Source organism: Porites lutea, chromosome 11, assembly GCF_958299795.1.
Source record: "Porites lutea chromosome 11, jaPorLute2.1, whole genome shotgun sequence".
Classification (NCBI taxonomy): Eukaryota; Metazoa; Cnidaria; class Anthozoa; order Scleractinia; family Poritidae; genus Porites; species Porites lutea.
In genome coordinates, this window is record NC_133211.1 from 20,588,373 (window position 1) to 20,660,461 (window position 72,089).

General features: G+C 38.4%; 3 protein-coding genes and 1 long non-coding RNA gene across 6 annotated transcripts; 2 read left to right on the forward strand and 2 right to left on the reverse strand.

The window, feature by feature from the left end:
- Positions 1–7,808: 7,808 nt before the first annotated feature.
- On the reverse strand, positions 7,809–10,047 carry LOC140952229 (uncharacterized). Of its 3 annotated transcripts, none has more exons than XM_073401657.1 (2): positions 9,941–10,038; positions 7,809–9,551 (listed from the first exon to the last, which is right to left on the reverse strand). In XM_073401657.1, exons 1-2 carry the CDS (start codon positions 9,952–9,954, stop codon positions 8,519–8,521), a joined length of 1,047 nt encoding a protein of 348 aa, XP_073257758.1. In that variant the 5' UTR covers positions 9,955–10,038; the 3' UTR covers positions 7,809–8,518. The 3 variants fall into 3 exon arrangements, with proteins under 3 accessions (XP_073257758.1, XP_073257759.1, XP_073257756.1); XM_073401658.1 differs by having other exon boundaries at positions 7,809–9,548; positions 9,941–10,016; XM_073401655.1 differs by having other exon boundaries at positions 7,809–10,047.
- A 1,255-nt stretch (positions 10,048–11,302) lies between these two features.
- On the forward strand, positions 11,303–23,378 carry LOC140952122 (glutamate receptor 3-like). The gene is made up of 14 exons (XM_073401548.1): positions 11,303–11,438; positions 11,654–11,905; positions 12,756–12,952; positions 14,465–14,518; positions 15,600–15,743; positions 16,787–16,939; positions 17,087–17,221; positions 17,534–17,713; positions 18,569–18,754; positions 19,759–19,944; positions 20,707–20,971; positions 21,521–21,888; positions 22,185–22,406; positions 22,879–23,378. Exons 1-14 carry the CDS (start codon positions 11,333–11,335, stop codon positions 23,101–23,103), a joined length of 2,673 nt encoding a protein of 890 aa, XP_073257649.1. The 5' UTR covers positions 11,303–11,332; the 3' UTR covers positions 23,104–23,378.
- Positions 23,379–24,178: 800 nt separating this feature from the next.
- LOC140951937 (uncharacterized) lies at positions 24,179–27,578 on the reverse strand. The gene is made up of 2 exons (XR_012167323.1): positions 27,384–27,578; positions 24,179–25,062 (listed from the first exon to the last, which is right to left on the reverse strand). It is a non-coding gene; the product is annotated as an uncharacterized lncRNA (long non-coding RNA).
- A 4,812-nt stretch (positions 27,579–32,390) lies between these two features.
- LOC140951785 (uncharacterized) lies at positions 32,391–53,680 on the forward strand. The gene is made up of 19 exons (XM_073401134.1): positions 32,391–32,502; positions 35,558–35,733; positions 37,740–37,791; positions 38,337–38,537; positions 39,230–39,421; positions 39,668–39,859; positions 40,557–40,754; positions 41,735–41,926; positions 43,074–43,265; positions 43,655–43,846; positions 44,605–44,793; positions 45,462–45,650; positions 46,319–46,411; positions 47,272–47,437; positions 49,146–49,297; positions 50,034–50,165; positions 50,705–50,811; positions 51,922–52,069; positions 53,531–53,680. The coding sequence occupies exons 1-18, from the start codon at positions 32,448–32,450 to the stop codon at positions 52,066–52,068; spliced, it is 2,817 nt and encodes a 938-aa protein (XP_073257235.1). The 5' UTR covers positions 32,391–32,447; the 3' UTR covers position 52,069; positions 53,531–53,680.
- Positions 53,681–72,089: the final 18,409 nt, after the last annotated feature.

A 72,089-nucleotide genomic window follows, 5' to 3' on the forward strand; every position in this document is an offset into this window, starting at 1 on the left:
GATATGCATCTACAGACTACCAAGCTACGAAGTCCACCTTGCGGCTATGAGTGTTTTCCCGGAGGAGTTTCAAAATTCCTTGAGTTTACAGTCTTCAATGCTAGCAATCTCTTGATTACCTAAGACTTCATATTGATTGATGTGGCAGATGATTCTGATACGCTCAGACTAAGGGAGCTACTCGAGAGCACTGGGCCCGTGAAATATAATGCTGTTCCAAGTCACATTGGCGAACACACCTTGGACCTTATTATATCAAGAAAATCTGATCAGCTTGGAATCTCTTGCAGACATCAGAGAAAGGGTGCTGCCGGACAAGCTTAAACTAAACGACGATAAAACAGCATTTACCATCATTGGGACGAGAAAACAACTAGCTAAAATAAATGTTGACTCTGCGAGTAGGAGACAGTACAACTGCACCAGCTAGCAAAGTAAAGAACCTTGGTACCTGGTTTTAATCGACACTTAAAGATGGATGCACATAGTAATAACATCTGAAAGCCCCCTTTTATAATATAAGAAGAATTGTTGGAAGTTTTTCAGCTTTAATCGTTCAGTACTCAGATTTTGGTTGATGCGTTTGTAACAAGTCGTTTGCACTACTGTAAAGGCTGGTTTTCAATTATCGGAGTCGGAGTCGTAAGCGGAGTCGTAAGAGAGCTTATGACTTGGTGCAAATAAAAAATCGGAGTCTTAAGGCGACTCATAAACACGACGGAATCGGAATCATAAGAATCAGAATGTTTCCTTTTCTTCCGACTCCGCATTATACTCCGTCGTTTAAGTTCCGCTTATTGGAGTAGTGAAAACCAGATTGTCGGAGTCGGAAGCAGAAGCGGAAAGATGAACCAATCAAAACGCACGTTCCCACGCTTTGTGATTGGTTTAGTTCTTCTGCTTCTGCTTCCGACTCCGGCAATCTGGTTTTCACTAGATCAAAAGCGCAACGTAAGCGGAATCGGAAGGCTGTTTTCACTAGATCATAAGCTCTACGCTTCTGATTACGTCTCCAACTACGACTCCTTTGCTACTGAAAACCAGCCTAAATAGACGGCCCATTGTATGGCCTGCCTAACAACCTGCTGTAAAGGCTCCTCTGTAATTTTGGACACTGCTCACATCACTCCCTCCTTACTTAGCCTCCACTGGCTACCAATTAGGGGTCTCTCTATGGGTACCTGAGGACGTCGTTTTCGACGCGCGTTTTCAATCAAATAGCCGCTTTTTCAATGAAAATTCCGGCGTCGCAGATCAAGAATTGCACATCCAACGAGTTCGAGCAACCACGACGACGACGAAAAATTGAGACGAAAAATTGAGGAAAGGAGAAGGTTCAATAAGCAAAAAAAAAAACTCTGAATTGTTTTGCATCACATTTTGGGTATATATATTTTTTACTCGAAATGACAATGCGATCGTCGCTTCAGGCCCCGTCAACACGTATCCGGATATTTTTGAAAACGTAGAATTTTGTCCATGGTTTTTGAAAATTTACGCGTCCAAAATTTACGTATTCGAAACAGCTTCCCCCCCCCCCTTCCCCCCTTCACACGAAAACGCTAGCATCCCTCACAGGGCATGCGTAATGTAATTAGTATATAATTTATGACATCATTGTATTCGAAAATCTCCGTTTTCATCCGTCCACACGTAGACGAGTTGCAGCGTTTTCAAAAATCTCCTCTCTAGAGAGCGTTTTTGAAAAGATGCGTTTTCGGTGACCGTTTTCACCGAATGCGTGTGGACGGTAGGCCAAACCGGAGCCGAAAAATCTCCATTTTCAAACAAAAACAGATACGTGACGTGTGGAAGAGGCGTAAACGGTTTCCATCGTTTTAGCGTGTTCGTGTGGACGGGCGAAAACGATTCGAATACGCTACATGTGGAAGCTTATTTTCTATCAATACGGAGAAGAAAATATCTGTTTTCAAAAATATGCGGATCTCTAATATAGTCTTTTCATCAACAGTGATCGTCGCGACTTCGATTTCGTTGGAAATACTCAGTACAAAGTCTCATAACAATTAGATCTACTATACAGTTTCAAATCTAAATTTTTAGCCTTTAAGCCTAAAATTAACAAGCACTTGTACATGTAACAGAACTCATCAAACTCAAAGCTGTTTTTCCCTTGAAAGCTAGTTTTACTGTCTCCTTAAGTTTGAAATAATTAGAAAATGGCTTTTCTTAATCTAAACAATTTTGTGGAATCGTCCCACTTTATAAAATATTCAATTCAATAAATAATACAATAATAACATAATTTTCTGATTTTTAAAGAAAAGAGGTTTTGTCTGTTACTAGTCTTCTATTTCAAAACCTGAGGTCCCATTTGTTTAAAACTAATATTATGTTAAAGTGTTATACATTAACAGGTCATGGTGTTAAGTTGATACGCATTTAGTAGAAGAACTAAAAAATATGTATATTTTTGAAGACTCAATTAATAGTTAATTGGACATGTTGTTCAGTTTAATGTCATCATCCTGGTTTAAATGAATAATTAATCACTTTCCTATCTACTAAGATAAATAAGAAAAACAGAAGAAAATAGAAATATGTAGAAATATATAGTTCGGAAAAGCAGTGAACTCTTTCTCAAAACTCGGATATGTAAAAAAAGGCACATAAAGAGATACACACCTAAGGGGTAATGTAGTTATAATAAAGAACTGCTTGTTTATTACCAAATATTTTTATATATTTGAAGTAAGATAAATGGATAATGAATATTTCAATAATTTCAAATTACTTCGGAGATTATAATTTGTCCAAAGAGAAAAGTCATAAGCTTATTATTCTAAAATTTCAGCAGTTCCCTGTAATGTAAATGCTCTTAAGATGATGCGTTAATTTTTCACTTTCTAAAAAATTTATAAAGCGCTGTCATTTTTGCTTAGTAAATTATTCACTTTAAGAATGTTGCGAATTGAGGAGACATCCGATAAAATTTTCCTCATTTTTTCAAAATCTAAGAGCTTTGAAAAGCCCAGGTAACTTATTTTAGTTCCTTTACTCATCATCGTCCCAGGTTGAAGAAAACAACAAAATGCGTGGCATTGTACTGAGTCTTTCAGTGACCCTTATGTTGGCTAACATAGTTCATAAACTAGAAGCTGCTAGCATCCAGTCAATAGGTAAGTAATGAAATATTTGAATTATTTCATTAGGGAAGGAGTCTTTGCCAAATTATATTTACTCAAGTAAATTTCAAAATATTACTGTTAAAAATGGTGCACATTTAATATCTGAAGACGAAAAGTAATCCGAGCTGCATGCTCTCAAAATTGACCATACGTAAATTCCCTTCATAACACGTAAAGAAAAGTGCACAGACGAAACGATTAGGTCCAGGAAACAATAATTTTCAAGCGCGTCTTTGAATTTACCATCTACAAAAGCGTTTATTTGATTTGTTAGTACAGGTAATCACATGATTTTTCTCGTGCAATTTGGAATAAATAAGCACGAGTAAATTTTTTCAAAGGCTAACAAAATTGCACGAGCCCGTAGGGCGAGTGCAATTTGTGGTCTTTGAAAAAATTTACGAGTGCTTATTTATTCCAAATTGCACGAGAAAAATCATGTGATTACTTATTAATAATATTCATGAAAAAATTGCGAGATAGCTTTAAAATCTCTTTAATAGGGAGTCAACCCGTGTAAACTACGTGCAAAAATAAATTATTCAAATGCTGCAAATATCATCACACGTGCAGTCAAAACAACATTTTGCTCGATGTTTTTAAAGTTTGCAAGCTGCAGAAACGGGATGAACAGTTCAGTGGAATTGTTCAATGTGTTTGAAATAAAGATTCTGGGTTATTACCTCGAGTTTTCCGCTCTTGCAGAGAATTTCTTCTTCCTCCTCTGATACTTGCCGAGCTTTGTTTGGGCGCTTACCACGGCCAGCCAAGCGAAGCTGTTTCGCTTTTTCCTCCAACACCTCTTTGGAAGAACTAAATTCTCGGTCACGTACAATGGACAGGGTGCAGCCTTTGTTCTTTAAGTGTCTATCAAGCGATGCCTTCATTACTTTAAGGCTTTCTGGTTCATAATCTTCACCTTTTTTGTATTGTTTACTTCGGCGTAGAAATGCTCGAGCAAAGTGTTAAGCTCAGCCGGCTCATAATTTTCTATTTCATCAGTAATTACCTTACCTACGCACCAATTCTTCCAAAAAGAGAGCCAAAAAACAGTGCTTTTCGCAGTGTTTTCCTTTTTAGAGCGGTTTTTCAGCTCCTCTACAGTTGTTTCGGTCGCAAAAGCAAATGTGCTGCAAACGCCAACCATTGCGGTTTTTGCTCGAAACTGGTCCGGAGCGGATTATGCCAAGCCAAATGTAGCAATATTCAATATTTATAAATACATTCAATTTAATACCTTTTTTTGCTATTTGCTTACTTCTATTTAATTTAATCCTCAATTTTCATTCAATTCAATCCCCAATCATTCAATTTAATAACTGATATTTATTCAATTTAATCTACTAAAAGTCATTCAATCTGAACACTGATACTTATTCAATCCAATCCTTCCGTATTCGTTCAATTTAAAATATATATATATATTTTTGATTTGATCACTGATGTCTATTCAATTTATTCAACCGCATTTTATTCAGTTCCAACGATATACATTCATTCAATTCAATCAGCCCATATTCGTTCAATGTTCGCACTCATTCATTTAATCTCGGGGACTGGGACGAGTGAAAACAAACGCGCGGTACTGGGTAATTCTTCCCGCTCTTTGAAGTCGACCATCTTGGTTACACTATGGACGAAGAGAAATTAAAGAAGGCGGCTGGCCTTCTTAAAGAGGCATCTGATATGTTGCTGACTGTGGAAACATCAACATCTACTAATTCTGGAACGGATTCAAGTGATTCGAGTACAATGAGACCGGCAATAACAACGCCGATCGCCGAAACCCTTGCAAGGGCAAGATCAATGATGAACACAAGCTCCAGTCGCGGTCTGTACAGAAGACTCAACAGAAATGAGAGGCTGAGAGCGACAGCAGAGTCAGCGACGAAAAACAAGACGGCGAAAAAGGCCAAGAACATCGAGAAAAGGCCATTTGAATTTGCTCTTCTAAGGGCAATTTCCGAAGAAAGCGATGAAGAGGATGAAGTTGAAACATTGAAAAAAGAGAAGATTGTGGAAAGAGGTATGGTGGTACTTAATGAGGATGATAGCGAATTGTGTGTGCGTGGAAAAATAGTTTCATCCCTCAAATCGGAATACGGTTTACTAGGACCAAATGACTTCGACTTTGTTAAAGTAACCCAGAAGAAAATATCAGTGTTAAGACTAGCTGAGGGAACTGAGTACAATTACAGTGTCGTAAAGAAACTAGCCGGACAAGGGCTTCTCTACATTCGCATGAAGAAAGCATACAACTTTGTTTTAAACGAATCAGACTCAGGGCAAGATCAGTCTGATTGGCTTGATGAAGATTTACTTGAGTCTCACAGGCCAGCTCAAAGACCCACCAGTACCACTACATGTCATGATCAGACAGGGGAGTTCACTGGTACAAGTACAAGTACAAATACCAGTACCCAACACACGCAAGAGTCGACAATTACCACTGATCCTGAAAGAGATAAGTCCCTGACATGCCAAATAGAGAAGAAGAACAGTGAGTTCTTTTACAAGATTATCAGTGAATTTCCATCACCAAGCATAACAGAGCCAACTGAAATGTTAAGATACTTGCAGAGCAAAATTGTACAAGGCCGACCCTTGGATGTTATAGATGATGCCACAGGGCACGTAGGAGACACTAACTTTATGGCAGTTGACCGTGACAATGTCTTGGAAACAACCTTTGATGAACTACGATCAGTGGAAGATCCAAGAATTACCTTCCAAGTAGAGTCTTATGGTGAGCAGGCTCAAGATATTGGAGGTCCAAGAAAAGAGTGGATCAGGCTTTTCAACCAACAGATCAAGGCAAAATATTTTGACCATGGACTTAAGGAACACTTAGCAGAGGATTACTATTTTGTAGGGCAGATGGCTGCAATTGCCCTTTTACAGAATGGGCAGGCACCAAGGTATTTTTCTGAAGAACTGTTGAATGACATTTTTGTTAGTGATGAATTAGCAAGTTCAAAGTGTGTTTTGAAGCTTCGGCAAGGACTAGATACTCTTGGAATTCACATGTTTGCCCGAAAGTTCCCAATGTTCCTTTACCTGCTTAGACCACCCCAAAACAATGCCAAATTGACAGTTCCACTTATCCTTCATCTCCTTAAACCCACGTTCTCTGAGGAAGGCTCTAACAGTCTAAAGTATGAGAAAGCTGTTTATAGTAAGTTTGTCAAGTACCTGCGAGATGTGGCAAGTGGGCGTAGAGTGACCACATTGGAAAACATCTTGGAATTTGTCACGGGAGCAAGTGAAGAGCCACTGTTGGGGTTTACCCAACAACCAAGCATTCATTTTATGGTTCCCTATGTGCCCGCAAAAGAGACCACAGAAGACAACATCAGTGAAGAACAGGTAAACAATAGTATGTAAGTGATGACTATTGTGTTAGCCACTCCAAGCTTATGGGTGGTGTCACCAGACCTGCAAATGTCATCACCAAGCCTTTTTTTGAATTGTAAATTATAATTATGAAGTTTCAAAGCAGATTAGCAGTAAAAGTATTTTGAAAAATTAGTGCAACAAATTTTGAGCACAAAGGAGTCTTATTTTCCATGGTCTGTGCTCGTATCAACCACAGAAATGACATTGAAACGTTCAAAACTTTGTGGAATCCTATGGTGTGATTATACTGTAGCCAGTATAGAGGCAGCCTAAAAATGGCTACAATGGCTTCACATTAAAAAAACACTTTCTCTGGTACAAAATTAATATTTATCTGCCACACCCCTGGTTATGGCTCAAAAAGGTCCTGTTTAGTAGTCCGGGACAACTAGATTTTCGTACTGGCCCTATTGGCAAGGCACTGGCAAGTCACCTTCTAACTAAATCGTAACCTCAAGCACTCATTCAATGACCTCAAGCTAGCAAAATGTGAGAACGGCTTCTTCAAACAACAAGCTGGAATTCAAGTTTTTTGAAGTGCTGCTACATGTATTACTGTTTGTTTTCCAGTACATGTATATGAGATTTTTGATTGCTCAACAGTCATTTTCACTCTGTTATTTTTTTCCAGGGTACACAAAAGAAAAGGATCACTACGGATTTCTTGCCTAAGGCCCATACTTGTTCTAATACTTTACATTTACCAAGAGGAACCCCAAACCTCCCTCTGCCAGCAGATGGAGAATTGTTCAAACTTTATGACTATGCTTTCAAGAATGCATATTTTGGGGTTGTCTAACAAGGTCCCTGACAATAAGTTTTTTTTGATAGTATTCCTGTTCAGGCAGGATTACACTTCAATATGTTAAACCCAAGCAGCTCACAAATTTGCTTATTATTATTGAACAATTAGATGCACCTAAAGTACATCGGTTTATTAGTTTTTGCAAATTTAAAGTGACTAGCATCAAAACTCAACTCTGTCGTTTTTGAACTTCTCTACTTTTCCCCACTGGTTTTTTATTCAACGTTTCCAAGTTCTCTTCAAGGTTATGAAGAACATGCTTAAAAAGGGTTCTCGTTGATCTTAGAATTAATTATAATGAATAAAACTTCTTTAAGAGAAGTAGATATTATTGTGATTTGAAAAACCTTACTGGAAATAGTTTTACTTCCAATTAAGCAAGGTTACTTTTAATTGGCAGCAAGTGATTGGAAAATATGTATTCAAACATTTTAAGCTTACATGTTTTAACAGTTGGTACCATCATTTCACATTTAAAGTTATTCATGAAAATTGATGGAAATATGAAATAAGAAAAGAAACCACTGAAAAGTTGATATTTTAATGATGAACCATTTCACCCCCAGAGTGAATGATGGAGTCTTTTGATATGGCTCTACCTTTTGAGCCTGTGTACAAAATCCTGACCATTCAAATGAAACCTCTTTTGCAGTACTTTCACAAAGTACAGTTTGTTTTCAGATTTTTACAAAATATATTGTAGAATTTTGTGCAATTTGGATCTAGTTGGCCACTTCTGGGAGTGAAAGGGTTGAATTTAATATTAATGTTAATGTTACTGTTGTCGCAAAACTTTGAACATGCACTAGTAATATGATACTGTTATGAACTTAAGTAGCCAAAAATTAAATAAGCTGGCTGACTGTTAATTTCTGACCTTGAAAATATTGATCAACGTTGGACTGAGGATCACTTTCTTCAATAAAAAGTGTTGAATAATTTAAATACCAGAGTTTTTTTGTGTACATACATTCACTGTTTACAGGAAGTCATTACGACTCCTGAAGGAGGATCATGAGTTGTACACTGATATTTAGAAATTTCCATAATCCAATTCGTGCCCCTCCCTGCTTCCCAGGTTAACATTTGGGCATTGGCATTTTGTACATCACTCATGATGACAGTGAGAACAAGTCAATAACATTGTTCAGTGGCAATACTGTCTTCTTCAGTGTTCTTGCTCTAACTTATGAACTATAATTTCAAGAGCTTTAGCATAAATGTCCACACCAAAACTAGAAGACTCCTGTAAAGGATCAACAGCAGTAGTTAAATAGGCCACCAGTTCATCAGTGTTGTTGCTTGGTAGCTGGGCAGGAAACACTTCAACATTGTTGTTGGATTCTTCAGTTGGTATCGGTGCTTCAGGATCTTCTCCATAAAATGTCATATCTTCAGGCTCAACGTCATTACTGCCATTAGCAAGAGGATTGCATGGATGCATCATCCCATTCAACCACATTTGATTTGGTGACCAACTGTGCTCTGTTTGGACAGGATGGTCATTGAAAGAGACCATCCATTCAGATAAAGCATTGTTTATTCTTGCCAAATAGACATACTGTAAAGTAAACATGTGAATAGGGTTTTCAACATCCAAAACTCCAGTTTGCTCCATTGCATAGAATATGTAGTAAAATACATGGCAAATACATCTGAAAACATCTCTCCATAATCTCTCAATTCTCTGATTTCTTGTGGATGAACCAGCAATGAAACTACCCCGACCTTCTCCCCGAACAGCTACCATTGCATCACATACAGCAGTGTTCTCCACACCATAATCTACCCTGATGCGAGAGGGCCATAACCCACCATCTCGTTCCACAGCACTTTCAAAGAGACCAAGAACCGTTGAAGCAAGATTATTTGTGCTGCAATGAAGGAAAATAATTCTTCTTGAATAACCATCGATGCATCCGTGTATTATAAAGCCCCAGCGAATCAAAGAGTGATGACCATCTAAATGCCATAACGAGTTTGGCCACGGGACAAAATACACTCTCCTTGACACTAATGCACCCCACCTCAATGCGGTGTTCCTTGGATCTACCCTGTTTAAACTCTCTCTGATCCTCCTTCTCTGTATGGTATATCCCAATGCTCTAAAGTATCCACGGAGGTAGGATTCTCCTGTGGTTGACCCATGGCGTGCAATGTAGTCACGAATGATATCGTCGATTTCTTCATCAGTGATGCTACTGAAGAGAGAGAGATTTTCAAGTTCAAATAAACGAACTCGACGCATAATTGTCCAGCGTGACACTTTAAATATACTAGCAATCTTTTGCCATGTAAATCCCAGCCCTCTCAACTCTTCGAGTACCTCAGGCGGAATGTGAACCCGTGGTCTACCTGGGCCTTCAGTCTTGACCAATAGACTAGGGAATGTTATTACTTGCGAGGTATAAGATGCCGTGCTTCCAAAATGATGAAGGAACTTTTCAAGTAGTTCAGAAAACACCACTCTTAAATCGCCTAACAGTTTCAGATCAGTTTCGTCTGTGACTATCCTCGCCAATTGAGCTAGTAATCTTACCGTTCTCTCTAGGAGATCGAAATGGGTTGAAATACGATGTTCACCGCTTACATTTGAGTTCTCATCAAGAAGTTCCTCCGTCCTGTTTAAGACATGCTCAAAGAAACTCTCGATTGCTAAATCATCACAAACATCGATCATGTCTTCCGATTCCGCCATCTTTTGAATCTTTTGTGCGGGAAGAGTGTTACCCAGTACCACGCGTTTATTTTTACTTGTCCCAGTCCCCGAGATTAAATGAATGAGTGCGAACATTGAACGAATATGGGCTGATTGAATTGAATGAATGTATATCGTTCGAACTGAATAAAATGCGGTTGAATAAATTGAATAGACATCAGTGATCAAATTAAACATATATGTATATTTTAAATTGAACGAATACGGAAGGATTGGATTGAATAAGTATCAGTGTTCAGATTGAATGACTTTTAGTAGATTAAATTGAATAAATATCAGTTATTAAATTGAATGATTGGGGATTGAATTGAATGAAAATTAAGGATTAAATTGAATAGAAGTAAGCAAATAGCAAAAAAAGGTATTAAATTGAATGCATTTATAAATATTGAATATTGCTACATTTGGCTTGGCATAGCGGATCAAAATTTTGCGCCATTTAGATGGCGCATTTGATTGGCTCTCAGTGAGTTCCTTTGTTTTTTAGCCAATCAGAATGTCACGTTTGTTACTCTTTTCTGCACTAAATTACCTTTTTTCTGCACTCAATTACCTTTTTTCTGCACTGTGTTACCTAAAAACTGCATTCCTCTTAGCCAATCACAATCGAGAAATTTTTTCATGTATATTATTATTTATATAACAATTGCTTTATAAAACAGGGAGTAATCGGGATAGCATTTTGAAGTTAACGAAGGCAAAAAATTCACCTTAGGCGGCCAATTGTGATGACTTCGCTTTAACCAATATTTTGAGTCTTCATTAACATTGTGTATTCACTCATGACCAGTCTTAATTTTTGATCAACACTACCAAGACCTTTAACAGCCAGATAGCTGTAAATACTAAAATATTTGCAAGTCAAATCCGGTTTTGCAAACAGCGACAAAAGTATATAGATATTTAGTTGCAATTGGGAGATCAAGATTGTTTCTAGTTTGTTCTATTGCTGTTAATTCCAAATTTCTTGATTCTTGATTTGAAATTGTAACTAACGAGCTCAGAAACTGTATCTCCTTTCATGTATGGCATACAACTGGTGAAACGATAGCCTCTTACCCAAGCGATTTTAGGGGAATCCCATTTTCTCCCTCTCTCCCTGTCGTGGGGAAGGAAGAAATACGACTCCCCTACGAACGTCTGCGTGGAAGGTCGGTGAGCCGACAGCTATACAATGAATTTTTAGATTATAACTTAATATTTTTTTAATAAAATATCTTTATAGGTGTAATTCATCATCCAAACCATGACTTCCTTGCCAATATGCTGAGAAAAAGTGTTACTGACGTCAACAGGACACTTACCGGGGATAAATACATTAACTTAACATCCATCAGAACGACATCATCGAAGGAGTTGTTATCATACAGTAAGTACTTTTAAAGCCGGTAAAGAAGAGAATGTTGCCGATACAAGATCAGCCACGTGTTCGGGTGTGAAAATTTGGTGTTGATCCGTTTGTTCTGATCACAGCACTGTTATATTTAACTTTAATGTTTAACCAGTCTCTTCTACTTACTAGGCCTGAATAAAGTTAAACCATTTTCAATCATTTATTTCCCTCTTTTTTATCTTTTGTACCAGATAACTTGAAAGACATGTCGTGCGCAATAGCAATATTTGATTTGTCCTTTGGTGACCACCACTCGTTTTCGTTTGCTGAGGTGCTGGGTATACCGTTATTCAGCTTTAAGCCCATCTTGCGAGACTTGTCGAATCGATTTGTTTACTCTGCATTGCCGTCTTATGATATGTACGCACGTGCCATAATTGACGTCATAGTGTTTACCGTTGGTGAAGACAGTCCCAGGGAACCAGTGGCAATTGTGTTTGAAGGTAGGCGATAATTCAAAACGGGGATGTTACTAAAACGGGAAACGGGTAGCGGGGAACGAGCACGCGGACAGGGAAATTGAAAATTGAGAACAAAGCAGAGAATTTGAAATGAAGTTACTACTGTATAATAACAACTGTTAACCAGAATAACCGAGAAGTACGGTAGATAATCTAATCGACGCCGCCTATCAAACGAACGCCTTTTGTCAAAAAACGCCTCTTCTACGATGTTAAGTTTGTATTGGACGCCTATCTCTAATATACGCCCCCTGCCTAATAGACTCTGCCCATGACAATTACTCTTAAATACTAAGAATTAGCAAAAGGGAGAAAAATCATAAAGTTTCTTCAGTTTCTTGCTTGATTAACAAGGGTTTGCGTATTGCGTTTTTCGATGTCAAGTTGAAAGTAAGGACAGACTAACGATGACAACACAATTACCTTGAAGAGGATTCTAAACGGCCTAGACGTACACTTCGTGTCAATGAATGAACTGGGTATTCTGCTGTTTATAAATTCTCTTTCATTTTCTCCGAAAGCATTATATGTTTTTTTGAGCTTGTTGCAGCTATGAAAATAACTGCATCTCTCTTTTAAACGCCTCTATTAAACGCCCTTCTTGGTCTCCTAAAGTTAAATTAACGCCCCTGGCGTCTATTATGTCAGTTACGCTATACCTGATTTGTTTTCTATGTGTAAAGTCAAGATATGGATGTCTAGATATTGGTTCCTTTATTTCTTTGAACACGCTACAAGTGCTGATTTTCTGAAAAGTCTCTTGCCGTGTTTTAATGTAGCACTGAGAATTTCTTTTGTTGGAAACTCTAATAAACTTCACCATTTCTTTTAGACGAGTACTCCAGAGTTGCAACGAAAGTGTACTCAATAGCTCGTGAACTCGAAAGATTTGAAGTTGACGCAATCCCTGAAGTAAACATAAACAACGAAGAGGAATTTCAACGTGCACTTGAAGTTCTTCCAAAGACTTGTGCAAATATCGTGCTGGTCATTTGCAGACCAGAAAACCTGGATGATATCCTGGAGAAGGTACAGGTCTAGCTCTTAAATTTTAGTTTTTTACTGAGTACTTAGACAGAATCAATTAATAAGTGTGTGATGTAGCTAGTCTTATTTACTCTTTCTTTAAACTGTGTGCCAGGCTATGTGCAAACCGCGTACGCAACATTCTTGGCCAACAACTCCCAACATTGTTGGATGGTACATGTTGAGTTCGTTTGCACACCCTGTTGCACATTGTTACGCAAAATTTGAAAGCGGGCAAACTTTTAGCCCCGTGCAAACGGACGCAAGATTGTTGGCCCAACAACTCCCAACATTGTTGGGAGTTCTTGCGTCCGTTTGCACGTAGCTTTAAATGGCATTCTTTAGAGTAGAAATTCCTTCGAGTGGAAGGCTGGGCTAAAATTGCCCGCCTTTTTAATAATGCCGATCTCGGAGGGTGCTGTCGAACCTTCTTCGATCTGCCTAATTCTCCTAAATTTTAGTTTTTTACTGAATACTTAGACAGAATCAATAAGTGTGTGATGTAGCTAGTCTTATTTACTCTTTCTTTAAACTGTGTGCCAGCAGGCTATGTGCAAACCGCGTACGCAACATTCTCGGCCAACAACTCCCAACATTGTTGGATGGTACATGTTGAGTTCGTTTGCACACCCTGTTGCACATTGTTGTGCAAAATTTGAAAGCGGGCAAACTTTTAGCCCCGTGCAAACGGACGCAAGATTGTTGGCCCAACAACTCCCAACATTGTTGGGAGTTCTTGCGTCCGTTTGCACGTAGCTTTAAATGGCATTCTTTAGAGTAGAAATTCCTTCGAGTGGAAGGCTGGGCTAAAATTGCCCGCCTTTTTAATAATGCCGATCTCGGAGGGTGCTGTCGAACCTTCTTCGATCTGCCTAATTCTTTAGATGATACGAAAGACGAATCTACTGAATTACTAAATGTCCTTGGTTATTTACCGTTTTGGGACGGGAATTAATATGGCGTCCAGTTTTGGGGACGATCCTACTATGTGAGAGCCTGTCACAGGCTAGAGCTGTAAAAACAAATACAAAGAAAGCGACGAAATTTGGCTTGCCGGTGGTTACTGATGCGTAGAAAAATTCATTCACAGTGAATTTTTAACAAATTCTTGAAAATGCACTCGACACATCCCCTAAAACATTGTCAATTAAAACATAAACAAAGCTCTTTAAAGAGACCTCCTTTATTTTAAAAAAATTTATGATTTGGTAAATACTAAAATAACTATCCCTTCAGAGTTAGTGCATAATATTTCATACATTGTTCGACGCCTCGCATTTTCTTTTATATAAACGACTATTCACCTCCCTTTAAAACTAATGATATATATGTGTAGTCAACAAGGCAACCACAAATTGAATTCGTCAAGGTAGCTCACAAGCGGGAATGCAGCCTATTCTGACAAACTTGAAATTAAAACCGACGCTGAATTTTTTCGTATTCAAGTTGACTATCCAATTTAGTTGTCAGAATAATAAATTTGACTAATTAACTATATATTTTTTTCTTTTAAAGGCTTTACAACTTGGTGCTATGAATGAAAAATCCAGATGGTTTGCTTTGAATATGGTGCGCATTTTTTTTCTTTGGGGGGGAGGAGGGGGTGGATAAATTCCGTCGAGTTTTACTTCATTGTCGCTTGCTGTGAGAATGTCTAAGGTCGTTGTTGCATCCGAGAAAGTCTCAATGATCACTTTTCGCCTTTATTTGCCATTCATTTTTTTCACAAAGTCTATATGCACCTTGTTTATCCCCCAAACGTTTGCATAAGCATTGTCTTCGATTTCCCTTGGGATGACTGTAATACCCAGGAGAAATTGAAAACAATAGTCAGGATTTGTTTTTTTTTTGGTAGGGGGGGGGGGGGGGGGCGGAGGAGCGGGGGTGGGAGGAAGGTAAACAAAGTGCATTATAGTCTTTGTGAAAATGATGAATTACCGTCTTGAAAGCTTAAAGTACTTTATAGACATTTTCACATGACGTTACAATGGCCATATTGGTGTACAAAACAATGAAACGGCGGTCATTTTGGTTTACCAAGATAATCCTGTGGAACTATTTTCTCTGCATATAAAAGACTGTCTTTTATTGCCAGAAATCAACATAGCCACTGATCACGTAAGTGAAGACGATCTATTTCGTTGTTCGCCCCCCCTGGGAAACCACGTGACACAATGCCTAAATCCTCTTGCCGCGTGCAGACAGGGAGAGTACTGTGAATAAGGTTTAGTACAAGTATTAGAAAACATGCTGTAGCTTATTTCATTTAGTCTTAGAAGCTCAGCCGAGAACATTTTAAAAATCTATTTCTTTTTAAAACATTTCCTGAGGATGTTTATACATACTGTTTGAAGAAATGTCTTGATTTAGAAAACACACTTGCAATTTTTCCTGTAACCGTTAAAGGTGTATCGAAGCAGGTGAAAAAGGGATTTGCGAGTGCTTATCAGTTATTTGTAAACTTAAAATTTATATTTGGCGTCGAAGCTTGGGGGAAAAGAGAAATCACCTCAAATTTTAGTGGTCAATAAATTTGTTTTATTCCTTGAGGCATCGGAGTGAAGTATAAATTTTAAAATATATCAAAATCATTAGATCTATTGTCACAGTGATTCTCATTATTCGTTTTCGTTATTTTTTCCTTCCATAGGACTTTAATGGAAATATATCTAAAAAATGTTTTAAGGGACTTGTAGGTCTCCGGGTGAACTTAACAGATCCTGAGAAGGCACAAAAATTAAAGGAGGATGCTGAGAGAAAAACAAAAAATGGCGACCTCAAGAAAACACCCGAGGTACTTCGATAACTACTTGCTTTTATAGGACACTGAAATTATAATAGTCCTCCTCTTTGCTTCCTGACAACCAGAGTCATAGAGTAGCTTAGCTCAAAATAAAGCTAAAATCTGTCGACTAACCCCACGATGTTTAGGAACCAAGCCAAAAAAGTAGGAATATCTACATCATCATCATCATTATCATCATCATCATCATCATCATCATCATTATCATCGTCATCATTATTATCATCAACTCCAAAAGCTCATCAACAATTCAAATAGAAAATTAAAAGTAAATTAATGTTTAATTGAGAATCTCCGCTTAAACAAATGCCCCTTGTTCTTTTATTGATTAAACTATATACGTTAGTTGATTTTCTTGATCAATATGCACCTTCCCAAATTGAAGTGAATTGAAAGAGGTTTTACTATCTTGGTCTTTTGATGGACCAACATTCACTACTGATCATTTCCGATTTCCAAAAACCCTTACTTTCAAAACGAGGCCACATCCAAAAGGATCAAATGAATGAATGAATCAATGAATCAATGAATGAAACTATTTTCATGACAAAGTCTTCACGTTAAAGACTTCACAATGATTATTGATTTCAGAAAGCCGAGGCTAGAGGCAATTTGGAGATGGCTTATTAACAATGGTAACTGACCCCATTCCAAAGCTTATGCTGCTGATATTTCGAAAACCGAAAATGCATTTAGTTTGCCAGAACGCAGAAGTACAGTGCGGTCGTCGCTTCTCTCCACCCGAAAAGTAATGTCTGGGAACCCGAGCCGTCAAACGAATTGTGTGACGTAAACTGCCTTTTGCGTTGTTGGTGACCAATCGGAATAGAGGATAAAAAGAAAGCTCGAATGAGTCGTCGCGACCTCGCGAGCTGACGTATTTAGGAATTTGACTAGTTTACTTTTCGGGTGGAGAGAAGCGAAGACCAGAAATAAGTCTGCGTTTGCAGGCTAAAGTGCAGTTATTATCCGGAAGAAGAAAATGTACTTATCCTAATTCTAATACTCCACTCGCTTCTATTTCATTTGTTTAGGTTATCTATGCTTTGGTCAACGATACTTTATTCGCGGTAGTGGACGCCTTTAAAAAGGACGCAGCTGGAAAAATTCCCAAGTTAGGAAATTGCTTTACATCAGGAAAACGAAGTACAAGTGGAATAGAAATGCTCAAGAACCTTAATAATAAAGTAAGTAAAAATGATGTCTCACTAAGTAGTTTTTTGTCCTAGAAAATTGTGACTTTACGCACGATCAAATAAAATGTTTACCCAACTCCTGTTGCAGCAATTTCTCATATGTCTTGTCATTTACCTTTTTCTTAATTTGCATTCAAGGTAAAGTTTGCTGGAATAACAGGAGAGGTGAGATTTGATAATAATACTAGAAGCAGGGTGGTAGAGAGGCTGGACATAGTTAACGTCCAAGTTCAAGAAAACGACAATGAGGAGACGGAGTCTGTTCTTGTAAACGTAAGTAAAACCATTGCAATGAGTTGTTGCAGAGAGCTCCAATTAAGAGTCAGCCAAACGTCAACCTCGTTCCCAGGGTTCTCTCCTACCCGCCCGAACGAGGTTGGCTAAACGTTTGATAACGCCATTTTTCACATATGTAACTGGAACCTTGATTGAGCTTTTCAGCTGCAAATAACAAGAGCCTCGAGCAAGCACAGCAAAACAACTGTGTTAACCTACTCCCATGCAAAGACAGCTCACAGCCAATCAGAGTACGCTTGCTATATATCCTTGTCATTTTATAAATAAATTTTTTGGTTATTAAAATAGGTTGGTCTTTGGAATAAGAACGGAGGAAAAACAACAAATAAACCCGTCCAGTTGAACAACATGGACGCTATTGATTGGACAGGGGATTTCTGGCAGGAGTTGCAATGCTTAAGGAAGCAAAGAACGAAGAAAAAAGGAAAAGCCTTAGAAGGAAGGACGTTAAAAGTTGTTACCATAGTGGTAATTTTGCATAATCACATTTACCGAAGAATGATAGTTCATGACTTAAACTAGCTATTTTGATCCGTAACGGTCATAAGTAAGGCCCATGTTTGAGATCCAAACCACTCACTCGAGGATGAGCTGTTACCCTGCGAAGAGACTGAACTCTTCAGTTTTCGCATTAGGCTAATTTAGCAACAGAACGGGAACGTCAGTTGACGACGGTGCGGGCAGATCAAACAACTGGCTTGACCAATGACAGAGCGGCAAATTGGGCACCGGAAGTCGTGTTTAGTCATTTCCGCGCGCTTTCCCGTCGTCAACTGACGTTCCCGTCCTGTTACTAAATCAGCCTAATGTATGCTGTGTCAGTCGTGCGAAAATTAACTTCTGCCGAGAACCACCGCTCTATTCCAGAAATGTGGGCTAACGAATGAATTAAAAATTACTGGTTTATAGCCTGCTCTGAACCGGTTTTGAATATCGCTGTGTTATTGTTTGTTTGCTTCACTAAGTCATAATAAGCCCGTAAAATTCTCTATGGTTAATATCCCGGCTGCAGAAATTTGTGTTTCAAACAGTTGAAAACCCCGTCTGGCTATCAAGCATTGACGCGAGTTGAGGCCTCGTGCATGAACCATAAAAAATGGTGCGATTATCAGAGCAGAGGTTGTTTCTCTTACGCCCGTGTATATATCGTATTTCCTCAGCTTCAAGACGAGTACTCTGGTCAAATTGGAACAGAAGCAGACTTTTTCGGAGGATTTTAGTTATCTTTAGCTTTGAATGTTTAATTGAAATACAGGACTACACAAGAGTCTGTTTGAAGAATCGATTACTAATCCAACAACTCGGCTTTCTTTCTGTATTTAGGATTCACCATTTTGTGAGAATAAAAGCAGCCATTCTGGTGATGGGAAAACCAATGGTGGACATGGATATGAAGGTTTCAGTATCGACCTACTCGAGAAAATAAAGGATAGAATGGGCTTCAACTACGAACTTGATATTTCCAAGGAAGGAACGATGAATAGTCTTATTAAGCATCTTCAAGACAAGGTGATAACAAAGCTCTTGTTCATGATCTTTTAAAATTTAAGAACAAATGGTCCCTCCAGCACAGAGTAATAATCATGTAGAGATCTTGGTTAACCTAAAGCATGCTCTCGCGTAGGGGTTTTAGCGCTGCTCTTAGCATTTGAATGGGTTTATTTTTCGCCCAAGCAAGCTGCTAGGAGTAGAAATAAGTTTCGTTGAACGTTGAAGTGCCCCACCCTAGCCTTGAGAACGTTGAGAAGATGTTAGACCCCTATAGGAATAGCTCTTATACATGTTTGCGTCAGACGAGTGGATTGCACCATCAAGCCTCGTTTTCAAAATGAGGATTTTGTTAAAAACCGACGGGGTTTGGTGGTGAAATTTACTCATCTGACCTATTCACGCATAACTGCTATTGAACGCATCACCTCCTTTAACCAATGATAAATTAACCGACTAATTGCCAAGCCACCCTAGGCCTTGGCTAGGTATTAAACCATGACTAGATAAACGCTTTTGAGTTAAACTTTGCTAATTCCCAGCCCTGTTACTTTTTTCTCCTCATGACTGTATCACGACGGTAAGCATTCAGGATTTTCTTTTAATTCTGCTTTTTTAGCTTTCTTTCTTACAATCAACGAACCTCAAGACCATCATATCGTGATAACCATTATGGCTGTAAAAACAATGCCCTGGATTACGCTCCCGTTTTGATACTTTTGGCCGCAATTTTAGCCAGCTTTTAGAACTTCGTAACTAGCAGCAAAAACTAAAACAGTACATATTAAACAAAGAGAGAATGACCAGACTTTTCGATCGGAAATCCAGGGGCAGGTGTTCCCAGTATTATCAGCTTTAATGCAATATCTTTAAAACAGCTACGCAGCTCACTGTATCAAAGCGCTTTTTGCGAGCATTTTCTAAGTCACAAATTTTTCTTTGGATTGCCATATAAGAATAAGCCCCCCCTTAAAAAATTTTAAATCATTTGTTTCTAATATACTGATGTTTTTCTCTTTCTTTAGAAAGCTCATGTAGCCATCGGAGCCATCACTATCACTTCTGCGAGAGAGCTGAAAGTAGATTTTAGCAAACCTTTCATGGACTTCAAAATTAGTCTCTTAATGCCAAAACCGACAAAAGAAGATCTGAATCTCTTCGGATTTCTTCTACCATTTGAAATGGATGTCTGGCTTTCAACAATCGCTGTTGTAAGCTGTTTTTCTCTTTTTATCAGGTTACTAGATGGGTTGCTCAAAATACTAAACCTTCTACACTAGACACATGCCAAAACCGACAAAAGAAGATCTGAATCTCTTCGGATTTCTTCTACCATTTGAAATGGATGTCTGGCTTTCAACAATCGCTGTTGTAAGCTGTTTTTCTCTTTTTATCAGGTTACTAGATGGGTTACTCAAAATATTAAACCTTCTATACTAGACACATGCTTTAAAGATTATGCTGGAGTTCGGGGGCGAGGGAAGGCGGGGGAGGGCGCACTTCCTTAATTGGCCTAAACAAGGTATGGATTTTAGGAACAGGGTAAGAAATTTCCTATATAGCGTCTTGAGTAGAGTATCTTTTTCATCCGGAAACATTTCAGAGAGTGTAAAGGCTGGTGATTAGCGGTCTCTCGTGCATTTTGTGGTACCAACAGTTTTCTCCAAAAAAACCCACTTCAATGATATTAGTTTTAATATATATGCAAATCGAACGACTCAGCTCAGGATAATAATAAGGTCTCGTCTTTTAAACACGAGCTAAGTTAGCTCATTATCTCATCATTCTCTTTTAATTTGCGTTAATCACAATCTAATCCTTAGAATCGGTGTTAAAATTCGGCCCTTTTTAATAATATCCATCAGCTTAAACCCTTATCACTTTATTTTTTTTTTATTTTACATGTTTGCCTGCTTTTGGAGTGAGTTACAAAACTGAGCATGTTAACTCCTTCATGTTCTTCTTGTCTCCAGGTTATAGGTATCACTCTGCTAATCTACTGCTTGGATTACTTCAGTCCTAGTGGTTACCGGGCTAGGGCGGTCAGCACTGGTGAGGGCGATGGTGACGAGCTGAACTTGTTCAACAGTTTATGGTTTTCCCTGGGGTCTATTTTGCAGCAAGGTGCTGACAACACGCCTAGATGTGCCTCTGGTAGAATGTTAGCTGGAGCTTTTTGGTTCTTTACCCTAATTTTGATTTCCACTTACACTGCAAACTTGGCTGCGTATTTCACAGGTAATGAATGAGTGGATTATTATTCATATATGGGAGGAGCAGTACGGCTTAGCTGTCAAATCAGGTTTGCTTTTGAAGGTTCCAGGTTGCCCTAGTGACCTCTTGTGCGGCTTCAACTCCTCGTCCATGTTTTTTAACTGAGGGTAATACAGTTACGTAGAATATTTTCGCCTTTCAAACCTTGGTAAATTAGTTCAGTCTGTTCACCCCTTACCATCCCCAATTCTTTTCGTAACTTGCGTTGTGTGAACGATGATTACTAAACAGCAGCCTGCGTATACAGCCGTCTCTTCTTGCTCCTCGTCGCTTTATAAGGGAACGTCCCTGGGGGCGAGGAGCGAGCAGAGACGGCTGCTTTTTCAGGATTAATTGACGGCAAAACATTTTTTGATCATGTCCAAAGACAACATTGATGTCACCCAAACATCCATGTTACACTGTACCTACACACTCGTTTAATGCCCTCATATATTACCCTGAAGGCTAACAGTGAACTGTTACAGGTGATTCTTTTTCAAAGCAATTAATCAACGAAGATTTCTTTCACAGCCAAGAACATAAAAAGCACCATACAATCCTTAGAAGACCTGGCCAATCAGAACAAAATAAAATATGGTGTCTTAAACGACGGGTCACTTTCCGATTTCTTCAAAAAATCAGAAGTAGAAACATACCAGAAAATGTATAACACAATGAAAAAGGGTAACACCTTTGTCAACTCGACAAAAGACGGAGTGGCCAAGGTGCAAGAGGGAGGGTTTGCTTACTTGACCGACGAACCATATCTAGACTACTACAACATGAAGGAACCTTGTAACACGACGATGCTGAAAAATCTGCTGGAAGCTAAAAGTTACGGCATTGCACTGCAAAGAAATTCTGACCTGACGGATCAAATTTCAGTTGCAATACTCAAGGTAACTAGAAAAATTAATAAATGAGTAAATAAACAAACAAATAAATAAGTTAAGTATGCAAAGGAGTTTCTTATACATTTCCTGCGTTACAGCCTATTTATGAATGCAGTAAGAATAGCTAAAAACGCCAATACCGCGGCCTGACACAGTTTCTTCTCTGGTGATTCCCACTTTACACTTACAAACTATATGCTAGGTATTCCGCTTAGCCTTACTCTCTCAACCCACCCTTCCACCCAGCCAGGCTCAATCCTCAAGAAGTCTAAGGTGTAGTTGATTCTGTGTTCATTTTGCAGCTAAGGGAAGAGGGTTTCTTGGATAAGCTCCGTCAAAAATGGTGGGATCATCGCAGTGACTGCGAAAAAGAAAAGCCAGCGTCAGCTTCAACGATGAGGATTTCTTTGGATCACATGGCTGGGGTCTTCATTGTTCTGGCAGGGGGAATAGTTGTATCTATAGTATTTCTGCTGATCGAAAGACGATGTAGCAATCTAAAGCAACAACTTAATAAACCAGAAGTAAGCAAAGATCGAAAATTCGAAACATCTTAGAGTGTGAGCGAGTGAAGAAAAGAGTGGAAAATGTTAAGCTAGAGTGAAGAGAATGCATATGTTCAAATAACCGTGGGGAAACTTTTGAAAAAAAAAAACGGAAATCCACTTCAGATTAGCCCGACAGACAGAAGAGAACGGAGAGACAACCCATCAGTTCAGTATGTCAAGATCACCAAACACTTATAAATTTTCAACAAGCAGATGTTTTTAGGCTTCTTCTCGTGTTCCTTCAAAACGAACGTCGTTCGCGAGGTACGAACACGTGATGAAGCCCTAAGAACGTCCTCGAAGAAGACTACCGACCGCAGAGTATTGTCCTTGAATAGAATGTATCATTCAATTTCAGAGGAACATTTCATTGCTAAAATACAGTTTCACAGTTAGGAAAATTATGATTATTTCAAGGTTGAAAAATGTATAATAATTCTCTTTACAGTCGATGATGAGCGTCAGAGATCAGATGGATCAACTAACGATGACACCAAGAGTCTTCTCCAGGCCTCTCTCCTTTGAGACCAAAACCTTCGACAACGCGGACAATATCAATTGTAGAAGCATGGACGCGAAGGATGGGGTCCAACCACGTGACAGCCTAGGCGTCCCGAGGAGGCAAGCCAGACTTCCCAATATTTATGCGGGTGCCCCGGAAAGTAATCTGTAAATGGCTTTTGGCACAATGAAGTTATATACCAAATGCGGTTGACGACTGAAAGCCTCATAGTCGAGTTATATTTAAGGGTGTTTTAACATGTTTTGACACTAGAGACGGATTATTCGTTGGATAATTCTCGTCAGACATATAATATGTCTTAATTTGAAAATGGAACGGTCTTAATTTTGGATGGACAATTTGCCTGACTTTATGCAACTGTTTTTCCGTCAATTTTAACGGATTTTGAAGATGGATTATCCGTCTCAGACGGATAAGCTTCAAAAGTAACGCTAAGCTTCAAAATAAAATTGCATTCAATAAAAATGTCTTTTTCGTCTCTGCTCATCGCTGATACAAGTTGTTAAAAAAGTAGAAATGAACACCCTATAATCAGGTCAACCTCTTTTCTTTTGGAGAGCAGAGAAAAGGAATTCAAGTAACTAAACGCTTTTCCCCTCTGTCTAGTTCTTATCCAGTACTCAATGCTATAGCTTATTTAGAAATACTTTTTCTATTGCGGTTATAAGCCACCCTGGATATAAGCCGCTCCGTTTATAAGCCCTCCTCCTAAGACCCCTTACGAAGGTGTATTTACACATAGCCCAAGGCGTACAAGTATAAGCAGCAGTTTACGGTATTCAAAATAAAGGAAAGGGAAAAATTCTGACAAAAAAAAAGAAGATTGAACCTTAAAATCCCAACTTTGGTATACCATGGACATTTAGGCAGGGCCGCTGTTGTTGATGGCTAGGCTTTGAGGGAAAAGAAAGAAAAGTTGTAGAACTTCTTAGCTCTTTAATTCCCTGCCTATTATTTGCATATACAAGGCAACTTGAAATATCAGCGACAGCTCACTGTGGGTCCATTAATTTTAAAAAAGATTAAATTAGACTGTGGTTAAAGACAATCACTTAACCTCCACTTGTAACATACATGTAATAGCAGGGGTAGCCAATCTTATAACTAACCTAAAGCTGTATTGAGGTGGTGAGATGATGCATGGGGTGGCGGTGGGGGAGGGGGTGAGGCATACAATAGTATACAATGATTAACAATGCAGCAAGCACTACTTCAGCAAAAAAACTTACTAAAACTGATATGAGTTTATTAATTTTCACAAAAAAAGAAAATTTAAGGCATTTTTCTTACAGGTCTTCCAAACATTACATGATAAATGTTGTAGATAAAATCCCTTCTCAGCTTAAATCAGAATTTCCTTTGTCTCCTGTCAATAAAATCCAACTAGTGGTCTATTATCAATGCTGCATTCTGATTGGTTGAGCTACTACTGGGCTATATGTTATAGCCTGCTAGTAGTGAAAAGCGCTGGCTTTTTGGCAGTAAAAAAGGATTAAAGTCTAGCTTCAACTAGCTAAAGTTGTTTTGTCTCGATATTTTTGACAAACTAGTTGGATTTTACTAAAACAATTTTTCCTCGAGCCCTCATGGCCTCTGAGTTAATAGCCCATTCCGCCTTCGGCCTCATGGGCTATTGACTCAGAGCCCATTCAGGCTCGAGGAATAATTGTTAATTATTTTTCATTGTTTCATAGCCGTAACTATTAGAGATAGGACAAGAAGGAAAATTGTGAATCACACTATTTTGAACAATGGATTTAGACAAGAGAATGGATTTTACCTAGAACATCAACCTTTGGCAATGCTCCTGGATAAAGCTTACATTGTGCAAGGAGAAGAACAAGAACTGTAATTAACGAATTTATCAAGCCTCTAACACCATCATATTCAATACTTTTACATATACAAACATTTAACTTGCTCTTGAAGTATTTATTGAACAGAAACTGTGTAAGTCAGGTCAAATCATCCTCAATATCTTCTTCTTTAAAAGCAGCAGTTTCCCCAATTAAGTTCAGTTTATTTCTTGCCATCAATGCTTTCTTGTAATGCTTTCACTCTGGCCTGTTTGTCTTTTATCAATTTCTCAAGTTCAACAACACGGGCTTCCTAAAATTTTAAAATAAATCATAATGGTTACATTAAGAAATAAGAATTTTTCATTGTGACAAGCAAGTGGGACAAAATTCTACAAACATTTATTGTTAGGCTCAGTGTATAATTGAATTTCCCATTTTATCATTGTATATTGTATGCTGGCATGTGGCATTTTGCTGTCAGTGAAACACTTAATACACACTGTATCAGTCTCCAGCCCTTAATTAAAAAACACTTTTACCTCAAACTGCTTTGCATGATTGTGTTTACATGCAGGTTTTGCAGTATCACTAATTTATTTTGCTTGATGTCTGCTATAGACGAACAAGAAGAAGAAAATAGCAAAAAATGTGAAATGAGACAGAACTCTGATTCCCACAGGCAATTAAATTTCCAAAAAATTAACTTGGCATGCAGGGCAGTCTTTCTGTTATTAGATAGCAACACATGACAAACAGATTACCCAGATACCTGACAGTTGTAAAAATGTATATAGATTATACACAAGACTAATTTACCAATCTGAACACAATAATTTTGCCAGAAAGAAATGCACCTGGGATGCTTTTGTTGGCCATTCACTGGCAATTTTCCTTAGATTTAATACAAAAAATTTTCTGTGTTTGCGTAGCCTGACATAAACATGAGAAGGTGTCATCATGGGCAAATTATTATCTTTGTTTTATCTACATGTAACATGATGGTGCTTGGATTCGTTCTTTGAGGGCGAAGCTTTAATTTTTATGAAATTCCTCAGGGGTAGACCTATATTCTTCAGAGGTAGACCCATATTCTTTAGGGGGTAAACCCATAATATTATTCTTCAGGGGTTAGGACCCATACTTTTCAGAGGTAGACCCATATTCTCTTAAGGGGGTAGACACATATTTTTCAGGGGGTGGAGACATATTCTTCAGGGGATAGACTAATACTTTTTGAAAGTGTTCAGGGTTAAATGCAATTCTATTTAATCTTAAGTCCTTAACCAGGGGGTACAGATATAAAATGACGTAGCCCATTCAATGTGGTAAGAACATCCTGCCTGCCACTCATGCACCACTTTTTTCTACCCACATTGAACAGCAGCAAGGCAAAAAGGAAACTATTTATATAAGTCCTATTAAGCCGCTATGAACAAAACCTTTATTTACGCACGCCCGTGTGTTAATAAGAATTTCTTTCCTGATGACATGTTCAGCTGTGTTTGGCACAGCTGACTGACATTCAGCTGGAAAAAAGACCGCAAATTGGTCTGTGTCAGGAAATATCCAATTTGTATAAAGTGTCCTCCATTTTTAACGTTTCTTTATCCTTTACAAAACTTGTAAGTTAATTATAAATTAAGCTTAATAGTGAAAAATTAAGCACTGTTGTTATCGCTGAACAATCCGACTGATGCAGGAAAATTTCTCTTGCAATAGCAAGACAAATTACACAAGAAGACATGAATTTACATTTGTATAACTCACAAAAACAATCTGCTGCCAGGTATTTTCAAGAAGCCGTAATGACCAGCCATTGTTTGTAAAAGAATAAAAAGTAGGATGAGAGTCGTCTTTGCTAAAAAACAAGTTTTCTGGATTTCGCCGAACAAAACAAACATCTTTTCAACGAATTCAAACCATATTCCATGTCTTCTAACGAACATGTGAGTATTTTAACTTTAGGTGGACTTTAAGACTCTTTTACCTTTGTTTCTGCTTAGTTTCCATTGACCGTTAATGAATATATAAGCAAATTTTCTTTCAAACTAGATGACTGCGGAGTGTTTGTAACCAGCTAATAGAAGCATTTGTTTTCCTGTGTCGTGCCTTACGAGAATTTTGCAGTTAATCGAGAAGCAAGCATTTTTGTCAGCTACATTATAAAAGAATTTGCTTATGCTTTTAGCTGTGTGTATATCGAGTTATGGATGCACTTGGGAAGTTTGGAGAGCACGCAAGAAGCTAGAGTTGTTCTCGGCTGCTCCTCGAGCAACTCTTACGCATCTTTCGTGCTCTCCAACCAAACTTCCTGGGCGGGCATCCATAACTCGATATACACAGGCTAAGCATGAACAACTTTGTAAGTAAAACATTTCTTTTAGAATTAGTTAAAAGTTGCACTGTATGTAGTATTACACACATCAATATGAGTATTATTGAACCTGACATTATTGTCATCCGTTAAGTCATGAAACTACAAATTTACAATGGCTGAATGTTATGCTAAGTCATAGATTATCAACTTTTGTGGCAAAATATCACTTGCGATGGCAAGAATTGTCGTGGTACAAGATAAACTGGTACATGTACATTCACAATGTATGCTGAAAATATTAAACGCGATTTTACCTTGGCTTCGATATTCCAGTAGTCACGTACGTAATAATACACACTTCCACTGACAATCGCTCCCAGAATGATAACACTAAATAGCAAACCTCGTCTTCTTTCAAGCTGTACCATGATGTGGTTTAAATATTTGAGAAGATGTTCAGAAACAGCAGAAATTTTCACTTCGAACTTCTAAACGAGGGATGATCAATTCTTTTTACTTCATGTAAAGGATGTTGTAAATTCCCTTAAAGAAGCAGCCGCTGACCACGTTAACCTTGCGGAGGGTGACAATTTTCCACGGGCGAAGAGGGAGGTAGGCTTTTGTACATTATGCTAGCATTTTTTCGAGCATTTTAGTGGCATTTTCCCCGGAAGATTAAATTTTCCGAGAAAATAAAATAGAAATTAACTTTTTTCAGGAGCCCATGCCCCATGAGCTCTTGCTTTTTTAAACAAAATGAAGACTAAAATTCAAAATTCACAAAAAACCTAATACAGCTGGTTTTTTTGGCTGTATTTATGAACTTGTACACGTTGTCGTTATTACTTGCAACACTTGCACGTTTTTGTAAGTGTAGACTTTGAAATTAATTTAAAAAACCGTTTGTATAATAAGCATTATCCGAGCATTTTAGTGACTTTTTTGGGGAGACCGGACATTTTAGTGGGAAAAATGGAGCATTAAGGTGGAGCATTTTAGTAGGGAAGCAAAAGCATAATGTACAAAAGCCTAGAGGGAGGGTGAGTTTTCGTTACTCAATTAACTAGTCAGCGGTGTCCTTTAACGCTGTGGTAGGTACTTGATGTATGGGAATATATATTGTATTGATTCCAAGTGACGGGGATGATTGAATGGGGCCGGAATTCAAAACCAAAAAAAAAAAAAAATTCTTCGATTATGGGGAATGTTTTGCCTCCCAATAACAGTGTTGTCCACAAGTCACAAGTACAGTAGTTGGATGTAACTAATTTTATTCACGATCCACTCAGTTTCACCGCAATCACGATGTCTCTAAAAACTAAAAAGCATTTTTCTTTTGTTCTATTTTAACGCTATCGCGAATTCCGAATCGCGAATCTATGCTATAACCCGGTATTTGCCGAAAAGAAATAACATTAATAACAGTGGTTTGTAGATTCTATTTCGATATTGAAGTTATTAGGATCATTGTATTTGGCACGCATTCTCTTGTAATCAAAAATATCCGATACGACAGAGCACCCACCCCTCGAGTCCTGCAATTGAAACATAGTACAAACCATGTCAACCAATCGGCGCTTTAGTTTCGACATTGCCGAATCAGGGGGAAGGGAGGCGGGGCTAATTCGAAATTAGGAGCACTTTTTAAATGTTTTAGTTCTTGGAAGGGCTTGCTTCTGCTAGAGAGTGCTTGTAATAAGAAATCATATCAAAGAATATCAAAGACGAAATCCTATCAGTGTTTTAGTCTTGGCTGATGTCGAAGTGTTGTTAGTTTTGTTGTTGTGCTTTGATGAGACTGGGAAATAAGGCAAATTTTGGAGCACCACATATTGGTTGGTGTTATGTCTTAGCGATTGTTACGGACTTAATATAGGTAGAAGTAGATGTAGATGATGTAGATAATAATTTGAATCGATGGAAAATCATGTCTGTTTTACCTTAGGTTTCTACTTTAAAATCAGTAACAATCAATTCAACAAATTGCTAAACAAAACACCACAAACTTTGTTTTTCCAACACACCCGGCCACTCTAAAGATCTGGAGACTTTCATGTTTAACTGTCAATCATGAACAATACGAGCGAACTTAACTTTCTGTGCGATTTTACGCTCTTCACTTAGGGGCCGACCATTTAACTCTTGAGGGGGAGGAGGGGGGGTGATTTCTGGTCATCAAGAATATTTTTTTCTAGCAATCTGGTGGGCAGGATATTTTTTCCCCTTTTTTTCCCATAAGCTTTCTAATACATTTGTGCTGCATGCCGTTTTTTTCTTCTAACAAGCGCTTGCAGGAATTTTTTTTTTCAAAATCATCCCCCCCTCTTCAAGAGTTAAATGGTCGACCCCTTACATAAAAATGAGAAAAAATAAATAATCCTGACCAACTTCCAAAAATGCTGATAAACAAAATATAATAGAAACTGACAGGTTTAATTTACTATTACCTTCAACGATCCAATGAACGCAATGTCTGGATTCAGAGCTTTCTACTGTAAAGGGGACTCCAAAGAAAGTAATGGGGATATTTCCTCTGTTGTGTTAAAAAATGGGCTGAGCTGTATGTGCAAATTAAGAGAATCAAGGAGCCACTTCAAGCAAATAACCACAATAATTTGGTATGGAGACAGTTTACGAAGGATATGAAAACATGAAGATAATTATCTTTACGTCGAATTCAAAGAAAGATATCTGTCGATCAAATCAGTTAGACTTTCTGCGTCTCCTTTATGGACTGCAAAACAGTAATTCTCCGAAAAGCGAATATTGTCAAAATTTCCTTGAAGAAATGCAATCCCTTTTTCCCTTACTTCGTCCACGGAAGACTTCATAATTGTCGCTTGAAAACCTTGATCTCGCCCGTCTGGTTTTCAGCCAGAATGCGAAAAAGCGCCGTAAATAAGGTCAAAAAGTCGACCGGAAGCGTCCCTAGAGGAAGCTCGATCATTTAACCGGAACACCTGAACCGGAAGTCCCTCTTCATTTTGCCAAACTACCGCTGACTAATTAATTGAGTAACGAAAACTCATCCTCCCTCTACGCCCGTGGAAAATTGTCACCCCCTTGCGGACACCAACGTTGCAGGAATCACTATTCGATCCGAAACTTTTTTCCTTTATTTGCCGGAAATGTGAGCAAAAGGTTCCGAAATTAAACGTTTTGATCATGAATCGTTACGTCCGAATCTTTTTTGCAAGTAATGTGCTCCTGTTCGAAATATTGGAATTTTCTGGTTTATGTTTCTTTTTTTCGTGTGTTCTTCACAGTGATCTGTGAAAATAAAAGTGCCTGGCACACAAAAACAGCTTTCAGGCTTTATCCTCTTATTACCAGTCGAGGATTCAAGATATATAGTCTCTCTCGCTCTCTCCTTTCTCTGCATGCAGCCAAAATTCAGTTTCTGTTTTAACGGCTCGCTTTAGGGTGGGGCTGGTGGGAGGGGGCATTACTTTTTCCTCTTTCTTCAGTCAAATCAGTCAAATGACTGCAGCTTTTGTTAGGTTTGTCTTAAAAAATCCAGCTAGTTATAGCTTTAAAAAAAATGTAATATTAAACCCAAACCAAGAAATCGGCTCCTGATCAAACAGAAAAATCCCAACTGGCAGGAAGCGAACTAAGTAAGCTATTTATATGCGAGAAACAATATCCAGCTATATGGTGTCTATGATTGAATATCGGGAAGAGCGAACTCAGATACACGGATACGCCAATGACTAGGGATATTAGCGCCAAATTTGCACGACTGTAGTCAGGGCTGCTATAGGAACGCCCATTGTTACCTGAAATAACCTCCAAACTAAAGCAACGTCTGTTATCCTCTGTTTATGACCACAGAATTATTGAGCTTTTGGATGGTGCTGGCTTGTAAGAAAGGGACCTGAACATTTGCTGAGAAAGGGTATTTTCAGTCTTTAAACATTTGTTTGCCTTAGGCTCACTTAGAAATGGCTTGGGAGCGAATTACTTTATCAGCTTGAGAGTAAATAAGTCTATAAGTAAGACAAAATTTGCGGCTAAAAGACAGAGAGAGGAGGGGGCGGGGAGAAAGAACATAAGTCAACGTACGTCCAAAAAAATAATTTAAAAAATATACCAGAAAAATAAAAGGAGACTGTTGCCTTTCGATACAACACATTAACCAGCAGTACAAAATTAGTGATGGAAAACTAGAGTGTAAATAGAAAACCGGCCTCTGCTGAAATCAATTTATAATTAGTCTTCCATCATATCTAACAAAATAGGAAAATCTCTGAGAGATTAGCTCGCAAGAGCAAATAAATGACTCGAAGGCCTTGATAATGCGACGCAACCAATGATGCAACGGCACCAAGAGAACTGAAATTAAAAAAGCAATTGCCAAAAATAGTTGTAATTAACATAAAAATAATTCTTAGGATTCGTTTGGAAAGCTGTTACAACTCCCTTTTCAGACAAAGTATCGTGTAACGTCTAGCAGTAACATCAAATATTTAATTTACTTCATAGACCAGTAACTGAGCTTAGTGGAGATCAGTTAAATGTAACCAAAATCAGATTTCGGGTAAGTAAACATAAATCATTATGGTCAGTGACTGGCAATGCGAGAAGCCAAGTTTAATGAAAAGTTTTTTATTTATCAATATTTACACTCTTTCTTATGTACAACTTTTGTTGTTTTCAGTGTGGTGTGCATCCCTATAAAAAAGCTGTTAATCACTAAACTACCTATTCTTTCATAATAAGTTTTATTTTTCTTTAGTCTAAGAAGGATCTCATTCTATATGTATCACCATTTCATTCATGTTGCATAAATCATTAGAGGTTTTGTCCCATGGAAATCAATTAGTCCTTCCGGAAACACTTAAAGATTATAATTTAATCCTTTCAGAGAAAGGGTACCGCAAATTAGTTCTAACAGTAAACTACGCTCTGTACAAAGAACAATCATTGGATTTTAATCATTTCTGCGCGCACCTTACTCTAATTTAAGAAACTAAATATTGCCTAATAAAAAAAGGTAGCGGTGCTTAAGACATGAAATATCTTCCCTCTTCGTTTTGTCATAGTGTAGTTCTTTTAACATCGCAAGTAAAGCTAAAAAAAGTAGCATTCATAATCAGCATTCTAAGGGAGTACCAAGCTGACTAGCTGTGAACTTTATTGAATGTCCTGGCGCGTTCTTTGTACAAGAGCCGTCATTTATAACACAAGTCCAAGAAACAAAGCCGAAATGTATTTAAATAAAAAGCGAAAAGTCCTTACAAGAACGCCATGTGACAATAGGCGATTTAAACACCTAAACAAACAAAAGAGAGAATTTATACGAAGAAAAGAAACGCATCGGGTTTGACTGACGAGATCACAGTTACTAAGAGGTGCGTGTCCTCCCAAAGAGCGCAATGAAGAAATCATCAGTTTTTTCCTTTATGCTCCTCTATCTTGGAGTTTTTGGAGGTAAGGACCCTTCAAGGAATTCGCCTGCTTTTGAGACCCACGATTTTTTTCAGATTTCAACTTCGGATGACTTGTTCATTTGCCATGTCCAAATCAGAAGTCAGTTTTAATTTTACTCTTACTTCCGCATTTAACATAACATAAACTCTCATACCCTTAATCTTAGAAGAATTTATCTACACTGCTTTGTGATTAACCAATTATACACAACAGTCCATCATTTCGTTGGTCCGTTAATAAGCCTGCAAGTGGTTGCCATATTCTAGAATGGTAGGGTTATATTTTGCACTAATAAAACAAGTATTCATTCACGAATTACTTGATACTTTAGGTAAACATTTAAGCTTAAAAGTGAGTCAAGGTGCTTTTTTATGTAGTTCCAAGGCCAAAATATTATATGTTTTGATATTGTGCAGTGTAAAGAGGATTTCAAAGAATTTGAAACAATTCTTAATTTAAGCGTATGCTTAATTAATCATTCTTAAAAGCAGTGAATCTTGATGAAAAAGAGCAAAGAACAAAGAAAAAGCTACAGGAACCTCCTACAGAGAACATTTTACTACATCCACAAGGCGGAAAGGTTCTCCAGAATTTAATGACTTATTGAAAAGCTTTGTCGTTCATTTGCACGGATTCAACCCAGTGCCTCTCATATCTTACTGGCCTGTTTTGAGTTACGGATAGTAAATCACTGAACTCACAAAGTGGCATACTTAGGACGTTTTCCCAGAAAGAGTACCGTATCGTATCAATACGGTTATTCAAGTTTCCCATTTAACCAATTTACTAGCTACTAACTGTGCAACTTTGCATAAAAGGCAAGTCAACTGCATGCTCAGTTGCAATAGTAGAGAGCTTAAGTAACTACGACGACGACCACAACGACGACTTCAAAAAAACAATAGGTTCTGAACAACAGCTCTGCACGTGCATCACGCTTTTTAGTACTTTTCTTTGACGTCCACTGCACGACTACGACTTGAAACCTCCTATTTTGACGTTTTACAGAGGACGTGGACAAAACGACGACGAATTTTCCTTCCTCTTTTTGAACCTGAATAAAATCCTTAAGAATTCAACTTCAGGAAAAGTTGCCTGCATTTGACATATTGAGCGGGTCCAAATAGACGCGATTAAGTTTGAAAGAACGCAAATTCATTTTCTTACCGACGTTTTCACTGCCGTCGTCGTCGTCCTTGCTTAAGGTCCCTAGTGATGTTTCAAATTTAAGCATAGACACACCAAAAGTCACCTGTACTTAAAATCTACCTTACTGGCCTTTATTAAGGGGTCACCTTAATTATCATTTAAAAGAGATACGCGGTCAGTCTCAGTAACAAATTCTTTAGTGTAAAATTAATCTGCTTTTTACTGCAATTCCATGCTTTACCATGTTGAAGGTTAGCGTAGGATACAGGCTACTTCACTTGCCGTACGGAAATACTAGCGTCCATTTTAGCGCAGTACTTATTTTTACTTAGAGAAAGGTATCGTCAGCTGATATCACAACTAATAAACTGAACAATCGCTGAAGGCTTCCAGCCATTTTAATACGCTGTGATTGGAGAAATTTACCGTAAAATCCTGAAAAAGAATAAAAAAGGGCTCGAGTATAAATCCTCCATTGAAATTCAAAACGCAGAAATACTTCTTGTTATGCTGAATGAAAAGCTTCTAGTATTAGTTTTCGAGGAACTGTATTTGTTTACTGCCGTAAAATACCAAGAAAAAAGTATCAGAAACGCACGAGAGAAAGACTAATAGGTATCGATACTGTTCAAAAACCCTGACGCGAGTCTCTACTTGCTAGATTTACATCCAGCTTTTATCACTGAGTTTTCACGTGTAAGGTATTACATTTTTTATATATTTTTTATATAGTTTATTGTCGTTGCATTTGAAGTTAGCATGTTCTGAGGAATGAACGTCGTCATTAAATTTCTTTTTAATGCCCCGACATTATCATTTGTTTTTGGTAGGCCGCCAAACAGTGACATGACTCAGTATGTTTAAATACCAAAACCTCTCTTTAATTTCCTAAACTCACTGATAGGTTTAAACTGCTTTAGTGACCACTAAGCGAGGTTATGTACCAATCAGAAACCTAGGGCGTTCCAGAATTAAGACGACGGAGTGGTACGCAATGTTAAACCGGCTTAGACTGATTGTAATAAAGTCTTGTTTTTCATTTTCGTTTAGATAAAAACAAAACATGACATGTTTGTCTTGGTTATAAGTGCGGCAGAGGACATTAAACAAGTGTGAAAATAAATAACACCAACCAAACTTATCCAAATTAATTGCTTCCGACTGCAAAAGCGAAATTCAGTGTTAACATGTCAACCAAGAGGATATCAACCCATTTCGCCATAGCTCGGAGTTCTGTATAGCAAGGGCTTGCTTTTTCGGATAAGATCGCCACTAAGGCAAAGTTTCTCAACTGTATTAAAAAGCAGTGATACATTCGGTACGACTTTAATATTAACGAACTGGAACTTCGATGTCAACTTTAAGTGGCCATTAATAACGAGTTTCTGGAAGCAAACTGAATGTGCAACTTTTCTTTCATTGATGGGTTTATTTATCTTAGAGGATATTATACTTAAAATATGTTTGTCTTTTCTGAGGCGTTCAAAATTAACTTCCAGACGATTTCTTTTTAGTGCAAAACAAATTAAAAAGCCGTGATGATAATGTCTTTATTAATGTTCTGAAATTAAAAAAAAAAAACCATCTAATTATATTCATTGAATGCAGAAAATTGACAGTTTGTTGATTATAGTTTAACCTTTGGACGCTAGCAAATTTGAAACGTTTTTAAGGCTTAATTAAATCTTCAATTTACTGCTTTAGTGGCACTGTCCTGGTGTGTTAGTGAGTTTGTAAACCATGGTAACCTATCTTACCGTCAACTTCTCTCAGGAATTGGAAAAAAGGAACAAAGAAAGAAAGAAAAAGAGAAGAAAGAATTTTTTTCGAAAACGGTGTCTCAACCCGTAACTGCCAGCCCGGGTGTTGGAGCACACTTACTTAATTTCTTTGAATTTTATTGTAGGTGGTCACAAGGACGTTCGCTTGAGCCCGGAAGATGCTAATTCATTCGGCGGCAAGGTTCGCAGATCGGCACTTCACAAACTTTTTGGTATAAACATTTATCACGAATGTTATGTTGAGGGCTGTTCGTTTGAAGAGGTCAATGAAGTTGACGAAATACCATCCAAACAAAAAAAAGTGAGTAGCCTCAAATTCATTTCATTTCTTGATATCATGCGATAGTCCAGTTTTAAATTCGTCGCGGCCGCTGAATAGAAGCACTGAAGACTCATTTATACAGGGTTAGCCTCGACCTAAAGTTAAAGCACAAATACCGGCGAGAAGGTGCCTGAATTTGACTTTAAAACAATAGACGCAGTTGGGCACAGGTCTTCTTGAATTTATGAATATATTTACCTTAGGTCGAGGTAACCCTGTGTCAATGAGTCTTCTGTGCTTCTATTCAGCGGCCACGACGAATCTCGAAACTGGACTATTAAAACAGCTAGAGCAGCGTTGAGCGGCGTTAGACACAAAGGTAAACCTCGTCCCCAGGGTTTTCTCCCTCTTTTCTTTTCCTAACGAAAAGGCCTGGGGGGGGGGGAAGAGGGATATAGTCGGAGGCTGGAAACTAGTTTTGATCGTAGGCCTGGTCCAATCGGTGTCGGAAACTAAGAGCGCTTTCCATTTGTCAGAACTTATCATGAATGGCTTGACAATTCCCATCGTAATGAGAGCATTTCACTTTTAATCAAAACTATCCAGCCTGACATCACTCAAATTCTTAATAGTCTAATGCACGAAAGGGATGATTTCTCAGCCAAATTTCTCGGTAAAAGCCCTTTTCATTTCAAAATGATTGGTCTAGCCGGCCAGTTCTGACAAATGGAAGTGACCTTAGTTTGCTAGTAACAATTGTAGTTTAGTAAAATCCAACTAGTGGTCTATTTGTCAATGCTGCGTTCTGATTGGTTGAGCTACTACTAGGTTATATGTTATAGCCCACTGGTAGCGAAAAGCGCCGGCTTTGAAAACCAAAACAATGGCGGCTGAATCGTGTTTTGCTAGCTAAAGTTGTTTTGTTTCCATATTTTTGACCAACTAGTTTGATTTTACTAAAACAATTATTCCTCTCGCCCTCATGCCCTCTGAGTCAATAGCCAATTCGGCCTCATGGGGTATTGACTCAGCCCATTCGCGAGACCAGGTCAAAATTCTATTGACAAAATGGCGCCGGACGTACCACCGGTTCCAGTTTGCAAACACTTAGAACTTTCTTAGTAAACTCTATCAAATAGTTTAGTCAATTAACAGCGAACGTGTTGGAAAGATATTCAAACTTTCAACATTGAAAAATAAGTGACAACCTTTAGCTTTGAGTTACTTTGCTTAGATTTTTAATTTTGGAAATTTCTCTCGTTTGATCGCGGCGGAATCCCGATCTAATCTAAACGTATCTTAATCCCATCTTGTTTGAAGAGGTCACTCCATGGAACAACACATGCAGCAAAAAGTGGCCAGACGAAGCCTTAACTTGTAACCCAATCTGATACATGCTACATGCGCACAAGACAGGGTTGGGCTTGTTGTGGTTCGTATATCAGTTACACAAGCTTAACCTAACCTTATTCGTTTGTTTGCAAATTTCCCAAAAAACAAGTGCCATTTTAAAAAGGATTTGTCATCCTCTGTGAGCTAGTGATATCCTCCCGAGTCACAGAAAACCTGAGAAAAGAAGACCGCGCCACCTAATTGTCTACGCGAACCGTTTTTACTGATCATATCAGTTACAGTAGTGCTTTTTTCCGTCTTATTTGAATTGCTAAGGAAAAAGGAAGAAAACAATGCCAATGACCAGTTCACCGCCTGGGGTGGATCCAGAAAAATTCATAAGGAGGATCGGCTGTTTTTCTCAAAAAGCATAAGTCTATTTCGTTGTGATTTTATATGAAGTGGTAACTATTAATAAGGGGTTAGTGTCCTCTTGGATGAGAGGGGTGGGTGCGTACAGATTCCTCACTAGAAACATCTATACGTAAGTGCACAGCTTACAAGATTTCTTTCAAAGCAGGTTGCGATGCTGTTAGTTTGACATTTTCAACCCCGCTTATTGATTTGAACAGATAAATTATCAATCAAAAGATCAATCACTCAACGATTTTTTTGTTAACAAGGCTAACATGTTATTTTCATTTTTCTTTCAGTACGAGTACTACTACACTTATACCTGTTCGAAATTTGGCCGAAACTGCAAAGGTTTGTGCATCCTAATATCACAGACCACATTTCCTTTACCCTTTCCCCCTTCAATGTTACATTCTCGTGAAAAAAAAAAACAAAAAACAAAAAACAAGAAAACAAAACAAAACAAAGACTAACAGAAAAAACACAGACTTTTCTATGTGTAATGGTTGGCTTCTAGATGAGATTGGGTTCTCAGTGCAGTAAAATATACAGGCTTTCCAGATTCGCTTTGTAATATAGGACGTAGAGAGTAAATTTCAGTTTTGAAGAGAATCCCTTCATCTTAAACTGTTCGCGAAATATTTGTGACTAGCGATTTCGAAACCTTTTTAATTTAGTGAGAATTTTGCGTGATGCAACTTAAAATAGTAATACCCGTTCCAATAAATGTATGTAACGTGCTCTCTCTTTCACTCTCTTTCTACTCTGTTTTAATGAACCCCTACCCCCTCCCCCCCCCCCCCCCCCATGAATATGATAGGCACTACATGCGTAAAAGCTATGAATAATTTATAATACATGCATGTGAATAGATGAGTTACTTTTTTATTTCACAGTTCCTTGTACCTACAGAGATGACTGTAGCTTTGGAAGCTGGGGTAGTTGGGAAGGAAATATCAAGGTTAATAATCCTGGATGTTATAAACAGACCAGAAGCAAACCGTACAACCACCCACTTCAAACTGTGATGAGGCGTCACGGCTGCGGGGGACTCAACACTAACTGCGCGGCTCCGCCGGTTCAAAGCAGAATGCAGTGTAAGTATAAGTGTCCCTTTTTGCTATAATAAGGTACACAAGTTCTTTGAAATCAAGGGGGGTGAAATGAAAAAAGGTAGTGTAAGTATTTGTCCCTTCGTTGCTGTAATAAGGTACACTTTCGACTTCGCCAAGAGACTACCCTACGAGCAGAGGTATCTCTCATGCATGACTTTTAGCGTTTACGAAGACGTTCGCGTCACTTGTCAGGATAAAACTAGAAGAATAAGAAGAATAAAACTAGAAGAGCTCTCGCAAAATTGTGCGCGGAGGGATTATGATCAAAAAGGTCGCATACAATCTAAAGCAATTTTGCTTTCGCGTTTTATTGGATCTGGTCCTTGTAAAAACCGTAACCCTGTCACTCCATTAAAAGGGAACTCTGGATTCTGGAATCCCCGAACGTTTTTCTTGTGGAATACGAAATCTGGGAAATTTTCCTTGTGGAATCCAAAATACTGGGCTTTGGAATCCGGAATACAAGTCAAGGCCAATCCGGAATCCCACTAAATATTAGAATCCGGGATCTAAGTTCCACTGACAAAGACCGGAATCCGGAAGTACCGTCAATCCGGAATCCACGGCGTGGAATCCAGAATCTAAGTTTGTCTTGGATCCCTTACATGGGGGTATGCCCTGGAACGTTATCATTTTCAAAAACTTTGAAACAATATTACTTTATATTTCATTAGGTGTTTGTAAAATAGCCAACTGTCAGCAGGGAACCTGGAAACAATGGTCAGGGGTCATAAAGGAGGGTACCTGTGGTACACAGACCAGAATAAGACCACAGATTCTGACATGGACTACAATTCAGAAAACAGGCTCTTGTTCGGGAGTGCAGACATCTTGTCCTGAACCTGAAAAGGAGAGTCGGAAGATGTGTAAGTATTTCTTACGTGATAGAACAATAGGACAGTTTCATCCATGCAACCATTTCACTTGTAGAGAAACTGCCAACTTGAATCTAATGTTTGCCGTAAACTTTTTGATTCTAAATCTCTCCAATGGCGTACAGCTGTCTATTTTTACACTGCTTCAATCCTGAGTAATAATGATATTAACAAAAATGAAAAATATTTGTTCCCTGTTAGTACTAAACCAATTGGAGTGGACTTGGTCTTTTTCAGGTAGTTGTTCCAAAGCAGAGTGTTCATTGGGAGATTGGAGCAATTGGGAAGGCAAAGTCGAACAGGGGCGTTGCGGCACACAAAAGCGAAGACGGGTATACACGAAGGAAACTGTTTACGAACAGCACGAAAAGCAGTGCCCCAGCCTTCCGCAGAATTGTCTTGCACCTGTTGAAGAAAGCCGTGCAATGTGTAAGGAAACATTAATTGGGCAGTAATGACAGTAATTCATATAAACTTTTGGACATTAAATCACGTGTATGTTGTAGTTGCTTTTTTATCTCAGGTATTTTTATTTTTCCTCTGTTTCAACTTCATTAGCATACATTGCCATACCCAAAAACAAAAGAAAAAAAAAATTACCTGAGATAAAAAATTAACTGCAACATGTACATTAAGCAGGGTTTCTGGATATAGTCGTTTCATTTACGAGATGCTTACCTGACTGTCATCCGCGTCCTATTGCGAGGGACATCTCCTGTCGAATGCCGCTGATTGCAATGTGGACATTATTGTAGAGACCAATTGAAGGGCTCCGTGTGAAGACGGCCCCTTCTCCTTTGCTCCATTTTGGAGCGGACGTTTTCACATTCCAATTATACCATCATTTAAATAAGGGTGTCCTGATTAAAAACCAGTTTCAGGAATGTACTTCTGTTAGTTGACAACTAATTAAGATTACTTTATTTAAAAACTACGTAGAGCCGAACTAACTTTTGACCGTGATCTAACAAAGTAGGAGGTTAATACGGAAGTGGTAACTTCTCAGCTTCTAACGTAAAAAATCACTTGATGCGGGAGAAACTTGACACAGACGCACAGCAGTCGATTTAGAAATTGATCGAGTTGATGAATGTGACTCAAGCCTTCTGTCTTTCTATACACGTAGGTAGCTGTAAATATGCCACATGTTCGCTTGATGATTGGTCCCAGTGGGAACCTCAAGAACTGGAACATGGTAAATGTGGTCAGCAGCAGACCCGTAGGAAAACATATTCGCTGACTTGGGCTTATCAGTCGCATGTGGAACAGTGCCCCTCCCTGCCGCAGACATGTCCTGATGACATCGTTGAAAACAGAACGCAATGTAAGCGGATAATCAACCACTCTTTTCCTCTAATTATTAAACAAAACCCACTTAATTTTAGTGTATTTAGCAGGAAAAAAAAACTAATTGTGGACATCATTTCTACGGCATCTCCTACTAAAGACGTACGGAACCACTGTTTTACGTGGTCATCTGAGCCTCGCGAAGTCCAGCCGTATGCCGGGCATAAGCAGTACCTTCATTTTGCACTTATTTGTTGAGACCCCCCCAACCCCCCCCGGAATTGATCGTCCCCGACCAGGCCCCCCTTTCTACCGCCAAGAGCTTCCGACTAAGCTAGCCCCAACGTCTTTTCTTTTTTACAGAAACTCTTCGATATCAGGAGAGTTCTCTCTTGTCGATATCCATTACTTTTTTGTTAAACGGCTTCTAAATAGTAATGTAGAAATGAGCTTGAAGAACGTGGTAAACACTTCAGTTGATCTGAGCAAAGTTCTACAATAAATTGACAATAATCTGTAATTATTTGTTCGTTTAGGAGGTATATTTTTTTAAAAGGGTATACGAGAATTCTTAAATTATTAATAGCTGTTTTGTCACGGTTTGGACAGGTTGAGTTGGATAAGACAATATATGAATGATGCTTTATCAAGACCTTCGATGGAGAAAGCGACTGTCTTAGACTATCTAAATTACATCATTCATTTTTTATTTTTCAACAAGAAACGTGTTAATTGAAAAATTTAGAATCAGACTGAGTCGATGCTAATGACAATATTAATACTAATGCACATTTATTATATTTATTGGGCCAATTTTCGAGTTCTAAAAACCCTCACTTTCGAAACGAGGCTAAGTGCAAAATCTTCCTTGTGACAATGAGTTCATTTGTATGAGAATAAAAAATCGTTTTCATATCAATAGCTTCGCACTTATCCGAGAGGCTTGGGACAACTCGGAAATGGCCTATGGGTATTAAGTCTGGTTTTTAATACAATTTTTTTTTTTTTGCATAAAAGGCAAATGCGTTTATAGAGACTCCTGTGACGTAAGGGCATGGAGCGAATGGGATAAACCACTGACCGAAGAAGGCTGCCAAGTGCAGACACGAACCAGAAGCTACGTTTATCCCCTTAAACACTCTGTGCAGAAGAACTGCAGTGGCTTGCTAACATCTTGTATAACAGAACCAAAGGAAAGCAGGAACTATTGTAAGTACTTTTATAAAATAACTACGATAGTACGCGCGCTCTGATTGGTCGAGAGGCGTGTTTGTATGAGAGTATGTAAACATGGTTGTGAGGTCAAGATGTTTTGCTTTTCGCACGCAAATCACGCAAGCACGAATTTGAAAAAGGTTTCGAGTTGAAAAACTCGACAAGTTTACTTTATTTACCAATTTCCTCGTCGGTTGAAACTTCAAAAATCTTTAGAAACATGCTGTGTCAATTTTTTTTCGCTTGAGCTGAAAACCCGTATTTTGGAAAGCATCTTTTTTGCAAAACAAAGACTGATTACGCGTACAAGGTTAGTGTACAAGACTTCGCGACTGGTAAGAATTTCTCTTTTAATCATTGCTCTAAACAAGAGAGTTTTGCTTTTTTCTCGGGAAAGTTATTTTATGAAAGCAAAAGAAAACTTTTTTTCTTGTGTTTGCATATCCTGATATAAACGCTCGAGGGGTTGGGAGAATTCTCGACAGCTAGGCAAACCCTCGACTTCGTCTCGGGTTTGCATGACTGCCTCGAATTCTCCCAACCCCTCTCGTGTTTATATCAGGCTATGCAAACACGGAAAACGTTTTCTATTGCTTAAAAAGAACCTAGTAATTAAGAACCCGTGTACTTAAACGTTGGCACAAAAAGGGCATCTATACAGCAGTTCTGCATCAGCTGAAATCAAGTATACAAGATATGTGAACAAACTTCTTCAACGAAGACAAGGAAAAGCTTTGTCAACGTATCCAGTTCGACAATTTAATAAGTAATTGCTTCCCCTCTATTGATTCGCTTGAAAACTTTCCCTCGGGCCCCAGTTTTTAAAAAATTAGATAGCGCTCTCCACAAAATAAATCACTATCCAGTGGACAAGTATTAGGAAAACCAATCAGTTGAGTCACCCACTGAAAAGAGAGAGATTTATGCAGAGGATAGCGTTATCCACCTTCAAGGAAATTGAGGCTTTTCCCTATGGATCTCCTACCTGGCAGATTTATCAGTGAATGTCCACCAATTTAAAACGGAGCCCATCCCTGTCGTTAGCACAGCTTAATTTTTGCTCATAATTCTTAACCCCACTTTACTTTTTTTATTTCATTGTTGCTTCTGTAACTAAGAAAATGCAATTTTTTAATACAAGGTAAGTGCAAACACGTAGCGTGTACACTGGCTGAATGGTCCGATTGGAACAGTGCCGTCCTGACCGTAGGGCAGTGTGGGAAGGAGAAAAGAATCAGACATTATGTTGCTGAGGAAAAGTTCACTTTTGCCGAAAATTGCGACGGACTTACGACGTCATGTCCCGCCAGTCAAGAGGAATCAAGAACGATGTGTATGTTTAAGCTGTTTTTAAGTTGTCTCTTAATTCTGCCAGTTTGTTTTAAAATTTATTGGTTATAGAAATTCTATGAGAAGCCCATTATTCTTTAGCCTTCGGGCCGTTGTAGAGGATTTTATAGATAACCTGTGCGCCTAAAAATGGCCAAGAAAAATCTGGGCGAGACTTTTGTTTTTGTGAAAAAACGGAATGTCTTTATTCGCAGTACACTTTCTGGGGTCATGGAATACTGTTTATTTGAGAACAAATCTTAATTAATGAATAAAAACGACAAATTACTTTGAAGATGATTAAGGAATACGGGAAGGATATCATTTTGAGCTAAAACATTGAAGGCTAACTTCAAGTTATGTGACTGTTTTTGTTTTCTTTTCTGTGCGCAGGCAAATGCCCGTATGTCACGTGTGACATTAGTGACTGGAACCCATGGCAAGGAGCACTACCCGCTGATAGCTGTGCACAGCAAATAAGAACAAAAAACGTTACGGAGAAACAACACGAAAAGATTCAAGCTGCAAACTGCGACGGCTTGCAAACAAACTGTCCTTCCATTCCTCAGGAAACAAGACAGTGGTGTAAGCTTAACTTAATATTCACGAAGTTAATGCTGAAATCAGTGTTATTATAGAAGCAGTAAACTGTTATTACAGTTTTAATCGCTGGAACGTGTGATGAATGTATTCGTATCGATTTTCCACCGTCTTGAAACACGTTACAAGAAATTAAGAGAAGCATTTGCTGAAATACATCGGCTTGGGGTGTTTATTTTCTTAAAGAGAAGTGATTAAAGGAGCTGTGTTATGAAGTTCTTCAAAATCCGAACAATGGAAACCGCCACCATATTAAGTGAAACATAAAAATACCAGCTCAAAACAGTAAATGAAAGTATAAAATAACGCAGTAAATATAAAAGGAGGAACGGACGGACATGAAGCAGTGATTTTTTCATTTGCGAGTAATTTCTTTGCTGATGCTAAGTTCTATTGAGAATAAGGCTGACGCGTTTTTGGCAATATTAAAAAACTGAACTAGACAGTTGTGACACAGCCCCTTTAAGTTCGCGTAAAGGAGATACGGCTCTAGCGCTCTAAGATTTCTGGATTTCTGTGCTATCAAAAATGTAGAATTTTGCTGAAGCCGATTTTGCCTACAGTGTGTATGGATTTTAATAGTTTCAATATTTACCAAGTTTATTTCCAAGTTTTCTCGCAAACGGCGATGTATCTAAGACGAAGGGCTGGATGAAAAATTCATTCGGACCACTTAACTCGAAACGAATAAGTGTATCCATCAAGTAATGATTATTGATGTCACAGGAATTTTTAATTTTTAGGTAACTGTTCCTTTAGAGAAGACTGTTTGTTAAATGACTGGAGCGACTGGACTGGAAAAATTCCAAACGGAGGATGCGCAGTGCAGATTCGAACACGTGACTACAACAAATCCATTGAATACTTTGAACGAGAAACATGTGACGGACTGGACTCTTGCCCTGTTATAAGAGAGGAGACTCGAACTAAATGTAAGTAAAGGAGATAGTGGTGCCTGTTTGGTTCACATCCCATGCGGTCCCTAACCGTGCCCAGACCCTTAGCAGACAACACAACAGTGACGGTTAGATACATAGGTCTGTCTTTATCTGAAATAGAGAATAAGGGTTCCAGGAAACATTCCTCACCCCCTCCCCCTCAAACAATTCCCTAGAGTACCGTCCCAGGCCCAGTCGTGTTTTAAGTTTGGTTCTTAATTGAGGTACATTAACCTCGACCATGCGCAAATTTACTGAATAAAAGCTAATGTTACAGCGCTGTGTAGTTTTTGATATTTATAAAATGATCTGAGCCAAATTAACAAAGTTAAGGGTGTTATAAAAAAAGTTCCCAGCAAATGCCGCAAGAGTTAATATTTCGCGTTCCCATGATTAGTTATCGGAATAAAAGCGTGTTGTATCGAATTACAATTCAAAGTGGACAGACTGCAAATTATAGTAGTTGCTAAAAAATATATATCTACGTGTGGCAACTGTTCATCAGTAGGATGCCTAAAATGCGTGCAATTGCACAATCGGTTTCGGCTTCATTAAATCCTATACCAATTGGAGAACATTTTAGGAGGAGCCGCATGCAATTACTAACAATACAAACTTTTCAATCATATAAATAATTGATGATGATAATTTGTAATGCACAGGCAACTGTAACGAGGTCATCTGCTCCTGGGGAAACTGGACACGGACCAACTACAACCCTGAAACTAACTGTTATCAAGAAATAAGAGTCAAAAATGAGTCGAGTGGCTTTAAAGTAGTCGAGCAGTCAGAAAACTGCGATGGTATATCAATCCAGTGTAGTAACCCCGAGATTGAGAAAAGAGAGGATTGTAAGTGAACCATTTTGTTTTAAAAAGAAGTAAGAAATTATCCTAGCAATATGAGTTAAATTAAACTCAATGTATTTTTAGTTTTAAGCAAAAAGTGTTCTTAAAACAAAACAAAAAAATTTCATTGAAAAACCGATCGATATGGTCATGGCTACCATGGGTACCTAAAGTTGACCTGAATCGTAAAATAAATTCGAAAATAAGATATTGCGAATCAATAAAGTTTTGCAAATCATTTCTCAAGGCTTCTCAATTCACATCTGAAAATGGCATCAACGATTTATCAAAATTAAATTAATAACCATGCACTATGCATTCGCTTTTCGATTTTGAGCTGAGCCGTTAGGGTAAATTGGATTATTGTTTCAGATAGACAAATTTACGTTACCTCTTTCCTGACGAAGCATTTTTCTCGTCGTATCAGCAATCCTAACTATAGTGTTTTAATAATAATGAGGCCATCTTTGAAGCAGGAAACAAATACAACGCGAATTGTCATCACCTGGCGTAAAATCCAAGATTAAGATTGTTTTTCATGCTTCCTTCCTTGCGTCCATAAACAACCGGACGGCAAATAAGCATCATGATCAAAGAAGAGGTGTCACCTGTTAAGTTGTTTGAAAACTTTACTTAATTTGTACTACTGTCTATTAATTTTCTCTTGCCAGGTATAAGTGGTGGTGGCGGTCATGTTATACACACCAGTGAGGCTCCTCCAACAACTGAGCCTTTGACCACAACGGTGGCTCCGACAACGGGATGTAAGTCTACGCTAGTGTTTTTTTTTTTCCACTTGCCACTTGCTTTGGGACAACAACTTTTAAGCGACCTACTCTCCCGTTCATGCCAGAGTCGTAGCTCAATCTGTAGAGCACTTAAAAAGGTTGCAGACGAGATTTCATACTGTAAACGATTTTATAGACGGCCTCGCTCAAATAAACGCCTGCTTGTCAAGTTTGCTTTAGACGCCCCTCTCAAGTAGATACCCCCTGTCTAATAGACACCCCGTAATCGTTCAATTTATTCAGTGTCTTGTCTGATTGACAAGAGTTTGCGCATCGCATTTTGTTAAATGTCAAGCTCAAAGCAAGGATTCTGACATCGAAGTGGAACTTTTTAACGATTTGGATCTCTAAACGGCCTGGACCTATCAATGGATGGGCTGGGTAGACTGCAATTTATAACATACTATGCATATTCGTTTTGTGGAGTTTCATAAGCAGGTGAAGCATGATCGTCAGGGTGATCGTAGTCCTGAATAGCACTGTTGACAGTGACTGACGTTTCGACAACTTGTGCGGTAGACATCTTCAGAGTCATCTTCTGACTACCGCACCAGCCTACGTCACCTACTTATAAAATGATTTGTGTTCAAACCTTTCATAGTTTTGTGGAGATTTTTACACACATGACAAAAACGCCTCTGACTTTTGAACAAGTCCGGAGTATCTGTTTAACGCCCCTCTTGGGCTCTAAAAATTAAATCCGACACTCCGGGCGTCAATAACTGCAATCAGATACGGTACCTCTTTCTGGCAGATGTTTCGAGGAGCGACTAACTGAATTTCTCATTATGCATGAAACTTTTGATTTGATTTTGTTTAATTTAAAATCACTTTAGTTCAGCCAGCCACTTTTGTGTCACTTGGATGCTTTGCCGATACTCAGGATAAGACGAAGGATCCCCGCGCTTTGCCAATTTTATATGCCAACTTCAGAAGTTCTATTGACTGGTATGATCTGTCGAAGACAGTACAGGCATGTGCAGAGGAAGCCAAGGAGAAAAGGTGACTTCTGAAAAGAACGTTTACTTAGTTATTTCTAACCTGGGCTTGTTGGGTAGTTTCAACACAACATAGATGTATTATTTAAAGGATTTACTATTAGCTACGCTTAACATTGTTGTCGTTGTAAGGTAGAAACAACCGGGTTGGTCTGTAGTTTTTATGCCATGGTATATGTCCGGGACGATACATTCTACGCTAGCTGGGGGTGGTCACTGCAAAAGACTATTACGTCTCAATGGTTATTCCATGTCTTTCAAGGCCACATTGAGTGAAAGGATTGAAACAACAACAACAACAACTATATTTCCACTAAACCCGGACATCTAAAGAATTTACAAGAGTGAATATAATTATTATTATTAATAATAACAATGCATAAAGTAGCTGGACACCCCAAATAGCTATAAAGCTAAACTAGCTGGATCATCATTATTAATTCAAATAATTGAAAATGTGCAAAGTCAGGAAAGAGGCTTAACAAATACTTTTATAATACACTTAAATATTCAGTATAAAATTGGTACAAAAGTAAATATACAGTACAAAAAACCCCTGAAAACTCAAATATCTAAATATCAGTAAAGATTAATGGGGAGGGGGGGGGGGGGGAGGGGTTGAAGCTAGTGAAACGTGAAGTTAGTTCTTTTGTAAATAGGTTGGAGGTCCTTATTGGATGATGTTTCGTTTGTTACAAAATAAACGGACACAATACACCAAAAATTCAAGAAACAAACTGTTAGAATCTGCATTATGAATAAAGCAACAAGTGGCAGAAAAAGCAAGAAGCAGAACCCGCAGTGAACAAAAAACATGTCGACCATCTTTACTGAGCGCTGACCGACTGAGAGGTCTCTAACCATTTTTGACTACTATTGCCGACAAAGACTCGCAGCACTTTCTCTACAGTTTTGGAGCCTTCGATTGACCTGAAAGAACTTAATAGAAGACAAAAACCATTTCTAATCATATATTAGTGCAATCTTCCCATTAACGAACAACAATCTACCTTTGATCAGATATGATTATCCTCATTTTCACGCTATGAGCTCAAACGATACGAATACTCTTTCTCTTTAATGATGTAGATCCTTTTTCTGCAATAAAATTGGCCACTTTATCTTTCTGGCCTCCAAAATACGGGCAAGTAGAATCGTAAACGTAGCTGCTATATAACTGGGAAAGTTTTCCTGAATAATAATTTTTTTAACAATGATTATTTCTTAATATTATTACTGAGTTATTATCTTCCCGTTTACTTTAATGTAACCAATGTTATAATCATATGGAAATGCTAATAAATTGAATTGGGAATCTGACTGAATTGCCGAAGAGGAACGTATAGAGCAATCAGGAGGATTCATCCAAAAAACCTGCTATTCCAATTCTTGAATGATAAGTAGACTGGGTATATTTTTAATATTCTGCCTTATTCTGCAGCATGCTTGAAATAAAACGCTAATTTAGCTAACCAATGTGCGATAAATTTCCTATTTCGAAATTCAGCAACAAAGAAACAACTTACAACAACAGCCAAACATAACCAAAATTATCGAGGGGAAAGACAGAGAGTGGTGAGCAGAAGTTTACCTTGAGGGCTTATATTTGGGCATTCCGCAATCTTAATATTTGCGGCCTGAAAATAGCATATACACTGATATATTCTGACATCATTCAAGTTTGTTTTAATTACTTTTTTACATATTAATAGGCTAGAATATTTTTCGGTGCAGTTTTACGGTGAATGTTGGAGTGGAGCCAATGCAAAGCAAACGTTTGCGAAGTATGGCGAAAGTGACAAATGTTACCAAGGAGTTGGAATGGAGCAAACCAATGCCGTCTACCGCTTAGAGAACATGCCCGGTAAATTTTAAGTTTTGTCTGTGATGCCTTAGGGCCCGTTTGAAGAAAGTTTATGTGTAGAAGAGTCACTCGATCGCCTAAACGAGCTACCCTGGGGCTAGCTAACTTTTCACATACATTTCCTTACAAAACTTGGCGAACGGTTTACATGACAAACAAAATGCTTGCCAGAGAAGTGATCCGCATACCCGAGTCACCCTTTTTCGATGGTAGGGCAGACATTTCGCTTTAGGAACACTTTGGCTCTCCCAGCTGTTAAACTCGGACAGGCGAGACTATCAAAGCATGCGCGCGCTCTGTTTTAGAGAATCAGATCATGCACGAGAGCTGTTGGGTCGGTAGGGGCGAACTTTTTTCTCATATAAACGGCGCTCGCTAAAGTTTACTCGGCTGGGAGGGTGACCCTCTTTCCCTGGACGAATTCTTTTTCATATAGACGAGGCCTAAACCTTTTTCGTTTTTTACGTTCTCGTTGCCGTCGCAGTCATCGCTGCTAAAGCTTCCCTAATATTTATCGATGGGTGAAAACGGTTCCGAGTAAGTTTTTATTGTAACCGCCTACAAATACGGTAACATTTTTGACTCCAATAAAAACTCCTCGCCAGCAAACTTATAGATTTTAGTCTTAAACGCTTTGCATGTCACGTGCACTTTTTACTGCCACTTTTATATGTGACAATAGCTGAATAAAACCATCAGATCGTGCTGCTTGTTATATAATTTTTATGTTTTGTAGCTTGTTCTTCGGAACTGCAATTTAGTGCATCTGTCAGCACTGGAGAAGTCAACGGCCATACTTGGTGTGCCGGTGACGCCGCTGAATATCAGTGGATAGTTGTAGACTTGGGCGGTGAACGCAAGATTACAGGTAAGCGATGGATTTCTGTTTTCCGCTATACAACGCTGTTTCCAAAGTGACGTCTTCTGACCGTAAGGGTCGTGTCGGGATTCAAATTGGTCGCCCTCTTATAGACCTGCTATTTTGGATCTTAATTTTAAAGTAATGAAGTCACGAATTTCCTCTCTGTCAGCGGCCAAGTGGTAAGAGTGCCCGACTGGTATCTGAGAAGCATGACGGTTTCAAGTCCCATTTTTCTTACACCCGCACCAGAGGATATTTTCCTAATCGGAACGTAAAAGCGTGAAACAAGAGTAAGGTTAATGAGTTTCTCGGAAGGACAATACTCATCGTCATCATCATCATCATCATCTCTTTAATATTTGGTCCTATTGTTGCTGTTGTTGTTGTCGTTATCTGCAGTGTTAAGAACTCAACAGTACGTGTCAAAACAGTCACCAATCATTCTTGACCCCCGCGAGCTTTGTGTGCCTCCGTTGACTTTTGATCCCAGATTAAGGTACGATATTCAACCAATTTTTAAACATGCATATCTTACGTGTACACAGGTGTCGGAACACAGGGTGGTAATGTAGACAGTTGGGTAACCCTGTACAAACTGGAGTGGAGCGAGGAAGGGGGATCATGGAAAACCTATCATGAGGGTGATCAAGAGGTATTGTAACTGTAGCGAGCTATGGCCCTGAATGTAGTAACGTATAACTATAGCATTACCCAGGTGCGCATGTCAAGTCCAAAGGAATTAATGTAATGTACATAATAATATAGTTTCCTAATAGCCTTGATTTAGCAACTTGTTATTTAAATTTCTCTCCCTTACGAAATTTTACGTAAAATGCAGAAATTAAAACGCATTCTGGTTTTACAATTAATAATTCTTCAATTCGGCTTTTCCGGTATGCCGATGAAAAACTTTGCAGATTGGGTTATTCGCCGAGGCCGAATTATTTTTCATTCATTCAAAATATTTCTAAGTATTTAACACCCTTACCTACTTGTAACCTTCTTCTCGGCATTTTGAGAATATAAACCTGGACATGTTTTTCTTTTGCAGATATTACAAAAAAAAAAGCAGTTTAATATCCATCGAGAATTATTTCTTCGTGGCATAGCCTTAAACGCTTTTGACGTTTTCTTGTGTTCTGTCGGCTCATGCCAAAACATTTATGTTGCTGAGTCGCTGTCTGATTGCGTGACTTCAATGGCAGATTATTTGCAATATACTGTGACTGACGTCATATAATCTAGCATCTTCCAAATTTGGTTAGCGTCAGCTCAGCCACGGACCATTAGAAAAGTTATGGAGGGGGGGGGGGGGGGGGGGGAGGGGAATTTTCGTGCCGCAGGAATTTTTTTTCGTTATCAAATTCCTTGTATGAATTTTTTTTAGGCCATATTATGAATATTTTTTAGGATTAATTGGCGTGCATAAATTTTTTTTCATTTAATTTCCCCTTGCGCGAATAATTTTTGTACTTCGCCTGCCCGCCCCCCCCCCCCCCCCCCCTTCATAAGTTTTCTAATGGTCCGTCCCTAATTATAAAGAATTGGGTGTGGAGATTAACGGAGAAATATTGCTTTTAAATGACCACAAGATCCAAAAGCCGCTCAAGAAGTCATGCTTTCCGGGTTAATCGTGATTACCTAGCCCAAAAATAAGTGTATTTAAATGTCAAAGCTAGGGCAGAAATCTATTAGTCACGATTGAATGTAAATGTTACAAATACATACTTCTGTGCGTCTGATTCATTGCTTGAAATGATAGATCTTCCCAGGCAATTCAGACCGATTCACTTTAGAGACGCAGTGGTTGATAAAGCCAATTACTGCTGGATTCCTCCGCTTCAAACCACTGTCCTGGACTTCAACACATGTCTGCATGAAGATTAAGGTTTACGGGTGCGCTGTATAAGGTAGGCGTAAAATTACGAAAGCTTAGTTAAATGAAGATTTTCGTTTCATATTTCTGTCCTTTGTTCAAATTCTCAGTAACATATAGTCAAAAACATCAGATACACAAGTTTATTGACTGATTATAGTACACCACAGACTGAATAAAGCTTAGAATGAGATCGGAGTCGCCAGAAAATCATGCGTAAATAGAGAAATTCATACATACAAAAAAAAGGGGAGCTCGACGGAATCCGAGTTGGTAGAGTCAGAACGATTCGGATTCCGCTTAAGTATTCCTAAGGTGCTTTCGATCTAGTGAAACCTAGATTGTCGCAGTCGGAAGAAGCGGAAAAATTAAGCAATGACTCTTTACTTTAGTGGTTTAGTTCTTCCGTTTCTGCTTGCGCATAGTTTCCACTAGGTTGTTTGCGACGGAGTCAAAAGCGCAACCTGGACACATTTTTAACCAAATCGCAACGCTCGTCGCTGCTGATTACGACTGTCTGTCGCATTAGTAAAGACCATTCCTTTATTGTAAATGAAGCAATGTAGTTTCACTAAGTTCTTGGTAAGGAGCTTAAAATAAAGAGATTTTTAAATTCTAATTAGGTATTCTAGTATCTATGTCAACCATTTTTGTATTTGCTGCGTGTTTAGAGAAAATCACGAAGCTATTATTATAATTTTTTTTATTGACCCGAATTCTACCTCAAGTTCAGGGGCGTAGCTATGTTTACGCCAGTACGCACTTGCGTCCCTGAAAAAACTGTCGAGTTAAATGAAGAGCAAAGCAAAGAAGGTAAACGAAGGTTACTTGAAAAACGGTGAACTGATTGCTTACGTAACTCCACCTAAACGTCTGTCAGATATAGTTTTACATGTATATAACTTTTTTTAACAAAATGCTGTGTTTTTCTCCGATTTTTCCTCACGAAAGAGACGTAATTTCTGCCTGAAGAACTTAGTCCTAATATAAAAAATTTCATCAACCTTAAGTAAAACGCGTGAAAACTCTCTGAAGTTCGCTTGTCTGATGTGTCACCACTGTTGGAAGGTCTTGATAATAATTTAAGGTTAAAAACGTAAGAAGTTCTTGTTCTTTTGGGCAATAAGCAATTATTCAAGATCAGAAACGGCAAATACTTTGAGTCGTCATATTTGAGGTCATGCGAAACTAAAAATTGAAAAAAAAAAGACTGAACACACATTTAAAATACATCGTGGTTGTGTTTTAATGAAATCTTCTAAAGAAGATTAACATTTTGGTATTTGAAACTTTCTTCCTCTTATCATTTGAACAATAATTTACTATAATACTGAACGCCTTGGTCAAACATTCAGTGTTGCATTTGTGAAAAAGTACACGTTCAAAGTCTTCTCAGAATATTTCAGCTCAAGCCTTTTTCCTTTGAATTCTCAAAAAGGTAAGCAGCTTTAAATAAGTTGCATGCTAATGGTTTTCTTGAATCTTTCTTATATAGATGAAACCTTGGATGGAAGCTTACCAGAGGAGGCATTTTTATAATACTACAAGTACCATCAGCCGTTTCGATCAGTTCTAATAATAGCTTGTAATGTTTAGGGGCATATTTCTAGTTAGATATTCACAGTGAAAATAAAAACAAAGGGACCACTCTGATCTTATTTGACGCACTCATGCTCTTCCTTTCCATAATATACTAGCTAGTGTCTAATCTTCTGTGTTATTCTACTGACGCAAGGCTATTATACAACTATCCCCAAAGAGGAAGTGAAATAACCCGGTGAATATGTTGTGTTTACATTTCATCCTAAAATAGCGCGAGATTATTTAGCCGATCATATAGCTTTTAAGTTCACAATGCGCTGGATTGTGCCAGAATTTGCTTCAGTCTAGTTGATGGAGGAGAGTTTGGTCCAGGTAGAGGATATCCTATGAAAAATGTTCCACCCATGGGATTGGACCACTTGCAAAAACCTCTCTGACGTACCTAGAGTCTTGGGTGTTAAAGGAAACTTTTTGTAAAATATCCTTATATACACCACCAAATATACTCAAAATTTAACTTCAGTGCGATTTAGCACTATATAGGCTACTGTCAGTCTCAGATTGATCTTTAAGAGAAAGGAAAAAACAAATTTTCACGTGCAAACTTTCTTTTCAAAGTTACAATTAATTTTCAAAAGTGAACAAACAAAACTCACATCTCACGAGGGCCATTAATAGTCTTTACAGTAGTCTAAGGCTATGTTTACACTATACCGCCGAAAGCTTTCTGGCCAGTATGAACAGCAATGACCTGGGACTGGAACAAGTTGTTCACACACATCAAACATCGTGCCTTACCGGTTGGCCGAGAGGGTTTGGTGAACCAAATCCCAGTCCTCACTCCCAAATTACTTCCGTTTCATTGGACTCAGGTCCTCACTCCAACTTATTCACTTCCGTCACGGTCCAAATACCTGTTCACACTGGATGACGCTCCACTTTCGAAATTGGCGCAGCGCAGCTCGGCTCCGTTGCAGAAGTCACCGCGCTTATGTGTGAACAGAAGTCCTATCCGGTAGAGCAATTTTCTTATGACCTCGAAATGAAAACGCGCGAACAAAACAGAAACAACAAACGAACGGAAATAAAGCGATTTGATTGGTTTATCGAATGGATACAAACGCCCGCGGCTTTTGGTTGGTCAAGCGAACGCTCGGGTGAAAAAACTTTACGTCCAAGAACTTTCTAGAAATCAACCGATACTTCGCTTTGACGTCATACTGCAACACGATTGGCCAATCGAGCAATGCCTTGTCCATGTTAGGGTTTTCTTTGGCGGGAAAACGAAGACTCCATGTTTTGATCTTTTTATCCATTGGCTCAAAAAAACAAATAACGAACACTTACAGCAACCATTTTTCAAGGTCATACGAAAATCGCTCTATCATCAGGATTTACAAAATTTCGAGCAATACTGACAAGAAAGCGAGCTTGCGAGCAACTGCAAAATTTTGGGGAGCACGAGCAAGCGAGCACTCGTTTAAATTTTGCGAGCAAATCGAGCAAAGGTAAAATTTTGCGAGCAGTTAAAAATTTTAATGGACCATTCATCACCCCTAGTTTTGTATCCTCACATTCCAAATCGGTGCAAATGAAAAAACGAAAACTGAAATGTAATATATTCACAATCGATGAGTTTACGTTGATCTTCCTCCCCATATCTGAAGACCAAATGAGACATCAGTCGCCGTCACTTAAATGACAATCAATAAAGAGTTTATACCACGCAACTTGCTTAATACTTAAGTTCAATGAACCCAAGGCAATGTGGACTTCTCCAAGTAACACTTTTCGACCAAAAATACCTTGTTTGCACCATACGCTTACCTTAAATAAAAAAAAGAAAGAAAACGATAAAATGACTGATAGTTCAGAACCATTAGAGGTTGTCTATGATGAAGACTAGTAGTAAACAGGGTCGGTCCGATTGTTCTTCGACATTTTGTAATAACGACACATTTGGTAACAACTTAACAACTTACGCATTTTGTAATTCGAATTGCGGCAGTTTTGGTTGCTAAAAATTGCGTAGACTGACGCGATGATCACAAATGCTGCAACCCTGATTGCAAAATGCTCAGCTTCCTTTCATTATCAAATGCTTAATTTGTTAACAAATGCCGCAACCTTTGTTACAAAATGCATCGTTAATACAAAATGGCGCAGAGCAGCGATAAAAGTGGCCAAACGACCCCTTTTTTTTTTTTAACTAATTACACAAGCCACGAAGAATAACATCTTTATAAGATGATCATCGTTTTTATTTTGTTTGTGTTATTGTTGTTATTTTTTTATTTAAATCACCGAAACCTACCAGTAATTCCTGGTTGTGAATTTCACGGAGAGGATATTTGATTTTGCAATTGTAGACTGGAGCGGCACTCCGACGAGTGATTGACGTCTTTCGCTTCAGAAGCCTGCTGCCTTGATCTTTTATCAAATAGGTCTTGACGTATGTATCTACCCGGAAAAATAAGATTTTTTCATAATGTGATATAATGGTAAGGTGTCGCTATTAAACGCATAAAAAAATAGGTACAATTGGAGAAAAGAAAAAGAAAAAAAATTACATAAATAGGGGGAAGACCGTCACTAATCCTCTACCCCCGTATTACGATAGGAACAATCCTACTCTGCTCCCTCGCCCCCCCTCCACTCAGCTCTTAGTATGTGTAATCAGATGGTGACGAGTGAAATTAAGGCATAATTTCACGCGCGTTTTGTCCAAATCCTAATAATTTCGTGAGCCCTAAAGCGAGGGTTCATGAAAAGTTTATCGTATCGATCGAGAACTCTACGCACTGAAAAGTTAAGAGCTTAAATTCTGGATAAAGTTCAGAATTTTCAGAATTTTCGACAACCTGATAGAATCCTTTTTGACGTGCTATTTCGTGTGTTCAGGTTTTGTATAGCGTCTTTTAATGTCCTGACATCTTAATTCATAACATTTTAAAACCTCGACGCCATCTTGGCACTGCGGACGTACTGAACGTTGCCATGGCAATTTTGAAATTTTACATGTTAAATTATTATATTAGGCCTTTGTACATTATGCTTTTGTTTCCCCAGTAAGAATGTTCAAACCTTAATTCTCCATTTTTCCCTAAAAAATGCTCGGTAGTCCCCCAAAAAATCACTAAACTGCTCGATAATGCTAATCATAGAGAGGCCTTTTTGATTAATTCTAAACATTTTAATTTTTTCTTGGAGGCTGTTATCCACCGAGGCCGAAGGCCGAGGTGGATAAAACCCTCCTCAATCTGCTTAATTCTTCATATCCTACTCAGACTCATTCATTAATTGCCAAGTGAAAAAGGGATAACGTCCCCAAAACATTCACGTAATGCAATTCGACAAAAAACCGACGTAGGCTCAAGCTCAGCATCCAAATGGCCCTTTAAACTGTGGCACGTTCTGACTGATTAAAAAGCAGACCCATTACGCTCACTTTTTTCTTGTTCGTGCTGTGAAAAGTGGGTGGGTTGTCAAATTGCACTAATAAGGGTCGGTGCTGTATCGAAGTGCAAGAAGGGACTCTTTTTGGGGACAAATATTGACACAGTTTCTTACGTATATTCATAATAGCCAGTAAAAAAGGGATAGCGTCCCTTGAAAATATTCACGTAATGCAATTCGACAAAAAGCCGACGCAGGCTCAAGATCAGCCTCCAAATGGCCCTTCAAACTGTGGCCCGTTAAACTGATTAAAAACATATGGTTTTACCCTATGTTATATTATTTGTACCTGGCAATTGGTCTCCTGGAACCAAAAGTGCAACTGCTCGAATGATTTCCACTTCAAAAGTATCGTGTAATGCTGACAATCCAATTCTTATGTAGCCAAGTTCATTCCCTAGAACAGAACTGAGGAGTTGAGTAAAAAGGGCAAATTGGCAACGACGACGCAACATTGTTGTGACATTGCTTCGGATTGTACCAAAATTGTGCCAACATTGTTGGCCTAAAGATCGTCGTTGTAATCTCGTATAACATCCTTCGACTTTTAAAACAAGCGAAAATAGATACTAGGTAGAAGTGTCTCGTCTTTTTGTCCGTTCTATTTCAATAACAATTAACAGTTTTATAACGTGCAAATTTTTGAAGGGCCCGCCGTATTTTTCTAGCAAAACACGAGTCAGACTTTTTGGTTCTGAGAGCTGAATGAGTCCCGGGGTAGTGGTAGCCTTCCACGCAGACATTATTTTGGCTCGTCACGCCATCCTCGCCAACAAACGTCCGCTGAAACGAGCGGTAAAAAACATAGACCAATCACATCACACTTCCAGATCTGGGAAGTGCGCTTTTGCGGTTTGTGGGGAAGGAACGCGTGACGAGGCCCAAAGGACGTCTGCGTGGGAGGCTAGGGCAGTGGTGGGTACTATACTGAGGTTTTGGCTTTTGTGCAGGGGTGCCGTTAAGGTTATGAAATGACCTTGATCTTGCTCAGGAGTCAAAAGAAAAAGTAAGTATCTACTTTGTATTGTTTTGGAGCTTTTGTTATTTCCCTACGAAAACTTGGACCTTGTTTAGCAAAAGCTCGCATAAGATTTTATACCCTGTTCCAAATAGAGAGGGTAGAAACGTTCTCAGCTGAAACAGTCAGGGATAAATCACTGCTGCATTTTGCCAGTACCTTGGCAGCTTCCTCGTCTTATTTGGCCGGGCCCAATGGCACCTTTTACAGGGTCTTCACCATAAAGACATAATTTGTCCTGCGGTTTTAAGCTCAAACGTGGCCGTAACTGTTTAGAGTACCTAGGAGAAATTTATGGTTAAATGGAACAAAGATGGCTATAAAACAGATAAAAAAAAATCAACAATTAAGTCTATTACAAGTTACAGCACACAGGTGTTAAATACAGTTGAAAAGTTTCCTAGTTAGACTTAAATGACACAAAGTTGGTTATGAACTAAAATAAACACACATGTTGATTACAAGAGACAGCAGACAGGTCAATTATAGTTGAAAAGTTTAGTTTTCAAAAAAGGGATAATTTTCCACCATCATTGACTATTAAGATATTACATTTGACCTAGGACACCACGAAAACTCGCTTGCTACACCAGCTACTATAATTTGAGGTTAAAAAAAAAATGGGAACCCCTAGTGAAAACCTGAAAGGAAAAAACCCTGCAGGGATGGAAGTTAAAATGGTAGAGTCGTCGTGGTATCTGCACATCGCGATGTCAAGAACAGTGATAGTACAGTAGGGTTAGCATGAAGCCGTTTAAAATGGACAATTTTGCAACAGTAACTATATGGCCTGCGTGCGTTCGAAAGGAAAGGAAAAGGGAATTTGGGTGCAAGACACTCGCTAGAAGCTAAACACAAAATGTCAGAATTTATTACAATGCGCAAAAAAGAAAAAGAAAAGAAAGAACAAATTCGGACCTTCACGACAATATTCGCGATGGTTGACCCGTCCAGTTCCTAACGCCGCCCTACCGAGCTTAACTTGAGGGGCGTTACTAAAAAAAACGAGTTTCGCGAGGGTTATTGCGCGATTCGTATTTCTTGTAATACGGTGATTTATTCCCACGGACGTTTATACAATGTAGATTGATACAAACACTTATTTTGGTTCAAATTTCGGTATTTATCGATCGCATTCGCGTCGTGTTGCGTTACCTGCACAGTTATTTAAAACCGTTAAAGTCAAATATTAACAATAGAAATAAACTGCAATGTAATCTGAGTTCAAATTAATAGAAATGCCACGCTTTACTATCTGTACTTCACTTTCCATTGGAAACTACTAGTTTACTAGGGGTTTAAATGGGCAGGGACTCTACGATCAAAATATTTCTCATATAAACACTGTTAATTCAAAGGCTCCTCAACTGACGTGCACATGCGCAACAAGCTTGATTAGCCTGCACAGCATACCCTATGTGCAGGAGATTACGTGGCGTGAAACCGCGCTTCCTCCTTCCCAGAGGCCACCTCTCTAATCTGCGCCCTACTTCTTTTTATTTACTCACTTTCTCAAAGCACGAATTGCCCCTTTCTGCTCCTCTTGAGTCCCAACAGACGGCTTAGTAGTAACAGGTTCGTTCTGCTCAGGATTGAACTGAGATAAACCAATGGGAGAACTTGAGCGGTGTATGGCAATACGAGGAATCATCATCTTCGGTTGACTCTGGATACTCGCGATGCTTGATCTAAAAACCAAACACATCCGGCGAAAAGTGAGTAGATTAGCCATATTTAACTTCCAGATGTACAAGAAGCTATTAAACACGGGGAGCCCAATATGTTTTTTGCCAGGTAATAAGTCTGTTCAGTATATACCAAAACAGTGAATACTGTTTTTAGCGCGCTCTGATTGGCTACTCAAACTCCGATCAAGATATGCAGTGCTGTTCACTGATTCATCTCTAGACTCCTAGAGACGCCAAATGCGCGTAAGTTATGAGCAAAATGTCTTAACGGTTTGCAGCGGTAACAAATGGGTCATCCCCTGTGTGACATGATTTATTCGTTTTCTTTGTTTCATGGACTATTGACAGGTTTAGGTTCATTGTTTAGGATGTTTGTTTACTTTGTTCACGTCAGCTGTGAGTAATAAATTACTTTACACCGGCGTAAGCCTAATTAACAAACGAAGAAATTTCACAAATAAAGGAAGAAACTGTCCCCGAAAAACACGAAGAAGGAGACGAAATCCGGTTAGGCAGTTTTACAGCTTTAGAGAGCTTTGTCTGTTCATCCAGTGAATTTATCGATGAAGCCGGTGAAAACGTTTCTTATTTACTGATGCATAGAGCGGTTTTCATTTGAGTGTCGAAAAGTAATTGGTTTTGCACTTTCTACACGATGCGATTGGCTTAAAAGATTCGCGCCACCTTTTCATCCAATCAGAAGTAAAACCAAAGCCAATTGTGACGCGCTCGCATGCATTTTCCCGCGCTTTGCGTCAGCCACATGTAATTACTTCGAGTTTTGATTGGTTCAATGTATTGTCTGTGTCCTATGTGATTGGCCAGAGTAATTACTTTGGTTTTGGTTTTACGACACTCAAACGAAAACCACTCTATCAAGTCTTGCGTTACGTTATTTAGCTGACAAGTTCATAAATAATTAAATGAAATGTTTTTTTTTACAGAATGGTTTCAAACATGGAAAGAATTTACAACTTTTCTCATAGAAATGTCCCTGCAACAGCGAAACTAGTGCCTTCAAAAGGTCACTTATCGACAAGAAACTGACATGATGGCCATTACATTCGATCACATGCGTGCCAAAATTGTAATCGTTGGCAGCAATCAATGAGTTAAAAATCATCTTTTTTGGTTCAATTATCTCACTATTTTAGTATATACTAAAACAATCATCCACCTGGTGCAGTGACGGTGGCTAGTGGCCAGACCCACTACTTCGGTGAATAATTGTTATATTTGGCGGTGACCTACTACGGGTTTGGATAAAATTAGGACATTTCTTGGAAGTATCTCGATGTTGCGGTTCGGTGCGTTTACCAAGCAAATGAGGTTATGCAAAAGATTGAAAAGACAAAGAACAATTTCCAGACCAACAATGGTTTCCAGAACACCTTCCCCCAAAAAATCCCCTATCGAATTTCGACACAACACCCGGACCCAGTAAATTGTGCATCCTCTAAGGGGTGTCTTACGTGCGTTCCAATGAATTCAGTGGAGATCAGCTGAAATAGTGAGATTTGAATTGAAATACCTTGAAACTTTTTGACGGTTAATGTTAATCTGCATTTTTCACGGTTGATGGTAAAAAAGTACCTTTTCGACCGCAGACGGTTAAAATTAAAGGCCGTTCGACGTTTGACGTTCAGACCCTCGTAGAAGGGTAGCTCGGTGAACTAGATAATTGCGAGCGGCCGCCGAATGCAAAAATGTACAGGCCATTAGTCGAAGGCAACTTTTAGGGCGCTTTTCATGGCCGGACCAGTCAGTTGGCAAATGAAATCGGCTTTTTCAAAGAGTTTTTGCTGAAAAATCATTTCCCTCACGCATACTGTTTAGGATTTGACTGGAGAGTTTTGATTGACAGGAAAATTATATTATCAGTGCGACAGGAATGCTCTGGCCGGTCAGTTCTGACAAATGGAAAGCGCCCTTGGAGTTTATCTCTGGACCAAACCTTACACCATATTTTAGACATTTAGAAGAATAACGATGTATAGTACTTACTTCTTAGAAGCAACCACTGATTCTTGATTTTCCGCGTCAATATCAAAATCAACATCGATACCAACATCTTCGAGTCCGGGATTAAACTGAGAAACATCATCATCAGCATGAGATTGCTCTAAGGAGAGTTCAAAAACTCATTAATCATTCATAAAAAAAAGAAATTAATGTTTAATGAGTATCTTTATCTCTAATAAAGACACGGATAACTTCACGTCCAGCTTTTTGCAACAAAATAACCCCAAATCTAAATATTAGTGCAAGAATGAGTTGATCTATATCTGAGATTTTGAATCCGTTCAAAAAACTCACAGTCGTGTTTATTGTCAGGTTTGAAAACTCTCGGCTTCTCGTGAGTTTTTACACTCGGTCTCCTGTTCTTTTTTTAAACAGTACGTAAAGTATGGGCAAACAGTTCAAAACCACGCTTCAAAGAATTTGATAACATCAAGAAGATCTAAAAAAACACACGCAAACCTTCCTCTTTAACAAAGTTCTCCTTTTCAGTAACACCATGCTGCGAGCTTTCCTCCAAACTAGATTCTTGTTCAGCCTCATAACAAGGTTTCGTTCCGGGATAACTGAATTGTAACCTGGTATGAAATGGCATATCATGCTTGATCTCAGTTTCACAAAAATGCCTCATTTTAAGTTAGTCTGAGAATCTGATACTTGAAGAGGCTGTTACTTGGCTTGGTGGCAGTAACACATTCCTATTCAATTCGTGCATGGCTTGAGAAGGTCATAGGCACCAACAACCTTTTCTATTTCGTCACATTAGTAATACGAAAAGTCTCGTATACACCTCTCTTGTATATTCTAGATGTCAGTAAATTTAAATTTATTGTTAGTAGAAATTTTGCACCCCCAAAATTCTAAATTGAATCATGAAATCCCAAGAAATACTTGTCAGAATCTTCTGACTGGTATCTTTTAATTTTAAATTTTAATCTCGAACCCCCCTTCTCCAACAAAAAAAATTAATTATTCCCGTAACTTTAGCTACAACCGCTATTAAAACAACAAAAACGCTAATAAATGTGGTTGAGAAATTGCAAAAACGCAAAATAGAATGGCTTACTCAGGCTTCTCTCTAACTTCCGGTATTGGCGTCTGCAAGGGTTCGGGACTTCTTCGAGGAGAAATCGAAGAAGCCCTTTTTTTCCCTCCAGGATTAAAGAAAAAGTGGCCTTCATTTGGTCTGAAAAGTTCAGCGAAAGCTTAAATTAGTACTAGTGATAATAATGATTGACCAGCTTTAGGTTTCTATTCTAGGTAAAATGTGTTAATTTCTAGGACGTTTTTGAATATCTCGCGTAAAGCACTACCCAGTCACAGTAAGTACCTTTAACGCTTCGTGAAATTAACGGGAATTTCAACAATTCGCGTTAATTTAAGTCGCGTATAATTTCAGTAAACGCGTCATTAATTATGTGAAGCGTTAATTTCCGCGACCTTTATTTCCATTATATTTTGGCCCCAAATTCTCGATACACTATTGAAATACTTGACACCTCACCTAAAAAAGGGAAGTATTTTTATCAGGGTGGAGATCCGCCAGTATCGGTTCGGAACTGCGAAGAACCCTCGAAGTGGCCAGATTTCTTCGCTTATGACCCCATTGTACGTTTGTGGAAAGAACCACTTGCAAAGTTTCCTTTACGAATTTTACGTTTAACTTTGTATCTGTTGTTTCAACAAGTTTTGTTCCTTTGTGAACGTCGCGTTAATTTCCTTTTCCTCCCTCTCTTTCGCGTTAATTTCCTTTAGTCGAAAGTAATTTAAGTCGCGTTTATTCCCAATATCTTAATAGTCATGGAGTGTTTATTTCTTATAACTAGTTATAGCTATCGTTAAGTGCCAACAAGCAAAGATTTATGGTGCGCCAATGAAGCCTTCCGAATTATTTTGCTTCAAAGACGCAAAAATTTCGCTGCGTCATTATTTTTCTTAGCGGCATGCAATAAAAAATTTAGACACCGTGACCAGTACATTTCAGTGTGAGTACTGTCAATGTTTTACATTCAAACTGAGACGCGATAAATTCAAACTAAAATGTACAAGTCATGGAGGTATGTATAGTGCGCATTATTTTGGAAAAATTAGCATAACGTCAAAACAGTTGATGGTGTTGCGCAGATTACTGACCGGTAAGTAGGATATAGGTTTGTCTTGAAATTTCAAGGCGTAGCAGTGAATCAGTCTTAATGAAAGTTTCAGACATTATTATATACATTATGAAGATTATCTGAACAGATTTAAAAAAAAAATCGTTTGAGTCGTTTCAGAGATATACAAAAAAGCGCTTATTAAGTCCAAATTTTGTATTGAGTTGCACCAGAAACTCATAAGGGGTTGAAAACCCCTTATGAGTTTCTGGTTGCACTTATACAGGTGGTGAGAAAACGGGTTAGTTTTCAAGATTGCAAGAACGAAAATACACCGACAAGTCCTAGCATCAAAGTATGATATTAAGCAGCATTCTGCCGCTACTTAAGAATAATTTGAGTCATTTACAACGTTTTTATTAAATAATCTATCACGGCTATTTAAAATTTAAGGTTTGAAACATATATTTTTGTTTTAGTCGAATTTAAACATACAGAATTTTTTAATTCTTACGGAGATTGTTAGCTAATCACCAAACTCTAAGTTCCTAGTGTTGGATTTTTAGTAGCTGGTCTAAATCGCGCAAATTAGGCGTTTATCAATTCCAAAGTTTTTTGTTTATTGTTGTCATAGTAAAAATGATTTTACTAAAACCTACATTTTGACAAATTTCAATGTATAGTCAATCATTAGTGAAAATTTTATAGCGATCAGACAAGAATAAAATCACTTTTAGAGCGATTGAAAAATATCGTTTTTTTTAGAAGGGAGGGAAAATAGTACGCACTCCTCCCCACGAAAGACATAAAAAAGGTTTAGGGAGAGCATGATCACAGCTATAATAGCTTCAAAGAAGCTTACGTGCTAAGAAAAGAATGTACCCACTGGCAGACATATCCTAGTTCTAGAAAGAGCATGAAGGGTTTCAAGGATAAATATATTTTAAAGTTGGTCGGATAGATCTCCTCTCCCCGGTGTATGTAGAGCTAATAAGCTCTGGAGCTCGACACCTACTCCAGTTTGAAAGTCTAACTATCAGTAATAATGGTGAAACATGACTTACCTTGTTACGAATGGAGACTGAGGTACTTCCCCGGAGAGTCGTTTTGAAATTTGTCTTGTAAAGATTCCTGGACTGGGAGGGACTTGCAAATAGTCGCTGTAGGTGGTTCGGGAACGTTCCCGAGCCAAGTTTTCCGTCGATGTCGACCGACTTGGTGTCGTAGGTGCAGAGTTATATCCTATAGGAACTATAATAGGAAATAAAGGATGAAAGCAAGAACACCAGTTTTATTGTCCAGTTTTATATTCATTTCACTGGCTCCAGTTAAATTAAGGATATAATTTAAAATTATTTTTTATTTGTGAGCTACATAATAAATCACGCATTTGACACACCAAAAACTATTAATAAAAGTGAAATGGTTTGGTAGTTCATTGGTGTTTATATAATAAATAGAACATCACATGGCCGTGATGTTTATCGTAATTAGAAAATTGCCCATGTTTTCGAAACTATGAATCATTTAATTGAACTACGAATGAAGAGTCCCTGCGGAAAGTAGGTAGGTTTTTCATTTAAAGCCGTTTTGTGGTTTCGGCAGTGACTTTGTTTGTGCGAAGTTGTCTGGGATTTCAGTTCTTTTTTTCGACCTTCTTGTCATTTCCACTGTCAAGTGTAATAATTCTGTTAGCTTTCTTTCTTGTTTTCTTCCTTCTTCGTTAACGACCAGCTTCTTTTCAATTAAAACAAATTGTTGTGTTTTTGAAGTGTTCCGTGTGTGTATTTAAGCTTATTTCATTGCGTGATTGCGATCAAGTTTGACTATTAATTACAACAGATTCGTTAAGAGTACTGCATGTAGTTGACAGTTAAATGTTAAAAGTGAATTACGATCAAAAAGAGTAAAGGTATTCTGTATCATGTAGACATTTCCGTACCATATTTCTTCGTTTGCCAGTTGAAAATCGTGTTTTACTAACAAAGGAATAGTGACGTCACTGGAAGGCATTAACTGCCGGTCGATTCAGACGTTAATGAGGGAGTAAAAACGACTCGAAATAATCGTCTTGAAATTCAGGCTACAAATGGAGACGATTTGGGGGACGTTTTAAGGTTGATTTAGAAAACTGAGTTAAAAATCCTAGGCTAGCTATGCCTCTGCTTTCTGCAACACCGAGTTGAAAGAGAGAGCGATGAATGGAACAGTGACAGATGCATAAAGAGAGAAGTAATTAAAAATGAATGAATGTCCAAGCTGATGTCGTGGAAGAAAACTTTCAAAGTTTAAGCAAACAACTTTAAATAATCTGTGGAAGTAACAGGGGAACCCGACGACTGTTTTGTGTAAATATCTGTTCGGAGAAGCATAAATTACCCAGAATTTTCTATTACTTTCCATTCATTTACAGGTTTGTAGCTTATCTAATAAATTCCTACGATTTTCTTACGTTTGATTTTTTGCATTTTACTCCTCAGGTTAAGCTTTTTCTGAGGAAAAGGAGACCTAACTTTTTCAGACTGGAAAGTCTGAAGTAGAGAGAAATCAGAAAAATTTTCACTTTCGAAAAACTTTAATAGATTACATCTAAAATTTTCTGGAAAATAATACTGAAGCTCTTTTCTTTTCGAAAACACTCAAGTTGCCATAGGATGACCGAACAGATGCAAATTTTATAGCGCTGCTTAGATTGCATTTCTGGAGATCTAAAAGTACTCTAGATAGCCTAAAAAGACTTGTCAATGTATTTAAGAGGAAACCGTTGTTGGGTGCCCCTGAAGTTAGTTTGGTTTGGCTATGTAGGCTGCTAGAAGCTGGTCAGTATACGTACTGCCTTCACCTTGACAAAACCAGTTTGTTCGTGGTTAAGAGCAATCAGTCAGAAAAAAAGGAAAAAAATTACGTTACCACCAAGACAGAACGGAGACAAAGGTCCACATGCTCCAGTTTCTTCGTCAACTCCTCTAGTAGGGTTTCTCTCAGCCAATTTACCTAAGCGAATTCGCAGATTTCCTGGACACCTAGTAAACCGAGAATACAGGATAGTACTGTACAATAACTAAAAAGAGTCTGAATCTCTTTTTGTAAGCATCAACTTCAAGTTCCAAAATGCTAGGATCCTTTTATGGCTCATTATATTGCTCTGAAACTCAGAAAACCGTGAACACCTGAAATAAATGAAGATATGATCGTCGCAGTGGTAGTTGCAATTTAAGCAATCGCAAATTAACTCGAAAATATTTCGCGACTTCAACGGGATTCGAAACCACGGCCTCTGCGTTAGCGCTGCAGTGCCAACTTAACTCTGAAGACCTTTCATTCTAATATGTTTCAGTCCCTTTACGGGTTAAGATGAACTAAACAATTGCAAATTGGCCTGCTCTCGATGTATGAGTCTTCATAGCTCAGTTGGTAGAGCACTGCAGCGCGAACGCAGAGGCCATGTATGGGTTCGAATCCCCTTGAATTCCCGAAATTTTTTTCCTCGGCTGTAGGACCTCTAACTTCTTGTCCTTGAGCTTGCCAATTTGCACTCTAGTTCTTTATGGACAGCTGATACCACCATCTTCGCTAAATTAATAAGACTCCCCCCCCCCCCCCCACGTGTTTGAAATAAATAAGCCCCCTCCCGGCGAGTTAATAGAGGATTTACGGTAATTTGCAAATTGCTTAAATTGCAATTACCAATGCGACAATCATATCTTCATTTAAATTTGTATTTCCGCAGTTCACATCGCATATTATCTTCATTCTAAAAGGTATTGTGCTGTTACCAATCACAAAAAACATCAGGGCACGCAAGCAAGGCACTGAAAACCCAAAAACAAATTACTGCTTTTGCTTGCGGTAACATGATAACATTCGGAGGGAAGCAAAGTTATAAGCTGTCCAATTAGTATATTTTTAGGAACCAGCATTTACATCTGTGGCTACGGGCAGGGCGAGTTATTGTTCAGGAATCTTAAACGATTCTCAGTTTACAATTTTGAAGTAAATTCGATTGGTAAAATCAAGATCAGTTATCGATCGCGAGGATTGTAGGAATGGCTGAATAGAACCGCTCAACGCATAAAATATACTGTTTCTACAGATAACGACATTACTGAAGCATATTTTAATGTGCAAGTGAATTGAATCCCAAGATTGCATGCAGAAGAAAACAACAAACACTTTACCTTTTTATAACCCTTAAAGCCCCTTTCACTTTTCCTTCTTTTTCTTCATGCTTTGGCTCAAGTTCTTCCTCAACAGGCTTGGCTTCGGGTAGTTGATTCTTAGATAAGAACTCCGATAAGGTAAAGGCTGGTGTAGTCAGCATTTTGTGCATGGTTGGAAATGAGGATTTTCTCTCCCTTAAATCTTCAGTTGATACCTGAGCACTCATTGCCGGTGTGCAAGGTGCAGAATTCCACTTCTTACCACCTAAAAGGAAAGCCCGGAATTTGAAGGCTTTTAAATTCTTTTCTGATTTGCCGGCAAACCGGCATTTGTTTTGGATGAAAGCAACCAAAAAAAAACATACACCACAAGAGAATTGACACTTAATAGAGTGAAAGTTATGACAATTTTTCATGAACCTGCAATTGCATCTCGGATATCAAACACTTAATATATAGATTTAGCCGAGGCTAAAGGCAAAGCTCAGCGTTAATGATAAATAATTGCAATAAAGAAATCCAATTAGAGTTGGGCCTGCGATCAGTTGAGAATTAGAAACTTGTCAGCGGTAAACTTCAAAGAAGACGTAACCTCGATGGGTCGACACCTGAGCCCGCGATACGGTCATGAAATTCTGGTCAGCGGATATCCTGTTTTGACAGATGTCAATTGACCACAACATGGATGGGCAATATTATGTTGCAGGTTCCCACACTAGTTAGCATGTGAAACATTTCACATTGGTTTCCCTATTATGGTGCGGACGGGAGGGCGTGTGGACGTACGGTCCACACGGATGAACAGGTAACCAAATTTTCTTAGCTATGGGGCTCCGCTAGAAAGCTAGGCCTCTTTTGATGACTTGATCGTGAACAATTAAGCTGTCAAACCGGTTTTGACGGTGTACTAGGTAAAACTCACAAAATGAATATAAAATGGCATAACTTTGTCTTAATAAGATACCTCTTCATCTTTTTCATTTAATGAGGGGTTTGCCTCCTGAAAGGTTAATTTCATCCCTACACTACTACTACAAATGTACTACTGCCTGGTTCCACGTGAAAGCTACAATCGCTGAAAAATGATCTGCATGGTCGCCATCCCCGACGGTGATCGCTACCATCGTTGAAAACTTGTTTTCATATAATGGCTGTCATCCATGACTTTCTTCGCTGGCTATTTTGGCCGGATTACAGAATACCAGCCTTTAAAGCGTGCAAATTTCAAAATCAGGTCAGTGCTTGTTGCGCACGTATGTTTTTTTTTTTTGGATAAACAAAAAAAAAAAGCATTTAAAGGCTTTTATTTTCTTTCACCTTGGTGTTTTTTCTTATTGTCCTTCTTGTTGCTTTCCTCAATCCCTACATCACGGAATTCTGATCTTGGGCAGAGGTTATCTTCTTTTACCACCGCTCGCCGTTGTTTTGTGTGATGAAGCGTTAAGTCAGGAGGACTGTTCTCACTGCAAACATGTGAATCCCGCCTAGGTGAGAGATCTATTGAGCTTACACTGCGTGCAGACACGTTTCTACAAGACCTGCTGTATGTTCTTACGTTGGCGACGGTTTCCACCCTGGTCTTACCTGTTTTAAAAGAATGTAGCTTATTAATTCTGCAGACATGTATTTCACCATTCTGTAATTAAGTCATAATTCAAGAAAAGGAAAACTAGAGGGGAGCTGATATCGGGGGGAGGGGGGGACTTATAATCGGATTTTTTTTTTTTGTCTTACAGGCGGTGAGATGAGGTCTATAACTGGGACGGGGGCTTATATGATGTACCTTCTTGTTCAAGGACTGGTTCGCTCAGGGAGTGTCTACGAGGCATTGGTACTGGGAAAGAGAAGGAAGAATCATCGTGATCCACAAGGTCATACCACATGCACTGGGCCCCACTTTGCAAAAGCTCTGGTGTAAGGCTGATAAGGACCTGCAAGAAGGTAAGAGAGCGAGACTTGCGTGGAGCAGAACCGTTATGACTATATGAAATGTTTAAATTGCTAAGTTGCAAAAAAGGGCTTTTTTTGCCAAGACTAGAAGTAAGTGAAATATCTTTGAAGAAATTGTTGATTTCTCCTGCTTCTGTAAGCAGCTAACTATGTAATAAGAATTAGACTTTTAATAATCGAACGAACCGTCACAAAATACAACGCGTGGAAGACTGGTATTTGCACCAACAGATCACGTGACCCTAGCTCCTACAGAAGTGTATTTCACAAAATATCTTTGAACTAAAAGGACGCCCTTAGCTCCCGAACAAAACACGAATCACTGTTCTTAAAACAAAATTATCCTTCCTTAACCTGTCGTTATACGTTGCCTAGCAAATAAATAAATAAATAATACTTTAATGGCTTACACAATTACTGGTTAGCCCAGTAGTTTACATTGTGGGCCCAATATAGATACCTCTCCGAGAAATGCGTGACTTCTTGCCTGATCTTCACTCCATAAAGTTACTTCCAATGTCCTGAGAGAAAGCTTAAAAATACATGCAGATCTCAGTATCTATAAATGTCCAATCCAGAAAAAATAAAGATAAGAGAGTGAAGCCCAAAACAGGCCATATTCTTTAAAGGATAGTCCCTGTAAAAATGGGGAGAAATTTGTATAGGTAATAGCATGATTTGTAGTGATATTTGGCATAAATACCACGAGCGATATTTCAAAATTGTTATACTTAATTTGAGACAATTTTGAAATGTCACGAGTTGTATTTACGCCAAATATCACGTACAAATCATACTATTATTTGTTTATACTACTACCCACAAAAGGTTTGTAATTTTCACATGTAGGTATTTCAAATTAAGATGAAATACCACTGCTCTAAGGAAATCAAATTGCAGAAATTTCTCATGTAGTAGTATAAACATTTTAATATCTTTTTTTGAAATTAAATGCAAATGGTTTGATATTTTCTAACATTGTAGAAATAGACAGTTATTAAACTTTTACCGTCCCTTATTTTTTCTGATCATGACATTTTTGCCCATGACGTCACAAAAATGGTTCTGTTATTGTGTTGTATCATATTTGTATCTAAATATGGTTTAAGAGGGATCTCAAGACTGAAAAAAAAAACACAGTTTTATGGCCATTTTTTCACTTCCAATATGTATTGAATAGGACCCTCTATTTTAGCCACACTCGTGAATTACACTTGTAGAACTTTTACTAAATTGGCCTAAGAACTAACTACGATTTTCCTCACCTCATCAATTGGAATATTTGAAAAGATAAAACTTAGATCCCACTTTGGAGTTACCGTTTGTGGGTCTGTGTTGGTTTTAAATCGACTTGATATCCTAAAGAGAGATTGAGAAAGTCAAAGGCTATTTAACTCTTAGATATTATTCAGATTATCACCTTGTGCCATAGAAAAGGTTATACCGTATTAAGGCTAAAATGGCTCAATCCTAGCAATGGAGACTTTTGAATACAGTGCAAAAACGTTATGCAACGTAGCTTCCGACTTCTCAGTATACCTTTGCTGACGAACACTGTGAGATACAGCGGAGAACTTGGTGCTTAAATTTTAAGCCTTGATAATGAAAATTTTTCAAACTTTACAATTATTGTAGAAGAACTATACTATTAAGTAACGTTCAGTTTAGACTAAGAGGACGCGATTAAGTACGAATACGAGTACGAACTCAAATCCCCGTTTTTCACACCATTACCGGCTCTTACGTCTTACTTTATGAGTGCATTGTCAGCAAGAGGAAGCTGGGAAGTGAGAGAGTTCTATGAAAAATACCGCCTTCAAAGTTTAAAAGTGGGGTTCGTTCTCAATTTCGTCCTGTTGGTTACTTTTAGATAACAGAAAAAGGTAAAAAAAGGACTTTACGCATGGGAAGTACAATTACTGGTAACTCCTTAGTTTTCTTTGTCACCCACAGTTAGGACAGAAACAAATACGTACATTCGAACCTCCACTAACGGCCACCTCCGCACAACGGCCACCTCTCACAGCTGCCACCTCTCACAACAGCCATTTTTTTTGGCGGACAGTCCATACATCTCACAACAGCCATTTTTTTTGGCGGACAGTCCATACATCATTCGCTCTTGTTT

Excerpts from the sequence above, each read along its gene's own strand:
- LOC140952229 (XM_073401655.1), bottom strand. The coding sequence starts at position 10,030 with ATGATCGATGTTTGTGATGATTTAGCAATCGAGAGTTTCTTTGAGCAT.
- LOC140952122 (XM_073401548.1), top strand. The coding sequence starts at position 11,333 with ATGCTGAGAAAAAGTGTTACTGACGTCAACAGGACACTTACCGGGGAT. Across the intron at positions 11,439-11,653 it reads GAAGGAGTTGTTATCATACA|ATAACTTGAAAGACATGTCG; the intron begins GTAAGTACTTTT and ends CTTTTGTACCAG. Across the intron at positions 19,945-20,706 it reads GGCTTTCAACAATCGCTGTT|GTTATAGGTATCACTCTGCT; the intron begins GTAAGCTGTTTT and ends TCTTGTCTCCAG.
- LOC140951785 (XM_073401134.1), top strand. The coding sequence starts at position 32,448 with ATGAAGAAATCATCAGTTTTTTCCTTTATGCTCCTCTATCTTGGAGTT. Across the intron at positions 39,422-39,667 it reads AAAGGAGAGTCGGAAGATGT|GTAGTTGTTCCAAAGCAGAG; the intron begins GTAAGTATTTCT and ends GGTCTTTTTCAG. Across the intron at positions 43,266-43,654 it reads AGAGGAATCAAGAACGATGT|GCAAATGCCCGTATGTCACG; the intron begins GTATGTTTAAGC and ends TTCTGTGCGCAG.